General features: G+C 53.1%; 6 protein-coding genes across 6 annotated transcripts; 1 reads left to right on the forward strand and 5 right to left on the reverse strand.

Annotated features, from left to right (window-relative positions):
• Positions 1 to 44,641: 44,641 nt before the first annotated feature.
• NGA_2080800 (uncharacterized protein) lies at positions 44,642 to 44,895 on the reverse strand (the record flags this gene model as incomplete). Its single annotated transcript, XM_005855836.1, has 1 exon — positions 44,642 to 44,895. A coding segment is annotated over one exon (254 nt), but the record flags the coding sequence as incomplete, so codon positions are not given.
• Positions 44,896 to 46,774: 1,879 nt separating this feature from the next.
• NGA_2087900 (methyltransferase type 11) lies at positions 46,775 to 47,718 on the reverse strand. Its single transcript, XM_005855837.1, has one exon. The coding sequence runs from the start codon at positions 47,640 to 47,642 to the stop codon at positions 46,890 to 46,892; it is 753 nt and encodes a 250-aa protein (XP_005855899.1). The 5' UTR covers positions 47,643 to 47,718; the 3' UTR covers positions 46,775 to 46,889.
• A 2,735-nt stretch (positions 47,719 to 50,453) lies between these two features.
• Positions 50,454 to 51,038, forward strand: NGA_2065400 (uncharacterized protein). The gene has a single exon (XM_005855835.1). The coding sequence runs from the start codon at positions 50,707 to 50,709 to the stop codon at positions 51,007 to 51,009; it is 303 nt and encodes a 100-aa protein (XP_005855897.1). The 5' UTR covers positions 50,454 to 50,706; the 3' UTR covers positions 51,010 to 51,038.
• A 70-nt stretch (positions 51,039 to 51,108) lies between these two features.
• ABCG2 (ATP-binding cassette, subfamily G, member 2) lies at positions 51,109 to 53,615 on the reverse strand (the record flags this gene model as incomplete). Its single annotated transcript, XM_005855838.1, has 1 exon — positions 51,109 to 53,615. A coding segment is annotated over one exon (2,001 nt), but the record flags the coding sequence as incomplete, so codon positions are not given.
• Positions 53,616 to 54,231: 616 nt separating this feature from the next.
• Positions 54,232 to 55,661, reverse strand: NGA_2021500 (putative atp-dependent rna helicase ddx31; the record flags this gene model as incomplete). Its single annotated transcript, XM_005855834.1, has 1 exon — positions 54,232 to 55,661. A coding segment is annotated over one exon (1,246 nt), but the record flags the coding sequence as incomplete, so codon positions are not given.
• Positions 55,644 to 57,526, reverse strand: NGA_2110300 (dead box atp-dependent rna; the record flags this gene model as incomplete). The annotated part of the gene is made up of 1 exon (XM_005855839.1): positions 55,644 to 57,526. A coding segment is annotated over exon 1 (1,718 nt), but the record flags the coding sequence as incomplete, so codon positions are not given.
• Between the last annotated feature and the right edge of the window lie 3,568 nt (positions 57,527 to 61,094).

Genomic DNA, 61,094 nt, shown 5'->3' on the forward strand with positions numbered 1-61,094 from the left:
TCCACCCTTCGGAAGATTTTTCGACACGCGCTGGGGCAAGTGCTCGGCTTATCAGCCTCGTACCATGTTGGGGAAGGGACGGTTGGGGAGGTTTTGGAGAAAAAGGCGAGACGGCACATTCCCGAGGCCATCATGACCTTGCTCTCCCGCCTGGTGGAAGCGGAACGGGCAGCCGCCACGCCCCTGGAGTCGGACAGTAGCCAGGCATCAGGGGAGGAGAAGCAGGGTGGATCGGCCGTTGGGGGATTGCCTCGGGAGCGACGGGCGGGGGGGGAAGGCAACAGACACGATGGAGAGGGAAGGCGGAGGCCGCGGCGGCGCGTGAGTTTTTCCACCTTCGACTTGTCGGTGGTGGACACGCCGGACCCACAGCGGATCGGATCGGATCGGCCCATGGAAGGGTTGTTGACGTCGCTCTTCTTGGCCTTGAAAGCGGCGGAACGGTTGCGGTTGGACGTGGGTGCAAGGGAGGTGATGGGGTGGGACGAGAGCCCGGTTTCGAAGGGGAAGAAGGAAGCTGGGGTCCTCGCGTTTGCGGTAGCGGAACCGGTGGCGCCCGGCCCATGGACGCGGCGAGGAGGGACGAGGCACGGCGGCGGAGAGAATGAAAAGCAAGTCGCGCCCCTGGGGAAAGAGAACGTGCGCCAGCAACTTTTCTCGCAATGGAACCACCCTCCAACCCCTTCGGGCATACAGAAACCTGCGGCCCATCCCCTCCCTTCGGGGGATGCGGTTGGGGGGTCTCGGACATGGACCAGTGCCGAGGTGTTGGCTCGCTTGGTCCAGGCCCTCTCCGACTTGGCGACGGCGGCGGCGGCGGCGGCTGAAAAGGGAGAAAAGGAGGTGGGCGGGGAAGAGGAAGGGACAGTTGCCTTTGCCCGCTCCCTCTCCCTCGCTTCGGACCCAGTCTCGCCCGAGCGTACTTCCTCCTCGCTCGCGTTCTCCCTGGTGAGTGCCGGCCTTCTGGGCGAGCGACCCGCATGGAGCGAGATGGCGGCCGCGGCAGGCTTCTACGCAGGAGAGCTCCGGGTGTTGTGCCAGGAGCCCCTGGAGAGTCTGGGGGCAAGGGGCAACGGCGTCGGGGGAAAGGGAGGGGAGGGGGGGGTGCGGGGACGGGATGGATGTGGATGGGCCCGGGGAGGTTCGGGGGGGTCCCGTCTTTTGGAACGGTACCAGGAAACCTTGTCCTCCCTGGTCCGGTACGAGCTGAAGAAGGTGCTGAACCTGTGCTATTGCGCGTGCGGTTCGGAGTGTCCGGAGGAGGCGGGGCTCGGGGGGGGGGGAAGGATGGGAGGCGCTGACAACCTTGTCGGGGAAGGGGGAGGCGTGGGGTGGGAGAGAGGAGGGAGGGCAGAGAACATGGCGGGCGGGAGGGGTGGGTGACCCTGCGGGGGACGCGGGAGGCGCACTGGTGGGGCCCTTGGAGGATAGCTTGAGGGTGACTGCCGCGGGGTCGGGCGGAGAGGAGAAGTGCTGTTCCGCCATGCACATCGTGGCGGAATCGGCCCCGAATTTGCAGTACAACAACGACGATCCTGCCGCACTTTTCCACTTTGCCTTGCGAAAGGTGCATAAGCACCAGGCAGTCTGGACCGAGTTTTGCGAGGCGGTGCTGGGAGGAGGGAGGGGAGTGGGGGGAGAGGAGAAGCAGTTGGATGGCGGGAAGGAGGACGTGGCGCTCGGAGTGGGAGCAGTGGATGAGGGGGTGGGGCAGGGTGGCGCCTCGTTGGGAAAGGGCAGGGAGGGGGAGGAGGGCGCGGCGTCCAGCGAAGCGGGAAAGAGAGCGACGCTGAAGGAGGGAGGGGAGGTGGACAGAGAGGAGAGCGATGTTGAGCAGGAAGGGCGTAAAAGAGGAGGCTCGGAGGTGCTGTGCGATCGGGCCATGCCGCCGGAGCCACCCAGTGCCCGTGCGCGCCTGCCCTGGTGGTGGAGCCTGGCGGACACCCAGGGCGAGAACGTGTTGGCGTTCCTGGGGGCCGCCTCGTTCCTGACGTACGTTTTGCACATGCCCACGGTGGTGCGTGCCGTCGAGGAAGGGAAGTGGGGGAAAGTGGAGCGGTTTGCGGGCATGGTGTCGGGCGTCCTGGGCGTGGTGTCGGAAAACGACTCCCTGCGCATGCTCGCTGACGTGGCCGGCATGACCGAGCAACTGGACGGGATGTGGCGCGATGCTCAGAGGGTACAAAGGGTTCTGCGAGATACCACCCCGGAGGACATTGTGGCCGTTCTTCCGGCGTCTCACATAGCGGGGCTGGTTCGGCGGAAGCGAAAGAGGGCCTCGCGGGCGCTTAAAGGGCAAATGCGCGATATCTTGATTTGGATGCGGTCGAATGAGTTGCCAGCACGAGTGGTATATCCACTTTTGACTCCATTGTGTGTGTACGCAACTGACGCATTGATGGGCTTTGAAGAGGATGAACATGCCGGGGATGAAGAGAAAGAGGAGGAGCAGGAGGTTGCTGGGCATTTGGGGTTGTATGAAATTGGCTTGTAGGTGGATATTGATTAAGACCTGACCGACCTTATCAGGAGGTAAAAAAAGTATCTAAACTGACGTATTTCGGTGAAAAAGTAATCCAAAGTCACCACCATGGTCCCGGCCCATGTCGCTCGCTGGACAGACCGATCTAGTGGTCACCGACAGGCGTCGGCACCGGTCGGTGTCGTTCTCACCTTTTTCTTGTACCCGGATGGCCCTTTTCCTTCCGATGGTTCCTCGTTACTGCCACCAGCGAGACATGAGAAGCCTATTATCAGGGCATGTTTTTGGCGTTGGTGTTTTGGTCCTCAAGGACCTCTAGAATTCGTACGTCAGAACCTCAACTTCCCCCCCGCTGAAAAACACCAATCTAAGCGTTATGCGCTATCAAGGGTCTTTCGACTTGATGACGTCCATTTCCTAATTATGAAGGTGTTATATCCTTCAGTATCTCCACAGTGGGACGTACAACACGTGTGGCGAGGTTGTACGTGGAAAATAATCACTGACTCCTCACGTCATGGCACCCTCTCCCACCCAACGTTACAACAGAGCCATCATTCCCTCCCGCTTCCTTATTATATCATGGCTGGCTATCTAGCTGATTATCAGAAGACTTGTGCAGAGCTCACGGACGCCATTTTCAAATGGGCAGATCCCGCGGGCACAATGCTTAAATCACCGACCCGCACTTGGCCCCTGGCGGGTTTGGATGTGGCGCTTGCCATTGCAGCTGCCTACCTCGTTTTCGTTTTCGTGGGCTCGGTACGTGTGATTGCATAACGGAGTGTCTGACAACAGGGTCTCAAAAATGTTGAATGATCAAGTCGGATTGACGCATCTTCGTCCTGCTTACAGATTGTGATGAAGGACGCGCAGCCAGTAAAGCTTTACGGCTTGCAATTTTTCTACAACATCTCACAAGTCGCCCTGTGCTCCTACATGTGTATCGAAGCCGTGATTCAAGCGTATCGAAATGTACGTAGGATTGATTTCATTTTCTATCTTGCTTTCAAGTGCGCCCCACAACGCACTCCCTTGTCTAATCTTCGAATCCGTTAAAGTAAGAACTCAATCTTGTAAACATACTTCAAACACTTACAACTCTGGTACAGAACTATACTTTGCTGCCTTGTGAGCCCTTTAATACGACCAACCCCCCCCTTGGCCCCCTTCTCTGGCTCTTCTACATCTCTAAGATCTTTGACTTCGCAGACACCGTTTTCATCATCCTCGGAAAGAAATGGAGTCAACTTTCTTTCCTTCATGTGTACCACCATGTGACCATCTTCTTGGTGTACTGGCTAAATTTGAATGCCGGCTACGATGGGGACATTTTCCTGACTGTGATCTTAAACGGCGCCATTCATACGGTTATGTACGCCTATTACTTCCTTTCTATGCACACGAAAGACATTTGGTGGAAGAAATATCTCACTCTCTTCCAGATTATCCAATTTTTGACGATGAACGCGCAAGCCATCTATATTCTCGGCGTTGGCTGTAAGAGTTTTCCCACCCAAATTACTAAGCTGTACCTGGGTTACATTCTCTCGCTTCTCGTCCTCTTCCTCAACTTCTACTTCAAGACTTATTCAAGCCCGAAGCCTAATGGGAAGAAACCTAAAAAGGCGTGATTCAAAAGCTTGTTTGTGGTAAAGCTCTATCCGATAGAAGGACATGTGTGAGAGAAATTACCTCATTGAAATTGACATATTGAGAAGTACACCGGTGATAACGACAATTCTTCAGAGGCATACACATGAAGGGGTTCACATAAAAAAGGAAGAGCGGTTGTGGTAAAAACCTTGTTGAAAAAGTGGGACCTGGACGCCAGAGATACAGGGACTGTTATTCTTACCGATCCTCGTGTATGCCCACCCACAAAAGAAAGGAAAGTTGTATGCCACCAGAGCATGTGGCAATATGTTTCAAGTAAATTCCTTGGTGTGTCAACTTCCTTTCCTCAAGCTGGAATCAACTCAGAGGAGTGGGGAGGTTAACCTGACGAGGACCACGTACGCAACACACTCTGTTTTGGGGACACATCCTCACTATAATACACCTTAAATGACGCACAGGTCAGGAGCAGCTAACTTCAGATGGGAAATACACATGGTGGAAAGGGTGCTTCAGGCAGTACTGAAGCTCCTTTTCCCGACAGGGGAGATTTGGGGGCCTCATCGGCCGGGACAGGGTGTCCTGTGAAAAGCAGAAACAAGTCACCCATTTCAGAGTCACCTCTCCCACCGCCTTCCGATTCATCAGGCTGTCCTGTAAAGAGTAAGGCTGGGAGTGAAGGCTTAACAGTTTACAATGTTTATGCTCAACCGATCGACCCTACAAATCAAATGCCTGCCAACGCCAACAACAAGCCTGCACCCGGCCAGATAACCCCTCTCAGCACGGATCGGGTGGTTTCACGTATTCCAAAGGGAGGAACTGAAGCAGAAACATGGACTTATCCAAGTCCACAGATGTTCTGGAATGCGCTGGTGCGGAAAGGAAAGGCAGAGGGTGCAAATGAAGAGGATATGGATGTCGTTGTGGCCATTCATAACAATATGAACGAAAACACGTGGCGCAAGGTCCTGGAGTGGGAAGCGCTAAACTCCTCCTCACCGCTTCAGATGGATCCCGCTCACTCCGACGAAGCAAACACCCCTCGGCTCTCGCGTTTTCTGGGCCGCCCCGATGAACTCTCCCCTAAAGCCTGGTTCAAGAGTTTGTTCGGCCACCCCTTGCCTTTCGACCGGCACGACTGGGTCATACAGCGCCAAGATGGCACGGAGGTCCGCTACGTCATCGACTACTACCACGACGACGCGGCGGCGAAAGAGAACCAGGTGCCAAAGGACTTGGTCGACGCGAATTCGGTCAAGTCCATTTCTGTCGACGTCCGGCCCGCCTTGGATTCCGTGCATGCCTTTGTGGACCGAGGGATGCGGATGCCCATGAACCGAGTGGCCGGCAGCACGCATTTCCAACCGCTGCCCTTTTTCTGGACCGGCGGGAAAGACCCGGCAGTGGGAGGACTCGGGCGAGCCGGGCCGGGCGTGGCACCCTTCAAGCACATGGCGAATGTCGGTGGAGTGGAGAAGGAAGGAAGTAACAAGGCGATGGAGTTGAGCGCGATTTCGAGGCAAGTGCACGACTCATGCGCAGAGAATTTCGCGGCCATGCAGGCATGTACAGATGAGGCGAGCTGCGCACGCGCGGCGGTGAAGTTGTCCTATTGCATGGGTGGCTTGCTGTGTAAAAAAGAGGCCGCCGCATTCGATGAGGCAGTGGGGGCGTTGGGCCAAAGGGATGAACACGATGAGGCGGTCGAGGCCGCATTTGCACGAATGCAGAGATGTCTGGATGACTTCGAGGCAGAAGCGCAGAAGAGCAGGAAATGAGGAGGCGGTGCTCAAGCATGGGGTCGGGATGGTTCACGGGAATCAGAGCCGCATAGTGCAAAGTACACAAGACTTCCATGTACATGTGCGTCTGAAGCCGGAGGATCTATTGCAGGTCGTCAGTTTCTTTCTTAGAATGCTTCGAACGAGTTATGCTCTTTCCCCCGCTCAGACGGCCTCCCGGCTATCCATTACTGAATGTCTGGTTGTGTCACGCACACTCTCTCGCGTGGTGGCTGTTTGATCCACGGGCGTTACATCTGTCAAAATATAGACTCCTCATGCGAGGCTGATGAGACAGGTCCATCCCCGTTCCATATTTTCCGCGACCTATTACGCCCCTCTTAATTCCACATTGCCGCGTTCTCTACGCCAATCCAACTTGCGTCACCACCCCATCGTCTGCCCCAGCCCTATCAGAGCCCTTTCGCTGCGATGCGACGGGCCAGGGGTAGAACGACGAGGACAAAGAGGTAGGCAAAAGGACCAGTGAACATGAAGGAGTCGATCCGATCCAGGATTCCCCCGTGCCCGGGCAAGAGACCCCCCGAGTCCTTCAGACCTGCATCGCGTTTGAACATGGACGCGGTCAGATCCCCCACCAGGGCAATCACCCCCAGCATGAGCCCATAGGCGGGGCCACTCAGCCACCACAAGGGCCAGTTCAACAAGCGCGACATGAGCGTGGCCACCACTGTCGCGGACACAAAGCCACCCAAGAGGCCTTCCACCGTCTTATTTGGGGACGTGGCACCGGCAGCCGTGCTGAGCGTGGAGAGCTTGGTGCGGCCGAGGGTCTTCCCCGTCGCGTAGGCCCCGATGTCGGCGCAAATTATGGTCAGGTATGTCCACCATATCACAATGGCGCCTTCGGTCCACATTTCCGGGTCTGGAATCAGTCGTAGTGGGATCCAACTTGGCCAAACCTTTGCCAAAATGGAGGCAAAGGTGCTCGGCATGACGTCACCCAGCGCACGCAGGCGGATCCAGAAGGAAGGCAGGTATCCAATGTAAAACATGCCCAAGATTGTGGTCGACACTTCCGTTATTTTTGCCGGGGCTTTCCGCATGAGGAGGAGCCAGATCATGACGGCTGTCCCAGCAAGGGGCAGCACCATCTCGTGGTAGAAAGGCACATGGCAGGCAATCACGTACATAAGCAGAGTACTGACAAAGCTAATCCGACGGGAGGGCGTCACGCCCGCCTTGATGCACATCCGGTAGTACTCCCGCTGTGCAAAAATGGCCTGCACGAGAAACCCCGCCATGAACACCCATTTGCCACCAAATACCCAATAGGTGGCTAGAGCTCCCAGCACGATGCCTGTGGCGATGCGGGTCTGTAAGCTCCCTTTCTTCTTGGGCCGCGTTGGCGCCGATGTGGCATCAGAAGTAACTACAATACCCGATGATGGTGGGGTAAAGGCAGTGGAAGATGTTGGGGCAGTAATGCCTGGCTGTAAACCGTCTAAGTATGCGCTCTGTAAAAAGGACGTCGACCTCCTCCCTGATGGGAAGCGCACTGACCGAAGATGACTAGGCAGTCCGCTGGGACGACATCGCGGACGTAAGTTTGATGGCAATGATGGCTGTACATAGGCGATAGCTCTGCAGCAGCACGACGCTGCCATGGCCATGACAGCCAATATAGGGCGGCGGGCCATAGGAGGTCTGTGTGGTGGTGTAGGACAAAGCGTGTGCCGCCAAAAACCTCGGATCTCAACATTATAATTAAAACATTTCTACTGGGTCAAGGCACGTATCACTCCGTCGAGTACAATATAAGCCACGACAATGACTAACAATCGGCACGCTGCGGGCGTTCCTGCCACAACTTGGGACACATTTTAGGTGGCGTGTGGCAGGGCGAGGAGGAAAGATCAAGTCGGGCTACCGAGTTGCCGTTCGATCAAAGTCACGAAAGCACTCCATGTACGTCAAAAAAAAGGAAAATTCCGCCATATTGTCGAAGTGGTCGTTTTCAAATGAAGTCTGTTAGTCTGTTGTGTTTTACTTAATTGCTCACGGGACACTTAGTTTGTTTGCTCGATCAATCATCTATTTCTCATCTAGTGGTTTCGCTTCGCTTGAGCTAGGGAGGTTGTGGCGGGCTGCGATGGAAACGCCTGAGTTTTCTATGACGGGCTGATATTTCGCAATACAAAGTAAATACACAAACACGCACATATGAATCTTATCAATACTCAAAGCAGTTCCTCGAACTTATTGACCTCGATGATGCCTATGATGGTTTGATGTACAGTAAGGACCCAGAGGAGAGGACATGAGAATGCGCTGACTCGTCCGTATTTGTTACCATGAACCAGAGCTCGAGCAAAGTGTCAGTCATGTAGCTCGCAATGACAAAACATATGACTGACAAGGGCGTGGAAGGATCTCTTTGTGCAAGCCCCTTCCTTCCCATCCTCCCTACCTTTGTTCACCACTTCCACCCACGCATTGAAAGCAGTCTTCGCATCGGCGAACAGCGCCTTGGCCATCTTCTCCTGGTTCAAACCTGCATACTTGTCCTCGACAGGTGCACCTCCCCCAAACCCAAGAAAGCCTCCGTCTTTTTTGGGAGGCTTCAAGTCTCCCTTGGCCACAAGCTGGAGCCTGTCCAAGGCTGCTTCCAATTCGCCCTCAGCTTTCAAAAGAGCGGTCAGTTTGGGCGACGCACCCTTCTCACTGAGTGATTGGGAGAAAATTCGCATGGGGCTGTAAAGATCTCTGTTACAAGAAGGGAGGGAAAGTGGAAAAAAGAGAAAGGGAAAGGGACAGGTGACGTGAGCTTCGGCTTTGTCAGTCCTCTACAAAATCAACAGACGTCGCTTGCGCCACCTCGTCTACAGTCTTCAGTCCCCACGATCCCTCCTACTCCCGCCCGGAGCCTACTTCTCAAACTTGTTGATGAACCGCTGAGGATTGTTGCGCATGGACGAGTCGGGAGCTTGCTTCTCGATCTCATAAGCGGCAGCCACTGCCGCCCAATCCTTCTTATCCAAAGCTGCCTTAAAATCCTTGGCCAGAAAATCGCGCGCGCTCTTGATGCGAGGGGCATACTGGGAGGAAGTGGAGTACAGGGACGGATCAGCACAAGGGGGAACAGTGTGTTGTGATCGCGTGAGTGCGCCATTCGATTTTTCGCGTCCGAAGACGAGAAATCGGTAAAATATTGGCTTTATGTGACAAGTCGCAGCAATGATACTCACCCTGAAGTACAAGACTTTCCGTGAGGCTAGAGTCGTCTCTGCCTCGGATGCTTCGGGCCTTCCAATAAGGAGGGCGGCTCCCACGAATGCACTCCCGGCGAAACGGAAGACATCCGCCCGGTACAAGGCTTCGGATACCTTCATAGCATTTTTTTCATGGCGCTGTGTGGTTGTTTAATAGGGTATCGTTGTGCGTGAGTGATGCTATTGTGGTGGAAGTACTTCACGACAATGTCTGAAAGTGCCCCTACGAAACACCGACGCATCTTTGATTGCCTCCACCCCTGTCGTGACAAATGCAGGAGACTCATTTCATTGAAATGCGCTGAGAATGGTGCCGAGATTTCTTAGTTTGGACCAGCTACACGTGGGCATAGCGTTGCAGATGATTCCCCCTATCCCTTTTCTCCACGACGTGCCACCCATATCATTGACTCACATACCTGGAAAACATTGCAGCTCATTGAAGGAAAGGTAAAAGCATTTGTGCCAAGTAAGCTGCACCCGAGCGCCAAAAGTGTCCCCACTCGCAACATAGCGAGTAGAAGTAGACGGGCTTCTGATGGGCAATGGTGATCATTATGGCGTTCGAGTGTATTTGAGGGTTGCGCATTAAACTATCCAACTTCACGCTAAAATCAAATAATGCAAAATGAGTCCAGGTGACCGATAAACTCCCATAAGCCGTTCCGCGTGGGCCACGCCCCCATGGAGGCGTCCCAAACCACGCTCTGGTCGTGTGCGCCCCAGGCCCCCCCGGAGTCTTGGGGGCCTCTCGGCGAAGGACAAACTCAACCAGAAGGGAGGAAGCCGATGCCACGGCCGTCCCACGTGACAACCACCTGGGAGCGACCCCCGCAATGAATGAAAACCCGGGGGGCACCTACGTGCTGGCCATGTGATGCAAGGGCTTGGGATGCGTGTCTTGCGGGGTGGGACGGGCTTGGTAGCTGGCAGTGGTTACCTTTCAACGCGCTGCACTTGAGGTGGACCGGGCTTGGCGTTTCGAACGTCCCGGCAATGCCTTTCCTTGGCTCCTCGTGCCGCACACCACGCACAGGAATGGTTCCACACGGACGAGTTGTCGACACATGCATGCATTCTCCTACGCAAAGCCCTCTGGACGGGACGCGGCGGATGTGTAAGATGCCAGGTGCGATTTGACCACATGTTTTCGGGCGCCGGGTGCTTGGAGGTGGCGTTGCCAGACACCCAGTCCCCTTGCTGCCAATCGAGGGATGCCAGTCCGGCCTGTGCGGCCTCTGCATGTTTCGGAGGATCCTGATCACGCAGAAAGGAATGAATGTTGATTATCATAGGACACTGGGACCTTCGTAAGGTTATGTTGTCCATTTTTCCGACGGTGCTTGCCATGGAGGAAACAGCCGCGGCTCGTTTCTCTCCGCAGGTCAGGTGCGCGCCTTGGACTCCAATGTGCGCAAGACGAATTGAATGCTTCTTGCATTGGAATTTAGGGGGTGTGTGACTTTACGAAGTGGCTCTGAAGCCGAAAGGAAGTGGGTGACGGTCCGCGGAGGACAGGATATCGTACGCGAAGGATGTCGACACCTTACAGCGAGGCGCATGTCCTTATGACCTTCTGCTTTGTGCGACGCAGACATTTTGAACGCATGCCAATTGCTGTAATCCCTTGACAAGGGTCTTTGCGTGGTTGACCAGGCGATATGCAAGCCTCACAGAAGGCGGTGGAGTGTTACATTCGAGGCCTGAAAAAGATCATGAAGCTGCGAACGAATTCCTGAGCTTTCTCTCTTTTCCATTTTATCCCTGGCACAGGCAACCAGTCCTCTTTCGCCACTATCACGTCGTCTATAATTGCTTAAGCTATGTCTGACAACGGAAATACACAAGCCTGCGTCGATGACACTCGCCCCTGCGTCAAGGGCTGTGGTTTTTATGGCTCTGCCCAGACGGGATATATGTGCTCGAAATGCTTCAAGGACACAGCAGGGGTCACACGTGCGTCCATTGAAAGTGTCCCAGTATTGAGCGGCACCAGCAGCACCGCAATGCCGTTACTTCCTCCCACTCTGTCCCATGCACTTTCGGAGGTGCGACAGGAGTCTACGCCCTCGGCTGAGACGTCCTCTCCCTCGTCCACCCTCGGCCCCTCCAGCGCCACCCCCCCTGAAGTACCTGAGCACGAACAAGCATCTATTACTCAAGCGATGGAGGTGTCCGCGTCGGCGTCATCGCTAGACGTGCCAGCTGCTCTTGAAACGGCGAAAGTAGCCGCTCCCGTGGTACAGGCCACGCCTGCGGCTGTGGAGAATGCTGTCTCCCTCCCTGTCCAGGCATCACCCCTTCCGCAGAAGAAAAAGAACCGTTGTGCGGTGTGTAACAAAAAAGTGGGGTTGACGGGTATTGAATGTCGGTGTGAACTAGTTTTTTGTGGCGTGCATCGGTACCCGAGCCAACACTCTTGCGCGTTCGACCATAAAGAGCACGATCGCCAGAATTTGAAGAGCACCTTGACGGGGGGGGGACAATTTGCAAAGATGACGGATCAATTGTAATGAAGACTAGAAGAGTCACCGCGGGGAGTGGGGGGGAGGGAAGCAGGCAAGAGGAAAGCGCTGGTGTAGGCGATGGAGTGGGGAGGCGGGAGGCAGAGAAGGAGCCTATGTCTCCCTGTTCGTGTTCAAATTTTTGGACTAAAGCACGTCGAAACTACGAAAAGCTAAGAGGTGGGTCAGGCGTAGGAATCTTCATTCGGTTGTGTTTTCTCACTAAGAGCAAGGCGAGCGATGGAGGAGGACTTTGAAGAGAGTTGCCGCGGGTTGTACTTCCTCCAGGCGAGGATTGAACAAAGACGAGGGAATGCGGCACGGCGGTTCATGCCAACACTTTGTAAAGACGATTTTTAGTCTCTCTGAACGAGGAGGGCATGGCGTGGAGATCAGCCCCGCTTCGGCTAGGAGTGTCGAGGGCCGGGGAGGATGAAATAAAGCTACTGTGGTGGCTAGCTGCTCCTCGATGGTAGTTGCATGGTAATTTTCGCTGTTTCAATGTTGTCATGTCCGCACGAAAAGAGAGGGGAGGGGACGGCTCGGCGCTGCGTCGCACCTGGACGTTGTCAGGAGAGGGGATGAAATAGCTTTGGACGTAACGTGGGTGTAGAGGAAATCCTTGTCTCATGGCCAGTCCGAGACGTGGTCAAGCAGTTTCCAGTGAGTTACTCAGAGTGAAGGCCGGAGAAGGAGGATCGCGAGGCTGTGTACATACTGACGGCAACGAGGGAGCAGGCGGGAGCACGAGAGATAACTGGGAAGAGGTTAGTTTATTACGGCACGAAAAGAAAGAATGGAGAGACAAAATACTGGCGTCGGGCGGGTTTTCCCCATGAAGACATCATATCAGTTGCAAGCTTTCGTGTCACAGACACCGAAAGCCTCAGTCGGGATAATCAATTTCGTGTGCTCTATGTACATGTCATATGCATATACATAGCTCCTACGCATGCACCTTTTATCATACGTTGTAGCTTGCCTCCTCCCTTCGGATTTTCAAACATTCTACATGAGCCTTCTCTCCCTTTCCTCTTCTTCCTCCTCCCCACGGCGGACACTCCTATCCAAGGTCTCGACAGACCAGGGGCCAGGCTCCTCCGCGACCGTGGCCACAGGTGACCCGAGTGCGAGCCCGGCATCAAGTACTCTTCCGCTCCGCAGTCGATGCGCTTCCATACGGAGTTGCCCCCCCCTTCTTCTACGACGTCCTTGGCCCCTTGTCTCTCCACCCGTTTGCCGTCCGATTTTCTCCTTCTCCCCGACCATCTTTGCCACATGTTGCGACAGCAAATCTTTCCTGGATATCATGCCCACCACATTATTGTACTTATTAACGACCGTGATGTGCCGCAGCCCCATGGTTCTGAACAGATTGTAGCTGCGTTCCAGCGAGAAAGTCTCTGGGACGGAATAAGAGGACATATCTACGTATGGAGACAAGTTTACCCATTTGGTATCGAACTCCGGGAAGGACATGAGCCGCGCGATAAGGGCTTCGCGGTTGATGGCATCCGCATCGGTAGGGCGCATGGCTGTAGGGGTGGCGGCGGAGGTGGTCGACAAGGGAAGATCAGGGTAGACGGAAACAGGGGGTAATCTGTCGTCCAGGTTGGCCATAAGCTCGGGATTGATCACGGAGCCGTACTTGATCCGGTTCGTTGCGTCCATTTTTACGCTGAGTCTCCTGATGGCTATTTTGGGAATGGCGCCTTCAATACTGCTGGTCTCTGCGTCACCGTCGCCCTCGGAGGTGCTAGGAACTCCACCAAAGCTCGGCGACAGAGGCATTGACGACGAGAGGGAGAGTGTTGCGCTTGTGGGAGGGTCGACGAAGAGCTCTTCGCGTGCTAAAATTGAATAAACATGGTTCCGCAGGATGACCCCTTTGAACACTTCACCATGGCTCCCAGGCTCTACGACCGGGAAGGCGCTATGAGTAGAGGCCAGCATAACGCGCGCCACCTTGGAAACGGGCCCAAAAAGCGGCACTGTCACTGCAGGGGCTGACATGACGTCTTTTACCGCTGAGAGCTCTAGGCAAGCGGTGGCATGGAGCTCGTCCGGTAGGAATGGTAAGTACTTTAAATGCATTAATTTGTGGTAAAGGGGTTCCATGCAGGCATCAGCGGTCAGACGCGCGACCACTATTGCGGTCATCACCGGCAATAGGAAGTGAGTCTCGTTGGTGATCTCCATGAATATCACCGTCAGCGACATGGTCAAGCGAGTGACCCCTGAGAAGTAAGCCGCGGCGCCAATCAAAGCGAACGCACCAGGATCCTGCCAGTCCCGCTCCCCGTCTGTGGGGGGAACCCCCATGATATCGGTCACAACCAGCCCGAACAACCGCCCAAGCGTGGCACCGATCAAGAGAGAAGGAACCATGATCCCGCTGCTTTGGGCCATCCCCGAGGTGTAGCAGGCGAGAAGGATGTAGACGATGAGGAGAGAGATCACAGGTCCGTAGTCGAACTGAAAATGCGTATTTCGGCTGAGAAGGCGTTCGATCGTGGTTTCTGGGGTCGCGAAAAAGAGAGTAGCGCCTGGGTTGAAGAAACCGTCCTGTGGATGTGCAAAGGAATAGTATGGACGAGCGTCAGCGCCAGGTGCAAAAGGCAGAGAGGAAGTAATCCAACCGAAAACGAGAGCACCGTTTCTGCGCATGTCCTACGCACCGGGCACGTGAACTGATGCAGAACCTCTCCTGACTCCATCCCGGACTGTCTCAATCGAGACGTGCATCCCACCCGGTCAGGGACTGCGGCACAGTCTACAGGCAGGCACTCGAAGGCCGTGGGCAATAAGACGCACACCGAAGCTGTCACGACAGCGAGGATAGACACCTCCATAACTCGCTGCCAGGGCTTGCAGGCAATCCAGCGGTTGCGCCATCCGCATATTTTGAGATTTAACCACGTGAACGCCACCCCTGCGAAGCCACCAAGGACGCCGAGGACCACCACGGGCAGAAACATTTTCAACTGCGAATCCATTGCCACGTCCACATACACGAAGTAAGAATGTTTGTTGCTGAATAAGCCAAATGTTCCCGTGAATTCGAATGCCTCGAATGAGTTGCAGATCAAAGAGGTGGTCAAAGTTGCGACCATGCAGCAGAAAAATGTTTGCCAGGCGTGTTGATGGCTCCAGAATGAGGAAATTTCTTCCAACACAAATAAGAGCCCTCCCACTGGCGCACCGAAAGCTGAAGCTACCCCGGCGGCGGCTCCTGCACTGATGAAGTTTCGACGGTCGAACATGTTTCGAAACCGCTTGAACAAGGCAATTGTCCACCCATTTCTCAGTTGTGTCCCTTGACTGATGATTTTACCAATGCTCGCACCTATATGAATCATTGGACCCTCGTTCCCTCCAAATAGTCCCGAGGCCACCGCCAAGCCGACACTTACACATTTGACGAAAAGTGTCCTCGCCCTGAAGATTTTCGGGATGGAGACGCCATTCAAGTAAGCCATTACCTCGGGCACCCCCGAGCCTGCGGCGGCAGGTTCTCCGTACACAACGACGGCGGCCGCCACCAAAGCCAAAATGAGGGAAATACTTGTGAAGTAAAACCACATGAGCATAAATTGATGGCGGGCAAGGAGGGATTGAACATGCATGAATTTGACTTTGGTGAAGAATTGAATGAGGTTCTTGAGGGCCGCGCCAACTAGACCAGTGACTACGCCAATTAAGGCCATCTAAGATACGGACGGAGGAACGTAGAAATAGCGGCGCGGTTAGATTATGCAACACAAATCAGAAATGGACGATTAGGAGATACCAAGCATAAGTAAATATAACCACGAGCAGCTTACGCTGACGCGCCCATCATCGGAAAGATAAAGTTAAAAAGCTTACCATCACCCAGTTCGCCACCACAGATGCCGTAAAATGCGTCTTGAGCCATTCAAGGTAAATTTTGGAATGGATCGGCAAGTAGCTATGTTCGATGGAGAGAAGGGGAAAGCAACAGGTGACACATTGACCGAGAAAAGGTATGCGACGAGGATACACCCCCTCTTTTGGGGGTGATTGTTACCTTATGCTTTGAAATGAAGCCATTTTGGCCTGCCCCTCTCTATTATATTGATTGCTGCCGTGCGTACTTTCTTCTACTCTCAGATTAGGCCCTCTCAGACGAGCAATCCGAGATCGGTTTTGCGGATTGATGGTGCTGCCCGTTCCGTCCTCTTTAGCAGTATCCAGAATAGGATCAGCACCATCTATTTCCGACTTCATCCTTCTTCCAGCTCCAAACATGCTGAGGTAATGATGATGGTATGAAGTAAGGAAGACAGTTTGAGAATGACATAGTAAATGGGCCAAAGGCTGGCCTCCTACCATTGTAGGGTGTGTATTGGTGTGACTAGAGGGGCGCAAATCCCGGCATAAAGGCCATTAGCAATTACAAAGAAATATCAGTATATTTCTGGTGAAAATTTTAGGAAACAAGCTTTCGCACGCCTCGATTGTACTCGTCGAGGCGGGCGGCTTGCGTACCTACCAGTAACGGCAACGGTCGGTGTAACGTAACGGTCAAGGGGCAGGGGGAAGGAGGTAATCTAGTCTTGACGCTTTACAACTGAGCAACTCATTTACTAAACGCAAAACAAAAATTCCAAAGCCTTTGTCAGCTAGTAAATGAAGTCTTTTCTTTGCGATTTTCATCTTCATTGTTACACGCATGTTATTTCTACCGTTGACAGCACGAGGAAAAGTCTGCCTATCATCTCCTTGTCATCCGATCACCTTCTCATCAGAATCCCACCCATTCCATTTTAACCACGGACCGCACAAAATGAAAATTTGGGTAGCACTTCCTACACCACTCTTTCAGCAGCCTTTGACTCACTGCGACCATCAGGCGCGCGACACAAGGCTACATAGACGACGGCTGAAAAGATTTCCCCTACCCCGAGACAAGCTTCCTCCGAGCTGCATCGCTACGCTGAACGTGCACGCTAACAAGGAGACGAACCGCCACAAGACGGCTGTCCTATTTATTCATCCGCTTCTGCGTTTGCTACCGAGGCTGCAATTTGGTCCAGGGCAGTTTGTCCTTCTTTAGTAATTTTTCGTCCGCCATTGCTGTCCTTCGTCACGTATTTTAGGTTCTATTTGACAGAAGAAAAGGAGAAAATTGAGAGGGAAATGAGTTCTGAGTCTTGTTTAAAAAATCCACTATCTCCTTTCAAAAGCTATCGCCATGCCATCTTTTGGACCGTGTCGAGTCTCAAGTAACTTGCAGTAGTCAGCACCACAAACACCACTGCAACCAGAAATCTCACTTCAGTAGACAACACAGCTAAAATTCGTCTTTCAAAGGCTCGAATTCCCAAATGCTTGCCAAGAGATCGCAGTCAGAATTAAAAGGGACCTGTGTCTCTCAGTTTACGATGCATGCTGACACGCATTGAAACTGCCCCCTCCTTCTACTACGGATATGGCCGGCTCAGGCACACGTGTATGCTCGTATCGGCTTACGCATTTTCTTCCATATCTCGACAGCGTACCTCGAACTGAATGAGAACGTGACGAATGCAGCCCCCGGCTCCTTTCACGGTGGTAGATCGCTCAACTCCACGGCGCTTCGAGCCCCCATAGATCCGTCGCAAGGCACCTACACCAATGCCCTGCTTAAGATAGATCTGGCGGAGGACAGCAGCGGCCCGTGTGTAGTACCAGTCTGGGTCGTAAGGCGCCAATTCTTTCCCAATTCCGGTCTTAACAATGTCGGCCCACTTGGGTACTTCAAAGTTATCCTTGGTCTTCAAATGTGCGGCATAGGCTACAATGAAGTCCTGGGGCTTGATGTCCCGGACAGTCACAGCGCGACCCATCGTCTAATTATGTTAGGGCGGCGAAACGCGAGGGTGAGAACGTGGTGGGGAGAAGGCTGGGGTGAGGAAGGGTATGGAAGCCACAAACACAGGCATGGTCGATTAAGATACGTGTAGGACCAAATACTGTCACAGCACATGCTAAACAATCGTGCCTTTTTCCAAAGAAGTGGCGTATAAATCAGTTGCTTTTGGTATAGCCAACAGGTGCATGGCGAAGAAGGGATGAAGGCCAGCCACTGGAAAGACACAACCAGTTGCATCGACCACCTCCGACTTCTTTTCCGCCGGTAAGATTTAATTTCAACGCACTCATGTCGTAGTGTCGTCTTCTCTCTCACGTTGCGAGGCGACATGAAAACAATTTGACTCGGGGAAGGCTGAGGCCTCGCCAGCCACAGAGGCCGGGGTGTGGACGGCTGGGGCTTCCCGCATCCTGTGCTAGAGAATATGGGCCGAGAGGTGCGATGAGGAGACAGTTTCGGACACTGCGACATTGTCTTCTGGGATCTTCCCGAAAGAATGTACTGTACCGTATTACTTTTCTCAATCATAATGTCAACAACTTCTCAACAGGCATATAATGTGAACGAAGAAATCGTCGAGCGAAAGAAGAAAGACCGCATCCCAACACCCAGGCGACCTGCTGATACCCAACATCTTTCCCCGTTAAATGGCCTACATCGCATCAACGTACACTTATATCTCCTGCAGAGTATATAGAACTACTTGCATTTCCACCTGTGAAATGAACATATCAAGATTTTTTATTTTGCCGTGTCTTCGGGCGGATGGGGAGCCTTGCACCCACAAAAATATGACAAACGACTTATCAACTTGTTTTGCTATTGCGCATGAAAGAACAAGCCAACAAGCTTTAACTGATAAGTGATCTATTTTGAATGACATTTTTTGTCCGCAGCCATCGGTGTAGACAAATATTTCTAGCCGCGAAGTGTTTTTATCGTAATGACCACGTACCCTTACTGACTTTAACGAGAAGATACGTTATGCAAGATGTAATGGTTCCCAACTATCCATCAGACATTACCCTTGTCTCTTGTCCCATTTCTTTGACGTGCACTTATCTTAAAACTTCCTCTTCCGTTCGACCGTGCTAGCTCCTTCGCTTCAGGGACGTGGTTACCACGACAAACATCACTCACAAGCCACCTCATATCGCGGAACAAAAGGAAAAAGCAACCCTCCCGACGACCCAGACCGCCGCTGGTTTTCGATAACAGAATTTCATTTACGACCTTATCACATCACATCGGTGCCCACGAACACTAAAATTCGGATTTCTAATGCACATTCACTAGCTTGATGGTCAAATTGTTGGAAAAGGCGTATTATGGCGGACGACTCGGAGCAAGTCGCTGGTAAAGCCCGCTTTTGTCGTACATGCATGATCGGAAGCTATGGCAAGAACAACTCAGCAGAATTCGAACGAGTCCGCGAATCTGTTACCTGCAAGCTCTCACACATACAATGGGAATGGGAACACGTCTTCCATCAGCATCACACAAGCCAAAGCCCGAGGCTTGAGAAACAAGCACTTTCCCGGCCCCGGGACTTACGATGAACACATTCATGTCGACGACGTCCAACTCTCCAAAGCAGCGCATGCTCTGGAAAGGCAAAACCATCCGCACGAAATGCTAGGACCATGGATGGCTTCCTCGATTTGCGGTAATGATATTCTCAGCTCTTGCTTTTACTCCATTGGCCTGGTGACAAGTTACGCAGGGCAGCTTGCCCCCCTCTGTTTTTTATTAGTGGGCCTTATCTTGTACCTTTTCCGGTCTGTGTACGGGGAGGCCATAACGGCCATTCCTGTCAATGGTGGAACCTACACCCTCCTAATCAACACCACCTCAAAAGCCGTGGCTGCCGCCGCCGCTTGTCTGAGCGTGCTGGCCTACATAGCCACCGGGGTGGTGTCGGCGGTGACGGCATGCAACTACCTGCACGCAGTACTGCCCGACTTGATCGACGTCCCGATCGCCGCCTGTTGCCTCCTTTTTCTGTTCGCGCTGGTGGTGGGGATGGGGCTGAAGGAGAGCGCAGGGGTCGCGATGGTTATATGCGCCGTGCACGTCCTCACTTTCTTCGTCCTCCTTAGCCTTGGTTTTCTGTACGTGATTTTCAACAATTTGGGCGAGCTACCCGCCAACCTTCTGCTGCCCTTTCCTGATGTAGCTGTCACGACCGCAAAGAATGGAGGGGAGATCGAAGGCGCCGTGGGGGCCGTGGGCGAGGACATGCTGCCAGGGAGCATTGGGACCGCGCTCATCTTCGGCTGTGCCGCCGGGCTCTTGGGTGTGAGTGGTTTTGAGACATCGTCGCAGTACGTGGAGAGCCAGAAGCCAGGAGTCTTTCTCCTTACTCTGAAGTACATGCAGCAAGCCGTCTGTGTCTTCAACCCCCTGCTTTCCCTCCTCTCCATCGCCGTCCTGCCCGTCCCTGTCATCACCGCCTTTTCTCAAACGGTCCTTGAAAGAGTCGCTCACACCATAGGCGACTGGGTACAGGCCACCCTGGGGCTGGGTCCACACACCGGTCCGGGTAGCACAGTGGATTTCGGGAAGTTTTTGCGGATATGGGTGTCCTTAGACGCATTCGTGGTCTTAAGCGGGGCGGTTTTGACGGCCTACGTGGGCATCGACGGTCTACTTTACAGCATGAGCATGGATGGCTGCCTGCCCTCGTTTTTGTTGGCCCGTAATGCTTGGCGTGGGACGGACCATTACATCATTCTCTCGTACTTGGCGTTGGCCATCAGTCAGGTACGGGCACGTCAGACGTCGGGGGGAGGAATCGTGACACGATTATGGCAGAGCTTGAAAGTCCGAAGAAAATATCGCCTGAAGTTTTGAAGACAATGTCCAAGATTTAGTAAGATTTTGTGTGCTTATCACTCGTCCGTTGAAGGTGAGCTCCATAACATTTTCCTGCTCCTTCCGATCCAGGTGCTCCTCACGGGAGGGGACGTGGAGGCCCTTGCCGGAGTCTACGCCTTTTCTTTTCTAGGGGTGATGGCTCTTTTTGCGGCCGGGTGTGCCATGCTGAAAGTCAAGCGCTCACAGCTCCCCCGCGACGTGGTGGCGCCCTGGTCCCACGTGATCGGAGGGGGGGCGGCTGTCCTTCTTGCCTTCCTTGTCAACCTGCAAAGCCAGTCAGAATACCTGCTGTACTTCCTCTTGTACCTCGCAGGGGTAGGCATGCTGACTTTTCTCATGTTCCAACGCGTGAGACTGCTCAAAGTCCTGATCTACTTCTCCCCTCCGTCCGTCGCAGCCCTGCTTGTGGAAAAATTGCTGGCGCTGCGGTCAGACCGCGTGGTCTTCTTCTGCAAGGACCCCAAAGACCTCTACATTCTTAACAAAGCGCTCACCTATGTCCGAGCCAACGAAAGCACTGTCCACCACGTGACAGTGGTGCACTGCCGCGGGGAGGGAGTGGGACAAGAGGATGGGGAGGGTAAGGCGGGTGCAAAGGCAGTAGAGATGATCGACCGCATGTATCCAGCCATTCGGGTCAGCATGGTGCAGGTACATCGGGCCTTCACTCCAGAGGTGGTGGAAGCGCTGTCTAAGATCTTAGATGTGGGAAGAGAGCACATGTTCATATCATGTCCTGACGGGAAGCATCCGATTGACAAGCTGCGGGGTGTGCGCGTGATTACTCATTGATACCACCATGTACGGAGGATAACGTAAAGGCTGGAGGCACGTAGAGAGGGAATTTAGACTTTACCCGGCTGCGCATATTGTGTATGAAGTTCAGTATTTTGAAAGCGGATGGCTTGTGCCATGAATGAGAGCAACAGATCTTATACGCGTTTGAGATGGCTGCTGGTTGCCACAAGAACCACGCTCACCCAACTTGAGCCTTGACAATGAGTTTCTATTTTTTGCGTTCAACAGGTGTACTTTTCGCTCCTAAGTGAGGGCCGTAAACTCCTTTCTGCATAGCTTGCTTTGTCCGGAAAATTGGCATTTCGATAAAAATAATGGCTCGGCCATTTTGAACAGTTCTTCCAAAAAAAAGTTACGGTTATGTATAAATTTTGCTACCGCGGTCCGAGGTTCCAGCTGCCTACAACCAATATTAACACCGTGCAGTGTCAAGTTCTTTCGGATATATATAATTTATGCTTGCACGTACGTCAAAATTGTATTTCCTGGAGTACATTTAATAACTAGGGCTACATGACTGCCCCTTCCTCACCGGAAAAAGTCTTTCGGCTCCAAGCCTGTCTGCGCAATCTTCTTTTTAAGAACCGCCAACTGCTGCTTGCTCGACTTGGGCCACTCGAAATGCGCCAAGGAGATGACGGCGGACCACTGCCCTCCCAGGTGCAGGGCCTGGTGCTTGATCTTGGTGTCCCCCGTCGGGCGCTGCGGCTGGTTCACAAAGAAGTGGGACGGTCCGTCCACTTCCAAGGCCACTGGTCGCACCCTCCTTCCCCCCCTCCTGTCCTCCCGCGCGCCCTCCGCGTCTTCCCTACTACTCATTGGCCGAGGGTGCAGCGCCACGTCCACGGTCACCACCTCGTCCTCCCACTCCCCGGTACAATAGGCGCCTCCGTAGCGGAGGGTCGATTCCACCTCCATCTGCAACCGGGAGGACCGCACAGGGTCCACCCAGGCGCCCAGATCCAGCCAGACTTGGTCCACGCACAGGCGAAGCTTTGCGAAGGCGGACAAATTCAGGTCGTCATTTGACACCGCCAGGGGGTAGCAAGGGCTCAAGGCAGGGGCAGGGCGAGAAACAGACGCGAGCGAGGGTGTCTTGGCAGCGCGCCTCCCCTCTCCCACCTCCTTCCCTTCCCAGTCACCAGACGTCCCACTCGCCTTCTTTCCAGACTGTCCTACCTCCGGGTCGGAAAGAAAGAGCAAAGCGGTCCGAAGCAACCGACAGATCCGCACCAAGTTCTTCGCCTTGCCCTCCGAAAGCACAGGACCTTGCCCGAATCCCGCTGCGGTGGCTTCCGCATGAGCGCTGGCCAGTCGGTCGATCGCCGCTTCCACGAGCCAGTGCCGTAATTTTTCACGACTCGGGTCTCCCAGCGGGCCCAGGACCGCGAGCGCCCACAGACCCATCGAGAGCGATTCGGGGTGCAACGTGTCCTTCTCCATGGTCAACAACCGCTCCTCCATCAAGCAAGCCAGGCGCCCCAGCTCTTCCTCTTTGAAATCATAGTCCAATCGCGCCAGGCCTGAAATCAAATGGGCCGCCTGTCCGAAGGTCTGCGCCTCTGCGCGGCTGCGGCATGAGAATAGAAGCGCGGAGAGAAAAGAGTCGTCCGGCCGGTACCGCAGCTTGGCCAAGTTGCCGACGACCGCCGCACAGTGCCCGGGCGACAGGTCTGGGAGAAGCGCTCGGGTCCGCTACCAAAAGCATGTGGAACGCGCGGTCGTTGTGGAAGGGGGGCAAGTGGGGGGCCCGGGGACCGGCGGGCACTGTCCGTTGCGCCAGCCGATCCCAAGCCGCCGCCACCGTGACGCCGTCCAAACAGATGGAAGGGAGGGACTCGATGGTGCGTAGAACTTCGACCTTATCACTTCGACCGATCAGACTGGTGATGGTGGACGTGGCAGTGGCGGAGGCGACGTGAGCGTCGGAGAGAGAGAACGGCGCGGTCGTCTTCTCCAGGCTGGAGCCCCCGGGGAGGCCATCATCTGCGCAATCCCCTTTGGTTCGTCCCGCCTTTTTACGCCCGAATAGCTGCGATGTGTAGAACTTGTATGATGACGACGCTGTGGCCGAAGCGGTCGAAGTTGTAATAAAAAGAAAACCTATTTGCAAGCGAGTAATTCCCATCAGATCGGAAAAAGAAGCTTCAAAGAATTCGAGACGCTCCCGATAAGCATTGCACCATACGGCCTAGTAGTCACGTCGCATAATGCATGACAACAATTTTTCCACAGCTGACAAATATGCTTTTTCGTGGCGTGTGTCTTGTGCCATAAGGGAGTTCAAGTGCAAGCATGCGCATGGCCTGTTTCTTACCTCGAGACCGATGTGGGGACGCACAACTATACACGGGCAGCAGTGACGCAAGAATAAGCCCGACACCCAGGAAATCAAGCGCTCTGGTGGAGATCCGTCGTATACACGAGACACCGAGTTGCCTTTCCCGCAACGGCAAAACGCGCATCTCTGCTTGATCCTCCTCCCGTGGTCGGAGAGCTCAAAGCGCACGTCAGACCAAAAGGGACATGAGAACGCTCCCGCGCCGGCTGTCAATCGCAAGACGCCGAGCCTGTAGCTCCGTGGACCGTTGAGACGTGAGGACTTGGGGCTTGAGACAACAGAATTGGACATGCAACCCCGGAAAGAGTTGAGGCTGGGGCACTGGGGGATGCCCTACCACGGTGACGCTCGCCCCCGAGAAGCATTGCCAGCCCCACGCTTGGCGCCCGGGGAAAACGAGCCTGTCGGACGGTGCCGGACAGTTCCTGGTCCTGGATGTGCAATTGTTGAAATTTTTAGTCCAGTTATGTTGTGATGATTGGTATCTCGGGGTCACCTTTCACATCTTCCTGTACAGGGCCTTTGCTCTTCCATACGCGACACCATCCAAGACTGCTCCTCTATCAGGACCTGAAAGCAACTCAAGTATGGCAAATGCGAATCCTGGGATAAGCACGGGTTTGCCCAGACCATCTTCTTACAACAGTGCTCATAGCAATGTCCTCGGTGATGGCCTCTACACGCAGGAGAAAGTGAAGCATTTGGAGGAGTACTTGCAGCTGCAGGTGAGTTTTAACGGAGCGTTTGGGGCAATGGCAGACGTCATGTCAAGCATCACACTTACCTTGTTTTAATATTGTTTGAAATATTTTGTTAGGTGAAAGAGGGATCGTACGACTTTGAGGCGAACAAGTCGTTGCTTAAATTGTACCTGCTCTATCCCCCGCTCGCCAATAATGAAAATGTGGAGACGGTAAGGCGGCCACCTGTTTTCGATCGATGCCTGTGAGCTTGATGGGACAGTGTAAATTGCTCCAAAATGCTGATTGCAATCGGCAAACCCGATGAAAGATTTGTCGCGATAGGGAAGGCAAGAGACATATTTTCACGTTATGATCCCTTCTGACATCCCCACCTAGATTTTGCTAAAAGCGTTACTGAATCTTCCGGCGACGGACTTTACCCTTCTGCTTTACATCCTTCCTGAGAAGCTTCAGACTGATGTAAGTTTGGCGGAGGGAAATACGAAATCGGCCTTGTGGAGCATGTGAGTGGCACGTTTCCTTCACACATCTTTTATACCTGTGTGCGCTATTCTAGGAAAACGTCCTGACCATAAAGGATGCAGCGGAGGCCCTGGAAACGGCAAGATATGCAGATTTTTGGTCCATTCTCAACAGCAGAGCGGCAGTTTTTTTAGCTATCCCTGAGTGGAAAGACGACATTCGAAAAAGTAAGTGCTTTGTGAGATGTTTTCTTTTTCTTCAATGTTCGGATGATGCAAAGGGAAGATAGACTTGTGTGTACGGCCGTTCAATCTCAGAACTCAGACCCTCATTCCTACACCTTTTATAGTCATATTGACAGTCCACGCTGCCACTTACAAAGCGGTAGATAAGGCTCATGTCTCTGACGGCGTTGGATTGAGTGGAGATGAGCTTGACAGCTTCCTTACGGCCAATACCCCTGGGTTGGTGGCCAAGGTGGAGGTAGACCGGGTAATTTTTGCTCCTAATAAAGAAAATCAACCGTGGGTTCGAAAATACAAAGAGAAAGTGGATTTACAAAATATGCTTGGTATCTTGAACCGATTGGCAGCGTGAGGAGCTATGGTTGAGTGTTGAAAATGATGAGTTGTTGCTTGTGTATCGTCGTCTTGTCTTTTAGAAAAACACATAAAATGAAGGAATTTAATGCAATGCTTCAAGCGCTTCCTTTAGTGCTTGTTCGATCACATTGATTACGCACATACCTTTGTTTTGGTAAGAGACGGTCACACGTATTTAAAAATTACATTAAATCCCTGCATGATCTTGGAAGCAGTTGTTGTCTCCATACACTTCTCACAGTCAATTATCCTACAGTTTGTACATTTTTGGACCACACTTATTTGTAAGGGTAATTTTTAGCCTGTCCTCCATTTATTCTTCTCGTGCGAATTGACTTGTTTATTTTTAACCTCCTCACCCTCTGCCGCTGGCGGTTAGGTCGTCGTCCCCCCTCTTCTTTCTGCTCTTCCATCTCGTCATTGGTAATGTTTTCCGCCTAATGCTTGGTAGTTGTTTTTCGTTCTTTGCAGGTTATTGAGAAAGTTGCAGAGCCTCCTTCTCACGTGAGATCTTGCTTTCTGGTGTCGTCTTTCATTGTAAGAGCAGCGTCTTCCATTCCGAAGACATCACCCACCGGCTCTCATTATATCAGAACTTAAGCTGCGAGGGCATATACTCAGCGTCTCACTCCTTTCCTGTAAATTAAGTGATAGGGTCAACACGCGTGGATCCTTGTACAGACGGTTGACATGGATGTAGACGTCGCTGCTTTGCTGCAGGAGGATGACGAGGACACGAGCCGACCCCCCCCCTGCCCCTGTCAATCCCACGTCCGCCCCCCCCCCCCTTCTACTTGCTCCTCGGCCGGGCGGAGGTCCGCGTCCTGGGCTTTCTCCTGGGTACTATAGCAGTAATGCGCGGTCCGCTCCTTCAAGCTTTCCCACAGGGTATAATCCATCCCAAATGCAGCAGTTCCCTCAAGCTGGGCAAGCTCAGGGCCAAGCACAGCGGCAACAGCAGCAACAGCATCCAAATTTTCAACCACAGCCACCACCGAACATGACAACACCATCACAACAGCGACAGGCCCTGCAGCAATCCTATCACATCCCAGCGCAAGGCTTCCCTTCCCAATCCCAGCCGCAGCAGCAGCATCAACAGTCTCTGCGCCATCAGCAGCAGCAGCAACAACAACATCAGCAACGTCAACAACAACAACAACAACAACAACAACAACAACAACAACATCATCATCAACAACAACAACCACCACAACTACAACAACCACCACCACCACAACAACAACAACATCAACAATATCATCAACAAAACCAACAACAACAACAACAACAACCACAACCACAGCAACAGCAACAAGAGTACCAGCAGCAGAAGCAGCGACAGCACTTCCAGCAGCAGCAGCAGCAGCAACAACAACAATACCAACATCAACAACGTCAACAACAACAACCCCAACTGCAACAACCACAACAACAATATCATCACCAACACCAACAACAACAGCAACAACAACCATCACCACAACAACAACCACGAAAACAACAACAACAACAACAACAACAACAACAACCACAACAACAACAACAACAACAACAACAACAACAACAACTATTGCAGCAACGGCAGTTATCGCAGCAGCCGCAACATTCACAACAGCCAACGCAACAGTCGCAACCACAACAGCATTTGCAGCAGCGTCCACTCCACCATCAACAGCAGCATCAGCTTCAGCAGCAACACCAGCCAGCGACACCTCAGGTGCAGCTCCAGCAACCACCAGGCGCCCCGGCAGTCGGCTCACAGCAGTCCCTTCGAAGGCCAGCGCCATCCCAAATCGTTCAGTCGTCTCACCAGCAGCAAAGCTATCCACAGCAACAGCAATCACCGTCGCATCAACATCTCCAACGCCCTTCACAATACCAAGACCCCGCCACGGCCAACACTACGAACACGCACCAGAGCGGCAACAGTAGTGCTAACACGGCCGGCACGGGTAGCGGAGGGCCTCGAAAGGCGAGTTTTGCAGAATGTCTCTATCGGACCATGTTGAAAATGGACACCGAGAAAAAGGTCTCGATTCAGGAGGCTTTCCGGTATTTCAAGGCACACCCTAAACTGCCTCACGTGGAGGTTCAACAAAAGTTAGTCGAATTGTTAGGCAAAGATTTTGTGTCGCGCGCGTGGAGGGAAGCGCGGCGCTTATTGGAGCAAGCGGGGGGACAGCGGGGGGATGGGGAAAGGTTTTCGCCGGACAAGCCCCCGTCTTCCCGACAGCAACATCAGCTACCACACCAAGAGCAGGGAGCAGCCCGGGCCCCTCTACAGCAGCCACAGGGGGGTCAGGTGGTGGAGGCCTTGGATGATTTGGATCTGATCAACGCCCAGCAAGCAACGGGGGAGGATATTGAATCCGATATCACCAGGGAGGCGGACTTGGAGTGTATCGTGCGGGAGGAGGACGAAGGTCTCCTGGAGCACATCCAGCCTCTGCGTATGCTGAGTGCAAAGGAGGCAGAGACCTGGGAATTCAAACATGTTATGGACGGAGAATTGGTTCGTAAAGCTTTGAGGAGGGCGGAACGTAGGGAGGAAGAGAGGCTGAGTGCGCGTACAGTAAGATGTGCAAATGGAGGGGAGAAAGGCAAACTCGGGATGGGCGCAGAGGATCAAGGGAGAAAGAAATTGGTGGGGGAGGGGAAGGGCAAGGTGGAAGAAAAAGAAAGGCAAGAAGAGCCCGAGGAGGACGAGTCCTTGGGCAGGGCGCGTGCGGTGGAGGCTTTATCCCGAGCGTGCCAGGACTATGCGACGGGATTATTGGAAGACTTGGTGCGGCTGGCGAAGCAGCGGGAAAACGAGGACGTGCGACATTTGGTCCGTGAGGGGGCGACATTGGGTGCGCAAGAACCCATGGTTGTCAGGTTTCTGGCTCCCTACGAGCTACCGGGAAGGAAGAATGCCGATGAGAACGAAGCGGAAGAGGAGCAGGAGCAGCAGGGGCAGGGCCAACATAGAAATGGAGAGGCGACAGAGAGTTTGCGGCCCGAGGAGGGTCATATCCTAAGGCGTACGGACGTGGTTCGATATTTGGGAAGAAAGCAGAGGAGGGGCAGGCGGCAGGGGCATGATCGGTTGATAGACATGTTGGCAACCACAAACGTGAAGAGAGGGGAGCTCAGCCGAGGCGCCAGCGGACAAGCACATCTCCGGGGGCCGTCGATTAAGGGGCGATACAGCTGAAAGTGCACAGCACAGCGTATACACGTCCATGGTGCGACAGGTCGTACGGAGGCAAAAATAGAAAATGTCGACAGTGATAAGAAAGCAAATTATTGAACTCGACAATGATATGATGTTGTTGAGAAAGGTGCATTTAGTTTAATTTCACTTTTGGCAGGGACTTTAAATGCCTCCTTGCGATGTGTTTATTTCTACGCGGAGACATATTCAATCTCGACGTGACCTTTGGCTTTCTTAATAAGAAATGAATGTCATGCTGTCACAAAGGCGAGACTTGTGGGAGACAATCCTATCGCGCATGCACCAAGCATCCTAGCAATTAGTACTCAAATCTCAGCGTGCATCTCTTTATGCAATTTTCACTCTTGACTGTCAAATGGATTTGGCCCATACACAAAATGACATTGCCATCTCTTTTCAAAGTGTTTTTCAGAAGCCCCTTTCCTCCTCTTGTCTTTCCTTTGTGTCGTCTCCTGACTGCCCGCATGCACCTCCCTTATGATCTCGTCCATGAATTTTTCCTCTGGATCCACTTTTCCCGCGTTGTGAAGGCCTGTTCCTGCAAACTTGTGTCGTGCCTTTATGTCACCCCTCCCTGCCTTTTCCCCGATCCGCGCCCCCCCTTGTACTCAATCCCCATAGATCGGCTCCATGCGATCCGGCTCTGGCTCCCCTCTCGCGGCTCTTTCCTCTTTAAATCCTTCATTGATCGCCTGAACATGCTCACGTAACTGTTGTTCTTCCGGACATAGCCATCGGCAGCTGTCTTCCCCGTCACCAAATCGAAGACTTCCTCCGTACTCGACTGGAATCTGATCCGCTTCCACAAATTCGTTTATCGCCTTGAAAGTCCCGGATTTGCTGACGATCTATTAAACAAGATGCAAAACCAAAAAGCGGCAATGGACTTTTTTTAAAAGACACAAACAGCACATGTAACAGCACACACATTTTAGAATATAGGAGAAGAAGAGAGGAAGATCTCATCCCCTATTCCTGCTGTGATGCACCGAAAGGATAGAATGGGTTACCTTGACTTTCTGCTGCGTTGTCTCGTTAACGAGAGGTCGTATAATTTTCCAAACGAAGGAGAACCAACCCGGGCAATTGCAGATTATGATGACGCGGCACCGCTCTGGGTAGTGCTCCTAGAGGAATCAGCAACCAGTGGGTTGAGGTCATGAAAGGTGAACGCATCATTTTGGCTTTCGGTTGATCGCAAGGCGATTACAACTTTTCCTACGGGTTTAAACCGCTGTATGTGACGCGCTATCGCTGCGCAATCTGTACATTACCTGCATGACATGTGTGGCTCTTCGAATAAATTCCAGCGGATCTCCAGCGATGTCCCCCAGCGACAGACCCTCCACGTCGAAGATTGTGACCGTGCGAGCAGTCTCGCGCGGATGCAACACCTTGAACACGAACTAAATACCGAAAAAAGAGGGAGGGCGTGAGTTCTCCGCCACTTGTACACCCAAGTTTCAGCGAAATCCGATAAGATAGATTGTTTAATAGAAACAGGTGCGTGATTGAAAAGGCACCTGGAGCCCGTCCGATCGGACTTGTCTCCTGCTCATGCGAGCCGGAAAGACCTACCTCTGTGGAGTGCACATAGTTGTACACCATCCAGTCTAGCCCCACCTCCTTGGCCTTGGCCAGGTCGGTCTGCCCCGATCTCTCGTAGTACACAGGGTTCCCGTCCCTGGCGGTTCCGCAATAAAAGGCCGGTAGTGCCTGCTTGACCAAATCAAAGTACGGATGCTCGCGTTCCAAGATTGTATCTGTCCCAAAAGTCTTGCGCCAGGCCAAGGTGATTCTCCATCGACGCTCAGCCTCGGCCATGTCCCCAAAGCAGCCATTGATGAAACGGTCAGGGATGGGAGGGAGAACGTTGGCTTCTTCTTCCTCAGCGTTCTTGCCGCGGCGGCTGTCGACCACGTAGTCGTCGACGGAAATTTCTAATACCATTGTGTACCCGTGATTACTGTTCCAAGAATTGTGGTTCTGCAGATATACCTGCAGCTGTGGACACAGAGCACGAAGCAGGGTGAAAGCCACCGGGACCAGGAAAAGCAGGCGTTCCACGTAATGGAAGCATCCCGGACCTTTTGCCATCCCTTGTCCATCCTGAAGGTTCCATCCCATGGACAAAGCCAGAAAGACGGCAGATAATGAGGAAACAAGAAATACTTCTGGCCGAGAAATCGGTGTCGCGGGGGCTGCTCCGGTCTTTGCCTCAAAACTAGCTCTAAGCGTGAGAGGTAGCATAGCAACCTGGTCGCTCAGACAGCTAACTCGCGCGGGTAAGGTATCGCCCACCTCGCAATTCCTCAGTACCTCTGTGTTTACCTCTGCCGAATCTCCATTGCTTAACAAGATGCACAGTGTCTGGGAGAAGGGAGGCGGAGAGGAAGCCATCGGATCAAGGGGCAGCCGGAAGTTTTTCCCGTACTGATACTGCGGCGCTTTGGCTAAGACCACTTCCTCTCCAGCCTCACCCTTTTTGAGCGTAACGACCGAGACTAAAGGCGGTTCTTTGTCGTAATTGTGACCATGGGGCGAGAAACTCAACCCAGATAGGGTCTCGCGCCGACACGTGGGGCGCGCTTTCATAGCGCCCTTCAAGGCTGACACCCACGCGCGTGCCTCCTCCGGCGATGACGCTTGGAAGATGCGATGAACTGAATCTTGATGGCAGCAGACCTCGAAAGCATCTCCACGCGATGATGGGTTGTCGGGTAAGATCGCACAAAGGTCCACCTTTGACATGTCATGAAGATTAATGTTTCCACGCTCGTCTCCGAACAGATCGTAACCATCCTCGCGCTTAAACCAATGAAGAGCTATGCTCGTCAAGATGAGAAATCGTCTTTTAGGCTTATCAAATGGTCTGTTGGGATTCCTCTTGAGCAGATTTCCAGTCTTTAAGACCCCGAACGGAGGGCCTCTCAGCTGCTTTGTGGGGGAGGAAGACGTTGGTATACTTTGGGTGCTCGATCCTCCGACAGGATAGGTCGTAGAGCCTGCCGCAGAGACAACCTCATCCGAGCAAACATCCGGTTTTATGAGCACCGGCGTTGCAGTGGCTGCTGTTCCCGGTGCTTCCAGAGGCGAGCCGGAATCCGGCATGCTTGTTCTATGCCAAAAGTATTCCTGTTGCAGACAAACAGCAGGGCAGAATGAGACGGTGAATGTACTGAATCAGCAAAGAAAGATAATTTTGGAAGAAAAATAAATCGTTCACTCGTATTCTTCTTGAACATTGCCGTCCACGATTCACGAGCTTGAGGGTGTATTGCGATTTGCTTAAGGTCCATTTTCACGATGCTTTGCTATTTGACGGGGTACCTCAAGCACTACCGTGCAAATTTTTGTGCCTTGAAGTAGGAAATTATATTGATATATACCATTCTCTGCCGTTGAAAGGTTCACTGGCGCGTCTAATCCACACACACCCCGTACCCGAAACGGCTTGTCCACGCAGTTGTAGGCCGGGATGCCGACGAGCACCTGAATTCAAAGCCCCAAAAAACTTTCGTCTTCCAAAAGAGCATGGACTAAAGATGATTTCGTATCTCATTGATGCATCGACTTCACTTCATTCCACGCAAAGTAGTGCGCCATATATGGCTGCCGTTACGGCCTGCCAGTGGCGAGCGCTCAAGACTACCCGGCACTGGCAAGACTGCAGGAAATCCCGCGCCATTAGCTTGCATTATGCCATTCATGACTGTCAGACAAAAATCAACTATACTTCCGCTTCCTATGTCGCGTTTTAGAGACGGATTGGCTATAATTCAGGCCATTTGGGGCTTGGGGAGTGCCTAAACCGCGACTCTCGCCTTCGCCAGCTTCAAGCTCTCTCAAGCGAGCAGAGTTTAGGACTCCGAGCCACGCGGGAGATGCCCTTATTATACATCAATTGCGATTCTTTTCTTCACTTTCAATTCAACAACTAATAACTCTTCGTTTTAATCCCTACAGTCATGTTTGTGACTTCAACAAAGCCGCTAGATGTTCTAGGGAAAGTGATAGTGAGTTTCTTATTGGTTTCTGCTGTCTTCTATGGCTTTTTCCTCTTGGACATCGTCGGCCTCAAAAACAAAAGGCTTCGCGCCTCTTGGGCGCTAAAAGCTCTTTCAGTTGTGCATGCGACTGTAGTCGCGACGATGAGCATCTGGGCTTTGTTCTACGAAAAAAACATGCATGAAATAACTACTGGCATCCTCCAACGCGACGCGGCATCGGTGCGATGGCCTCTCGTTCATGCCCGTTCCGACGTGGTCGCCGTTGCAGCTCCTCTCACATTGGCATATTTCCTCTTTGATTTGGCGCTTATTCCCGTGTGGGAAGGTCGATTCGCGGTAAGTGAGGGTGCGAAAGTTATGGCTTGGTCTGATATACAGAATTTGGGGCCAATGCCGATGAATGTTCTGCAAAACGTGCGGATCAGCAAGAAAAAAATAATGTCATGCTCCAGTAAACACTATACATCCTCTTTTTGCTTTGTGTCTATCATTTATTGCCTAAAACAGCAACAGGTACTCATCTTTTTACACCACGGTATCTCCATCGTCACGTGGCCGTTCGGGATCTGCCATCCCGCCTGCCATTACTTCCTTCTTTGCTGTCTGAGCATGGAGTTTTCCACCCCCTTCGTCCAGTACCGATGGTTTATACTGCAGAGTGAAGATCTGGGGAAAAACCATCCCCTGTACATCTTTAATGGTATCATTATGACCATTGCCTTCGCCCTTTGCCGGCTATGTCCCATGCTGCCACTCAACATTTGGGCCATCCTCGTTTCGGCTCCTCATTCCGCTGAGTCGGGCCTGCCCTGGACGGTGCGAGCAGCGAGCAGCGTCCTGGTGTTGCCCAACCTGCTGAACGCCTACTGGGGATACATCATGATCAAAGGGTTGACGAAAGTGCTTTTTTCTCTGGGAAAGCCATGCAAAGAAGCGAGCAAGGCTGGTCGTCCGGACAACGTCCTTAAAATGGAGAAAAGTACTGAAGCCTCGTCTCCTTGGCTCCCGTCGCCCGCAGCCAAGAGGCCGTCACAAGCACGGGCAACGGCACTAGCGACGCCCTCAACTCAAGGCTGTGAGCAGGGCCTGAAGGCGGCCTGACATGTATTTGCCAGAAAACGTCGCCACCAGATTTGCGAACATTACACGGCTTGACCTGATTGCCGAAGGCGAATTGCGTTGTGAGATTTCAACTAGCTTTTCCTGGACTCTACTGGTGAGTGCAGCTCTCTCCTCCGCACGACAAACGCAGTACCTCAGCAGCATGTTCAGAGACTCAACATGCACTACTTTAAATGAAAATCGGTGAAACCTTCATCCATAAAAGCCGTTCAAATGTATCCTGCAACAAAAAGTATGCTGAGTCCGGCGGGATCAGTTTTTTTCCGGCTACTTCAAAAGAATGACTAAATGGGTAGATTACGCTGGGGACATCATCATGTCAACACACCTTTGACTCGCGCTGATAGTGTACGGGACCTTCTAATCCGTTTCTATGTTTAAAAAATCACGAATATAAGCATTTTATTGAACGCACATACGCGGAAAAGTTTACAATGGCTGCCGTCTTGTCCCTTTCAAACCGTCCTAGATACACAAAAGGAGCAAAGCAAGATGTTGATAGCGGAATGAGGAATGTCTTTGAGATGATGACGCAAAACGTGACATGAACTCATAGTGGCAATTTGATTTGGAATGGGCCGCGGAGGTGATTGGACGCCGGGTAGACTAGACGAGACAAGCAAGGGCCTTGAAGGCCACTAAAATGCTTTCTCAACATTTTCAACACTTAGCCACGTCGTGCATGCTTCTATATACTCAGGCCAATTTTTATTTGGGCCTCTTGAGACCAGGGCCTGTTCGAGAAGGCATAAAAGATGAAGACTAGTTGCCTATACGGCTGCTTCAAGTCCCGCGAATCCCGCAGTCCAGACGTTCTTTCACGTGACTCGCCTTTGCAAGAAGAAAGAGATCAATCTTTTGAATGTCGCCACTTATCATTGAGATTCTCCTACTTTGACATATCACAGGGCCTTTGGAACGCGCCTTTGCCTGGTCTACATCTTTTTTGCATGCGGACTTCCACGAGAAGTCGAAGGTTTTCCTCCCGCCTACTCTCGCCTGCGCTTTTTGTACTGTCATCCACAATAATGTACCGAAGGACATGCGGCGCAAAGTTTTTGTCATTCCGGAATATGGGGTCTTGCGGTCAAATTGGATTCCTGTTCTCTAATACCAAGCTCTTCGCCTCCTTCTCACTCTGTCGGCCCTTTTCCAGCAGACGGCGTCCGCGGCCTTGCACGTCAGATCCTCATGTAGATAAAAGTGATAGCATTGAAGTTCATACAAGTGAGAACAAAATCGCGTCTCCCTTTAGTAGTGAATACCACTCCCCGGTTATGTGGCGGGAGGTATTGGAGCACCTAGTTACCGACACTCGAGGTCTGTACCTCGACTGCACTTTGGGGGGTGGAGGGCATTCTGAGGCCATTCTCACTCGCCTTGAGGAGCCCGGAGGGAAAGTCATCGCCCTCGATCAAGATCCTGACGCCCTAGACTTCGCGGGCAAGCGCTTGGAGCAGGAAGTGGGCCGAGGAGATTCAAGGCACTCAGGGCAAATTTCCGGGCGGCGACTGATGTGTTGCTCTCCGAGGGTCTCATCACGCCGGAAGCTGCCGCGGGGACGGAACCTGGCCTTTTTCAGGTAAAAATGCGAGAGGCTTGGGGTAAAGAGGGTAGAACCCTTTGGAGTCATGTTAATTTTCCTCGTCGCTGCACATATCTCCAGGCATTCTACTCGATCTCGGGGTCTCGTCGCACCAACTTGACGAGGCTGCGCGGGTAAGTGCATGAATTACGCTTGTGTGCGCGCCCATGGCTGACGTATGATATATTCTCCACGGGCATGTACGGGCAATATTGACCACTTGACTGTCTCGGATTGCAGGGTTTCAGTTTCCGCGGAGACGGACCGCTGGACATGCGCATGCAGGTATGGAGGCCTGAACCGCCGCACTCTCGCATCCGTATGTCTTTTCCACTGTGTATCCTTAGGGCCTTGGAGGCTATGCCGGGCACTCATCTTCCCCCTGCATCTCTTTCCTTCAGGGTCCCATGAAGCCGCCAACCTCAACGTCTTCCTCCTCGCCGCCCTCCGCGTTATCCGCGGGTGACATCGTCAACACCTGGGAGGTAGGGGCCCTGAGCAAAGTGCTCAGAGCCTACGGAGAGGAGCCTCGTGCCTACAAAATAGCTAGGGCCATCGAGTCTTCCCGACCCCTGAAGTCCACCACAGAGCTCAGAGAGGTGGTAGCCAAATGCGCACCGTATGCAGGTATGGGATGGTCAAGCAACTAGGGTTCGGGTCGACACACTCAAAAACCAGAGACTGGCGGAGTGAGTACTCTTGCTGGTATTATTTACTTGTCTTTCCGAGCAATTCGATCTTTAAACGTCCCACTCTCACTTTTCCCGTCACCCTCCATGTGCACGCCACACAGAAAGACCAAAGGTCTTGGCCCGGGTTTTTCAAGGATTACGCATTGCTGTGAACGGCGAGGTAGAGGCCCTGGAGGCGATCCTCACGCAATCCACACGACTGGTCCGAAGAGGAGGGAGACTCGTAGTCTTGTCATACCACTCTTTGGAAGACCGTCCTGTAAAACGATTTTTGCGGGCAGGAAACAAGGAAGGCAGGGTTGAGCGGGACTTTTATGGCCACGAAGTGAGCACATGGCGGGCCGTAGCGCGGACGTCTATCCGCCCAAAGGAAGATGAAGTGAGTATGAACCCTAGGGCCAGGAGTGTGAGCATGCGGGTTGGCGAAAGGACAGAGTTGGGCGAGGCACAAGTTCGGGCGAGGGTGGACGCGCTACCGACTGTCACCTACACAAAACCAAGGCAGATACCACACATGGAAAAGTCTGAGAGCACGATAGTCTCGAACAACGGCGACGAGATGAAGGCAAGGCAGGAAGCCGGAGACCGAGGTGACGAACGGCGTGGGAGAGGGAAGAAAGGAAATGCCGATAGCGAGGATTCGGAAAACGAGGACAACGCCACTCAAAAAACAGAGTAATGGACAAAAAGGAAAGTACACAACGGAAAAATGACATCGTGCTCAAGCGACGACGCACGACCACGCGTTGTACGAACCGAAAAGCGCTATTTGCTTGAAATTGCAAAAATTAACCGGACTACGAATCTGAGGTGATTTGAAGGACATAGGATCGACAGATGCTCAGATTCACCGCCGCGTCTCGCCGGAAGCCTCTGGTTGCCTTTCTGGGCCGTATATTGTAGAAACCAAAAAGAAGCCCGGCCCCAAGCGATGATGCAAACTATCCATTCTAGCGGTACCAGCAGCCGTTGAATGTCAAGAATTTCATTTTGGCACTCATTGCTCGCACATAGGACGAGTAAATCCCGTAGGGGTGGGATAATGCGAAGTGGGAATACGGACGGGAGGTGACCACCAGAAAGAGCGACAGCGAGAACGGACGGTCAATGCCCGAAATATGCTCCGATGCCTCGAAAGCGCTGTTGACCACACCCGGTAATGGCTGCCATATTTGGCAATGAAAGGACAGATCAATGAGCTTGATATGATTGACCGATGCTTTAGAACCTTGAGAATTGTATTTTCCGCACCGACTCGGAGACAGATCGCTCGCCTCGTGCAGTTGCCCCGCCCCCGGACAAGAGATAAATCCGACTGAGCGTTCTTTTGCCTGCAACAGAGATCATAATCGATGGCTTTCTGATGCTTGGCATCTCGACACGACACAGAGAAAGCTTAAGTAGTTGTCAGAATAAAAAATGTCCAGTGTAGGATATGGCCAAGATCGTTGCCCTTTGGTCCAGTCGGTCACCTCGCCTTCCTGTCTCACACGTACTTTCTTGCGCATTGGCACAACACTGCACAGTACCTGAAATTTTCCTAATAGAGACCATTAAATACCGCGTCATACCAGGGCGTGGTGGAGTTTCGACGATGCCTACCACTTCTTCGGAACATAACGGGTCGCAGAGTCCGTTAAATGTCCACAGACGCGCTATCGTGTATGATTCAGTGCCACGCGCCGGACAGCGTGTCTCGGTCCCACCCGCGCTGGAAGACATGGAGATGAAAGCCCCTCTATACAGGCTGAGAGAGCGGCGGACGCCCTCGTACTTGCTAGGTAAAGTGTGCAGAATCGTGGTGGTCGCTTACTATGTCTTGTTGTTGATTGCATATATGGTTATATACCGACCCATCCTTTCTTATCATACAGCGTATAGTCATAGCGACGGTGATGACGCAGATCATGAGGTCGGTGGTCGACCTGGAGAGCGCCTCAAACCCTGTGCATGGATCGACCACAGACTTCCGAACAATCACACGTCTCGACTGCAGACTTTGGTGGGTGATGACGTAAGCGGTGGCGTGGGCCAAAATGGAGACAGGCCGAAACGCAACGTATCCAAACGAGGAGGCACTTGCACAGCGAATGGCTGCGTGAAGAAGAGTAGGGGGTCCACAGGGCGATGTCGTCGGCACGGAGGAGGCGTGAATTGTAAAATTTCAGGCTGCACCGGTTTCTCGCGCTTGGACGGAAAGTGTTCCGTACATGGCGGAGCGCAGATGTGTATCGTACCAGAATGCGATAAGAGGGCACGGTTTTTTGGTCGCTGCACTCGTCATGGAGGCTTCGTGAACCGTCGAATGGAGGGCTGCGAGTTGCGGGCTGTGACCAAGGGAGTGTGTGCCAAGCACGGGGGGAAGAGTGCTTGCCGGCATCCTGGGTGCATGCGGTCCGGACTTAAGTCTCGCCATGGATGGTGCCAAGGCCATGGCCGCATTTTTGACCATTTCCGACTGCACCATGCCCGGGAGGTGGAACGAGGCCTGCAGCAGGTGTCGTGCACGCACGTGGACCCCGGGCGAGGAAGTAGATGCGTGGAGACAGCCTTGACGAGCCGGGGTTTGCCACTTTACTGCCCTGCCCACTTGATTTTGGCTCATTGCGGGGCTGGTATCGGCTGTAAGGCGCCGTGTCACGCAAAAGGCCGCTGTGCTCGACACTTGAGAGAAGGTGCTGATGGAACCGAAACCCAGCGACCAGTATGCTCGAGCACGGCCGTGGGAGAGGACGGGGAGGGTCTCTCTGAGAAGTTCCAGGGATGGATTACTATTAATAATCACTCTTCCTGCGCGTCTTGCATGAAGTACCCGGTCGTAGCGGGAGGATGCAGTATTCATCCCCAGACAGCGGCGGAGATGGAAGGGGTAGCGAATCTGGTGGGAGGGGAAGAGCCTGCAGCGGGACAGAGTCAAGCACTGTGGCAGCACGATGACCAGGCTGGCGTGAAGGAAGGCGGCCAGGCTGGCGTGAAGGAAGGCGGGCAAGGTGCACTGGAAAGGATTAGTCTTGAAACCCCGCGGGCACAGGAGAGTGGGCCAAGCACGGGGACGTTTGCAGGCAGCCCGATGCCTGTAAGTGACTTGCTGAGTACCGGGGTATGGGCGGCCCCGGAGCCGGAGGGCCTAGCCTGCCTCGTGCTTGAGGGGCATGTGGTGACCGAAGGGATGGACAGTCGCGAGTGGTGTGAGGACATGGACCACAGGAACGGGAGGTCAGAGAGAGCTGAAAGCGATACTGGCGACGCCGAATTAAAGGGAGGGCGAGTACGAGGATACGTCGCAGCGAATTTCGATCTTGTCAAGAGGGAGCATTTTGACGCAGAAAGCTTTTTCTTTTCGGAGTCTCGCCACGCGCAAGTTGTCGGTGCGAAAGACGAGGAGCGCTTGGAGGCAACAAGCTCTCTGTACTTTGGAGGCATCTCAAGGTGCACACCCTTGTATGCCCCCTGTCCCTCTACCTCCACGTAAGTTATTGGTGGCACGCGGGACGACATCTCCTCCTATCGCAAATTTCTATGGAGGACTCGCCTTTTTCGGCGTTTTGGACGTACTGGCGTCCCAAGGTGGGCGAATTGCTCGATAGAAAAATGCGTGGCAGAGATGTGGGGATGGAAAGGAGAAAATCACAGAGTTTCGAAATAGAATGAGCAGGGGGAGTGAACCAACACGGCCGTCGTCGAGTTGTGTTACTAATCTGATAGAACACAAGCTGAAGCGAAAGCGGATATATTAAGACGTGTAGTTGTCCTTTGCTTCGTCCCGTCTTGGCGAGTGATCGCAGACAATAAAAGACAAAGGCGGAGGTAGACACGGGGCGTCATGTATGGGGATTCAGGCCACGCGAGGTCACGGACCGGATTGATTAGCATATTTTATGTGGACAATTGGGAAGCAGTGTACATTTCTCATAGTTTTCAAGCTCTGATTGTAATATTGATCATTAAAATTGAACGCGAGCTTCAGACAAACCACAAACAAGACGTCACATGATGAAAATTTGATGGCAACAAAGACGATGCCATGTGCGGCCGCAGAGGGTGGGTACCAGTAAATTAGGGAATAAGGCCCGAGAGTCACGAAGACCAAAAGCAAGATTGGGGAATATTTGACAAAAATGTATCGCCATACTCGTGAACTATAAATGCACCAAGCACGTGACAGGAATCAGACGTGATCATTCTTTGGGTCAGTATTTTGTTCATTATGGCATCCGGACTGTCATTTCGTGCTTGAACGCGTACGCGGCTTTTGCGACCCCAAATGGTCGACAGTTATCTCGCTCTTAACAGTTAATTACACATTTTCTCGTCATTGCTCATTTTTTGGCTCTCAACTTTCGATTCTCCCTTGTTCTTCCTCAAATGGGCGGGTCTACTACCGCCTCTGTCACCTCCTCCAAGTCCAAGCCAGCTCCCCTCAGCTTCTCAATCAGCAGGGCCGTCCGTCCCCGTTGAGAATCGCTTTCCTTCGCCCTTTGCCACTCCGCTTGGGACACCGACACAACAGCCCTCCATCTGTCCGAGCGGCCTTGTAAGAGCCTGTGCTTGAACACGGTGAAGCCCATGGCCTCGTCCGGCTGATTGCGAAAAAAGTGGTGCGGACCGTCAGCCTCCACAACCACAGGCAATCCTCCGTCCGTCGGGTAGATGACCATGTCCAGTGTGTAAGCTTCATCCTCCACTTCGATGTCGCAGCGCAAGCCCAAGCTTTTCGTAACAACAGCCAAGACGTCCCGGTGGAAATAAGATGTGTGCACTTCGTACTTCTCTCGCTGGATCTCGGCCCACTTCTTCTCGAGAAGAGAAGAGAAACGTTGGAAAAGGGCGGGATCGATCGGGTTGGCCAGCATTGTCAAGTAGCGGCATGTCTGCAGAAGTTGTCGGACACACATGACCATGGGCGGCTCCAAGGACTCGCCCCCGATCGTCGGAACCACCTCGTTGAACGAGGTGTAGTACATGGACGAGCGCTCGCCTGAGAAAGAGGTTGGCAAGATATCAGGCTGCTCGCCTTCAAGCCGGCGACAGGCTACCTCCACCATCTCCGTGTAGAACCCTTTCATGCGGGCCGGGTCGAGGGCGGAGAGCGACCAGAGTATGACGGCGATCGTCGACAGGTCCACGTAATTCTTTTGTTCGAGGATGACGTTCTTGAATGCCGCCAGGAATGAGCGCCCCGGAGTGTGGTTTAGATTAGCCAAGCCATTGACGGCTTGCGCGAGCTCGGCCCCGAAAATGAGTCCTTCGCAGGTGGCACATTCAAGCGACTTTTCCATCTCAAGCAGGAGCCGTGGAGAAGGTTTCCAATTCAGGCGGTTGAAGGCGTTCAACGTCATGGCCAGGGCTTGACTGTTCACTCCAGAGGCCACTCGCCGTCCAAACTCCATCTCATATGCCTCCATAAAGCCCGTCCCGGGAAAGAAGAGCATGCGGCCGTAGGCGTGGAACAAGCAAGCGAGCTCTTGCTCCTTGTACTCCGACAAGTGCCTGGCCGCCATCTGCACCGTCGCCCGCAGGTACTCTTCATCCGGCTTGCACCCCAGGCGCATCAGACCATTCACGACGTTCGACAATTCCTGTGTGGTGAAATAGCGCAATTTTGGCTGGGACACGTCCATGAACCGCAAGAAGAAGGCAGGGGCCGGCCGGTACGTCATCTTGCTCAAGCCGTTGATCAAATTGCCGAGTTCTTGCGTCTTCATTTTGTCCATTAAGACCATTCCGTGCTCAGCAAAGGCCTCCACAAAACGTGGAGACGGGTCATAGCCTAGGCGGCCCAGCCCGTGGATGGTATTAGCCACTTCTTGTGCGCGGTGCTGGCCAGCTTTTTGAATGACACAACGCTCTACTTCGGCGAAGAAAGCAGGGGACGGAACAAAGTCCGCCATTTTGGTGAAGGCATTGATGGTCATGGCCGACTCTTGGGTCTTGAATTGGGGTAAGGCTTGGATGCACGCGGCTTCGAACGCCTGCAAATAGCTGTCACTTGGACGGTAGCCGATGCGACTCATGGCATTGAAAGTCATTGAGAGCTCCTGGGGCTGGAATTGAGGAAGTTTGGGCTGGGAGAGAAGTTCAAAGCGGGCCAGATAGTCAGAAGACGGGACGTGGTCCAGCTTGCCGAAACCGTTCAATATGTTCGCCAGCTCTTGGGTGTTGCACGTCTCCATCAAGTCCAGGGTGAGGGCCTCCACGGCATGAAGCACCTCCGGGGGCGGGCGGTAGAGGATCTTGCTCATGCCGTTTATGACCATGGAGAGGCCTTGCTTGTCGAAGTCGCTGGCCTTCTCCAAAAAAACCTGGGAGAATGCGTCCCAGTAGGCAGGCCCTGGGGGCTCCGGCAGGTTGGCAAAGGCATTCACAATCATGGCCAGCTCCTTGGTGGTCATCTCCGTCAGCGACATTTTTGCCTTGTCTTGCAAGGCCCGGATCAGACCCTGCCATTGTCCCATTCTACGCGGGTCACGGAAGCGGGCCAAGCTGATCGCCGCTTGAGCGATGTCACGATTGCTAAATTGCTCCATTACCTGCTCCACCCGCTCCATCAAGGTCCCGAAGCCGGAAGACTGCAGCACAGTATCACGTTCGGAAGGCGGCGTTTTGCTTAAACGGTTCAATACCATGGTGCAATGCACGGAGTTGAGTTCACTCAAGTGGGACGTCACCACCTCCATTATTCCGTGATGCCCGCCCTCGTCCCCTGCGTTGCGCAAAAAGCTCGTTATTTGTTTCCCTCGATTCCATTCCCCACTGGGACGATGATAATCCGCATTGTAAGGCTGCCGTGGATTGGAAGGCCGCTGTATATTTGGCTTGCTCCGACTTGGCCCGGTCGAGGCATGCGCCTGGCTCTTCCCTCGCGGTTTCCAAGATGGTTTCCTTGCCTCTCGTGGTGGCCGCACTTCCTCCATCGCCGCCCCAGGCCTGGATCTGGCACGACGATTCACACCACCAATGCCTTTGATACCACTGGCGGTGTCATCTGCGCCTTCTCCCTCAGTGTGTCCCGCACCGTAGCCATCGCGAGTAGTCGCCCAGGAGGCTGCTGTCGCTCGAGACGTCGTCAATGGAGAAACGCCGCTTCCCCGTCTTCTTGACGGACTGATCTTCGTTAAACCGGGATTCAAACATTCATGTTTATAGTATTTAACTGGTACGACCCATGCATGGACGCATTGGAGCACAAAAAAGAGTAGGAGGAGGGAGGAAGCAACATGGAGGGGAAAGGCCGATGGTATGGCTGCAATTGGTCCCTCTCTCCTTCTAGGGCAAGACGCCCCGCTGGCACCGCAACTGTTTTTATGTCTTGATCGTCGCGGCATGGCAGCGCAGTGTCTTGCCTGCATGATATCAGAGAATTGTGGATGCGTCGATGAAATGAGACATGATGAGTTGCCTTCAAGGACGAGCTACGGCGGAAAGATAGCGGCTGGGGTACATTGAGCGCTCAGTGAGCAGCGAAGAAGTTAAAATCACCATTAGAGACATTTTATCGGTCAAACGTTACAAAATGCTACCTTGACGGATTACTTCATCATTTATTTTGAGTTTCGGGCCAGTTTTCAACGATAATAATAAGGTCCACGGTCTCCACCAGGTGCGACATGGGAGCCCCCGGCGGGGACTGGCTCCCTGGTTGCTCTGCCTCACGGCCGTGACGTCACGCCCCTCGAACGCCAAAGTGGCCCGCGCTTGAACCGCAGGGTGATTTCCCCATGTCCCTTTGCATGGTCGGCTCGTTTGTACCTAAGAAGAGAAAGATCGAGTGTGTCTACAAGAGTTATTTGAAGTAGAGCCCATCCATCATGTCGTGCCCTACGCAAATAACTGGGCTGCGAAAGTGTGAGCGCAAAAACGGAGAAGGCTAGAGAAAGTGTATCTTAACAGAGGAAACATATCGACACCATTTGGACGCATCATTATCATCATGTAGGTAGAACCTTATCGCGGACTTAGATTTCATGCTCGCATAATCGTAAATTGTATGTATGTATGTATGTCCGCATAACCGCAACACGTCTCTTGTGCTCGTCATTTCGCATAAGCTTTTTAATTGTCATCATGGACTGTCGAGTTTGGTTTCTGAAGCTTACAAATAAACAGGACGTAGCATAAAATCAAAGAAATAGACCTCAAAAAGTATCAGTAGACTAGCTCTTGGGAAGTCGATGTCGTGGCATGAGTTCCTCGCTCAAAAACCCCATCATCCGTGCCAAAACAAATTCGAAGAAAAACTATCAACAGAATTGAGGAAACCATCTCTTACTTTCCATTCAAGAAGTCAAAGGTCGTTATCGGTAAACAAATAAGACTGAAATGTCTTGCAAATGCATCAAATTTCCAAGACGAGTGACTTCACAACAAAATCGTCGAAGGAGGGGAGTTTATGTTGAAGAGCAAGCTTATAAATTGGGTTGTTCTCAGCCTACCCAGAAGAAGCCCATCTCGATAATTCCTTTGAATGATAGAGCTCTAATGGCGAAAAACAGGCAGCAAAAAGAAATGATAGTATTCACAGGCGATTCTTGCATCACAACATCCAGCGGATGATCATCTGATGAGTTTTGAAAATTTAAAATATCAGACGAGATCTTCGAAACGGTCTGAATGAGATGGGATTAAGTATGCACACCAACTTGATGCTGTCCAACATCAGATAAAGATTGTCTTATCACACCATGATCAACAACGTTTTGAAACAGCCTGTATTTCCATTATCGTGTTATTCACACAGCTCTTACCTTCATGAGGGCATGTTCTCCCCCCTCTGGGGCCGTCCCGTGCTCGTCGAAGAGATATAGATTCATGGCTCCCACAGAGGAGCCTCCAATCGTTGTCATCGGCTCTGGACCTTGTGGCTTAGGCGCTGCACATCGTTTGCATGAGATTGGGGTAAAAAACTTTATCGTATTGGAGGCTGGCTCCGAACCGGGTGGCCTGTCAGTAACGGCAACAGACGAGGAGGGCTTCCTTTGGGATATGGGTAAGTTTCTTCTACCTTTACTTCGTTCATTCAAATGTTTGCTTTCCATATCGTATCAATAAAGTAAATCCGCATCAAAGTGTCAATTCGATGGCTTTCTTGATTTTTCAATGTTAAAATTCACGATCGAGTCCTCATCCCTATCACGCAACTTAATGTCCAGGAGGCCATGTGATCTTCTCTCACTATAATTACTTTGACAAAGTGTTGGACCACATTGTAAGAGACTGGTGTAAGCGAGAGCGTGTGAGCTATATCTGGCAAAAAGGTCGATTTATTCCCTATCCTTTTCAGAACAATATCCACCGCTTGTCCGCGGAAGACTTTCACGAGTGCATAGACGGCCTCGTTGAAATGCAGCAGCAGAATATATCACGCCTGACTAAGCCACATACATTTCTCGAATGGCTTAAAAATAATTTCGGCCGAGGCATTGTGAACCTTTTTATGGCACCGTATAACCGCAAGGTTTGGGGTTACGAACCAAGTGAGATGAACGCTGCCTGGATGGAGGATCGGGTTGCTACCGTGGATTTGACCCGTATCAAGGAGCACAAAGGGAACGGTACCAACGACACCACTTGGGGTCCCAATCACACCTTTCGCTTCCCGCTGCGAGGAGGAACAGGCTTCATCTGGCGGAGGATCTACGAGGGAATTGACCTGAGCAAGTTTAGATTCAATTCAGAGATTGTGGCCGTGGACGCTGACAGGAAGCTACTTAGGCTCGCGGACGGATCGGACTTGCCGTACAGAAATTTGATCAGCACGATGCCGTTGGATCGACTGTGCGGGCTCGTGGTGGGGAGAGGCCTAGAAGACTTGCCTGCCCTCGTGCCACGGTTCCGATACTCCTCCACCCATGTCGTTGGGATCGGGGTGGCCGGCCAACCGCCCGCTCACTTGCAAGGCCAGTGTTGGATGTATTTCCCCGAAGACGATTGTCCATTTTACCGGGTCACAGTCTTTTCGAATTATTCGCCCTATAACGTTCCCATGCCGGGTCAGCAATGGTCCCTCATGGCGGAGGTCTGCGAGACGGCGGCGCGGCCCGTGGATCCCTCTAACATCGTCGACTCGGTCTTGCAAGGCTTCTACACTGTAAAGCTTCTCAACGTAGAACGGGACAAGGTCATTTCTCGTTTCCATCGTCGACTGGAGTACGGGTATCCGACCCCTTTTCTGGAAAGGGAGGAGGTTTGCGGGCGGGCCCTGGAGGCACTGGAGGCAAAAGACATCAAATCGCGCGGCCGCTTCGGGGCTTGGAAATACGAAGTCAGCAACCAGGATCACAGCATGATGCAGGGTGTGGAGGCGGTGGACGCCATTGTGATGGGCGCTGAGGAGACAACCGTGCGGTTGCCTGGGGTAGTGAATTCCAAAGCCTGGAAGAAGGCACAGAGCTGCGCCCGTCGATGCCATCAAGCGGTCGAGCGAGGTCAGAAGAAAAAGGGATTAGAAAAAAGAAAAGGACAAGAGAGAGGTGACAGGAAATTGCGGTACTACGATCCCTTGGCTCTGACGGTGCTCTTGAAGAAGGGTTGGTCGATGGGCAAGGCAGAGTCCGCGGCGTTGATAGACACGTGCGAGACAGCGCACTTTAACGATCCGGGCATCACGGGACGTGAGACATGTCACCGTCAGGGGGGGAGTGAGGCGATCGGCTCCACGGAGACAAAGGACAGAATCGATGGCGATAAGGAGGGCAAGGGTGGGAAGAGAAGGCCAAGCCCCTCGAATGTGGCGCCAACCGCCGCATGAGCTCAGCGAAGAACTTCCATGAAGAACCACGGATGACTCAAATTTCAAAGTGCTTAAGACTACGAATTACATGGTCCCCTATGCCCCCAAAAAGGAAGTCTCGACAGTAACATACCAGCTTGCTTTGTATCTGTAGGTTTTTGAGGGTAATTTCCGACGCGCACCTTTGACCTTTTCTTGTCACACAAACCACCGAACGCTAGGTTTCCTTATAAAAGTGCATGCACAATTTTTTCACTGCTCTCCGGCCTCCCTGCCTTTCTTCACGGCGTGGCCCATCAGGTGGGGTTTTACGATAGCCAAGGGCATGGGCGCATCGAAGAAGTGATACATGACCTCAAATCCTTCCTTGCCTTGATTTTTGAACCGTTCCAAGAGAAGATGCGTATCGGGAAATTTGCAACCATCCAAAGCAACCGACCAAACGGGCTCGATCGTTTTCTGGAAAAAACGCATCCATGACCCGGGGGGGCTGGCGATATGCTCCAAGAAGAAGACGCGCCCTCCCGGTTTGAGGACGCGATCCACTTCGGCTAGCACCTGCGTGGCATTGTGGACGCTGCACAAGACGTGTGTGAAGACCACTGTGTCAAACATTTCGTCCGGCAAGCCGGAGTGCTCGCCTTCCAGCGTTTTGAGTTCGAGGGGGAAGGGCAAAGATAAGTGCGCGGTTTTATTCCGAAACACTTCGTGCAGAAAGACATTGGGTTCGATTCCCGTGTAAGATGTAATGCTCGTTTTGCCCTCAAAGCATTCCATATTAGTAGCGGGTCCTGGTCCTAATTCAAGCACGTCTCCTCGCACGTCTTTCAGGAGGTCGCAGCGTATCGCGTGCTGCTCCGGTTGGTTGGACACCAGGCACGTACATACGCTGGCAAACCAGCGATGCCTGAATTCAGGATTTTGCCGTAGGTAGCCCAATGCGAGGGCTAGTGATAGAGTTACAACAAAGAAGAGGTAGGACACGATTTTGATGGATGATGTCATCCTTCCTTTGCCACCGCGGTGAACGGGAACAGTATGTCTCGGTCCGTCTTCCTGCATGTGTTGCACGTGAGCATGGACAACAATAATGAGAAGTCGTAAAACAAGAAAGAAGCGACGGCATCAGCCATTACGGCAGCACACATCATGCAAGTCGTGCCCAACCTTCGTCCAAACATTAAACGGGATATGCGAGGATGAGTTCTTCGACAAATTACTAAGCGCCCGCGCGAGGGAGGAGGTTATCGAAAGCAGGAAGCGAGAAGGGGGCGATGGTTTCCCTGGCCTGGGAAAGAGCTCACATTTGCTGCGACGCTGGCGCCGCGTCTTCAAAAAAATGTGCTATCAGCGTTCGCAAAAGAAGAATGGTCGCGCCATCAACGGAGGTGTGGAGGCGTGGGGTTCACAGCCTCCTGACGCGCTACGCACCCAGCAAAGGAGACGTAGTATGATCCGGGAAAGAGCTTTTCGCTTCTTGTACGCTTTTCTTTAGCCTTAATGCCACAAAAGTTGTCTGGAGAAGATCAAGGTGTTACGAAATCAATGCCAGCTACTCTTTACAATCCCCCTGTTCTGGTCCTTGTCCTCTATGAACCATGCAATGGGAAATCATTGGACAGGGCAGATGGCAGCTTCTACCAGCAACTCATATGCATATTATATTATCGAAATTTGCATGGTTGCCCTGTTTTTAATATGTCGTGTACAGCAGACGCTCAACAGAAGCACACGCATGATAGCATAGAACAAAAGAGGGTGACACATGTGTCTCATCCTCAGAACGCTCTGTGGAAATTGGAACATACCTTGCAATACTGCAAGAAGTGGATCGCAGACGAGCAGAAGTTGCGCCATGAAATTAAACTGCAAGCATATGGACAGAGAATGAGCTCTACTCTTTGTCGCTTTCGAGCTTTGGCTGTTGTCACTAGAAACGAGGGTCAATACTTTTCTTTACACCAGATTTCTACAGTCATGTTACCTCAGGGCCGCCCCTACACAGAACAAACTTGCTTTAGCTCATGTTTTGGCTCGTGTTTTTGGCCGAGTTGGGACGCCTGGAGTGTCGAGGCCGACGGCTTCGTCGTTGACTTTTTCGTCAAGTCCTTGGGAAGATGCCCCTCCGGGCTCTGTTGCTCGCTCTCACTTTCCTTCTCCTCCTCGTTCGGGCCTTCCCCCTCCTCTTCACATGGGCCTTCCTCCGACAAGAGTCCAACAGCCTCCTGCAGCCCGGCTTGCTTGGAGACCCTCTTCTCGTACTCCCAGATTTCAGCCTCGCTCGGGAGCTTGTTCGTTTGCAGCAACGCCGCCACACTGCACGCACTTGCCAACAAGTAGGGCGCTCCAGGCGCTCTGGTGTCTTGGCAGAGGAACATGAGGGACCCGAAAAGGAGCGGGCCGAAGCCTTCGGTCAGGGCCCGGATTCCATTCATGGCCCCCAGAGCCTCTCCCTGTTTGGAGGGAGGCACGCTGCGCGAGACGAGCGAGGAGACGGCAGGGTAGACAAGGTTGGCCAAGGTCGAGAAGAGGAGGGAAAAGAGGACGTCGTGGATGTGCCGGGCGAAGCTGAAAAAAGTGCATTGCAAGGCGAAGGCCGCGAGGCCTATCTGCATGGCCCCTTTTTCCCCGAAGTGGGGCACCATCAGGCGCACGAGGACGCCCTCGGAGAGCATGGTGCAGACCCCGAAGGCGGACATGAGCTCCCCGAGCGTCACCTCGTCCGCGTGGAAAGATCGCTGCACGTGCACCATCAGGGTGGAGACGATGGCCCACACCCCTGTGTAGTACAGAAAGACTATCTTGCTGACGCTCCGTAGGAGAGGCTCGCCCGAGAAGACCTCCAAGACGGAGAAAGGGCTCCAGGACATGGGCAAGTAATCTTCCGGGGGGGGCATCCCTGCGGCAAGTAAACGGATTCCCCGTCGACACCGCTGTTGCTCCGTCGAGCGCGATTCCGGCAAGATCAAGACAATGTACGCCACCGCCAGGACGACCTGAGCCACCGAGACGGCGAAGACAGCGCGGTAAGAAAACCGCTCGGCAAGGAACCCCCCAAGGATGGGCCCAAGACAATACGAGAGCCCGAAGGTGGCGAGTGCTAGGCCGTACGCGGACGATCGTCGCTCCTTGTGCACCAGGTCCGCGATGTAGGCAAACGTGATAGTGAACGTGGAAGCAAAGACGCCTGACAAGCCCTGAGCCACAGCGTAAATCCACATGCTCTGCGTCAGGGCCAAGCTAGAAATGGGCAGGGTTGTACCTAGTACAGTAATAAAAAGCCCAGTCCGTCGTCCTACGACGTCGCTGAGCTTCCCAAACAAGGGGCATGCCATAAATGCCAGGATGCCTTTCGCCGTCTCAACTATGCCCAAGACATGGTACGTGTAGTTTCCAAAAGCGGAATTCATCAGGCCTGGCAACAAGGCACGGCTGAGACTGAGCGCCAAGTATTCAAAAAAGAGAACCGGAAGCACGTACAAATACCTCCGCTCATCTACCGTGCAAGGACTGCTTGTAGCGGGGGAGGGACGGGACGTGCGAGTGGCAGCAGAGGTCGCGCGCGCCGCTTCTGGTATGAGTTTGGGTGATGACACAACGGAAGAGAAAAATGCCTCCGACCGCGCACACAACTGCGCGAACGTGCTTGTGGACATGCTGTATCGAGGGAAACTGAGTAACGTGTATGAATATTGTGGTGAGTTGTCATGGAACAGGGCAAGGCGGGCGATTTCTTGGCGAACGTACAGCACGAGGAGGGGCAGTGTCGATTTCAGGCACTACCCAATGCGAACACCACCCTCACTTCATTACTTGACATAGCAGGCGTAGATTGCACGGATCCGGAAGCAGGTGTTGCAAAAGCACTCTAGCCTGTCGAGCAGCAGCCCATTAAAGCACGTAAAGAAGCTGCCTACCCTTCATTGGAAAAAGGGTAGGAGGTCAAGAAAAAGTAATCCACTCGAGTTGCTTCTCGGGACTTTTTGCTAGTCAATTTTTCGGCAGACTTTTCTTGCGACTGAGGGATAGCTATAGTGCAAAGGTGTACAAGAACTGACATCAATACTTCATGAATGTCGGGGGCCTCAGCGCATTTCGTCGCTTGAGCACGATCGCATCAGGAGGACAGGCCTTGCAGCTATATCGCGCGATCTGGAGAGCCTCCCGGGGTATGCCTACGATACGTCGGAAGAAATTTGTTCGCGATAAGCTACGAGAGGAGTTTGAGGCAGCTAGACACGAGACAGACCCAAGTAAAGTCGCCTTTGCCTTGGAATACGCCGCCCTTCAGCTTGACACCGTGAGAATCCAAGCGGCTTCCTTGTCCAAGCTAGTCTGTGATCCAATGTACCACAACAAGCGCGAAATTTGATAAAAGAAAATTATTGGAAAGAATTCAGGCTTCATACTTTACATTACGCATCATTTTGGTCTCCCTGTGGGCTTAATAGTTGATACTAGAAATCATTGCTTTCCCTTCGGCCCTGTCTGTACGCGTGTTTGTTGCTGGTCAGGTACATCACATGTTCTAGACATGCAATCAATCTCAATCTTTTTTCTTTGAATTCTGTCCATATCTAAATACAGTGTGCAAAGCCGATCGATGTAGGCAAATCTCTGTCCTCCTTAGAAATAGATTCCAGAGGGTGGAGCACGCGAATCATTTGCCCATCATGCGTCCGGCTGACATGTTTTCCTTACGTTTACACTTCTTTCTCCAATTAATTATCCTAAATCGACCATTGTTCATGTAGGGTGGTAGTCTGCCGAAGCCTCCTCTCCCGCACCAAGCACGTACTTCCAAAGGCCTTTTTCAGCGAGGCCAGGACCCGTGTATTCTATCCGCCCCATCCAGTGGAGGAGCACGACATGGCCATATTGTAGCATGTGCCTTATGTTATGCCAGCATTCGACGATGAAGGCTTTCTTTCGTTCGGTGGAGCAACCTGAGTCATTCAAGAGTATTTCCTCCTAAGGCTACCACTTGATAAATCGCAACCCCAAATAGGCAACCACACGGCAGATGACGACGAGCAGTATTAAGATGCCTGCCGCTTGATCTCGAGTTATAAAGTCCAGGCCCAGCCGTTCGATGACTTCCTTCCCGCTGCTGATGGGACAGGCCGCGTCGACCAGCTCTGACGGTAAGCATGTGAATTTTAAACCACTCAGCTCGTTTTGAGCAATGCCCACGTACGTGTATTTTACGTAGGACAGGGCGTATAGCCAGGAAAAGTACAAAGGAAGCTGGGCGGGAGGCAGGAAATACCCGCCGAAGAGACGTCCGATCTCGATGAAGAGCGGCAACACGACCACACTCAGGTCCGTCGTTCGCGCTACGCACGACACCATCGTCGCCAAAGAGGTGGCGCTGAGCTGGCAGAGGATCATGAAGCCAGTAAAGACCCAAAACTTCTCGGGAGTGTCCTGCAAGCCAACGAGGTGATAAACGATGGCGCTGAAGACCACGGGTGGGAGGAGCTGAAAAAGCGTGTCCGTTGCCGTCTTGGCGAGAAAGTAAGCCGAGACATTGTACGTCCCCGCTGCCCGCTCCCGCAAGGTCAGAGCACGTTCACTGGGGAAAGAATTGATCGTTTCGAGCGAAGCAAAGATGCCTTGGTTGATCACACAGAAAAACAAGACCGCCTGTCGCACACTTATCGAGGCCTGGCTGTCGCCAATTCTGTAGAAGACAAAGCCTATCAAAATGCTCATAAGAATCGAATTAAGGATCTGAGTAGCGACTTGCACCCATTTGCGCCTGTGCTCTTGGAGGGACCGGCGGAAGAGAACGTGGAACTGCTTAGGCCAGGGGATCATCTGTCGCATTGGCATGGCGGGTCTGTCCGACCCCGCGTGAAGGTCAACGACCTTCGGTGTGAAGTACTTTTTGAGCCGATCTCCTTTTGCCTTGGCGATGTCTGCATCCTCCCCAAGCTCGGGTGTGATGACGTCCATCAAGTGGTCGGCAGGATTGGTCATGGGAGGACAGGGGAACCCCGCTTTTTCAAAAAAGCTCACAGCTTTCCCGGCCGGCCCCAAATACACAATTTCTCCCGCCTTGAGGAGGATCAGGTTGTCGAAGAGCGCGAAGAGCTTGGATTGAGGCTGGTGGATGGTGCATATGACGGTCGTACGCCCCGAGGCGGCCAATGACTTCAGCTTCGAACAAAGAGAGAGTGCCGTGACGGAATCCAGGCCACTGGTGGGCTCGTCGAGAAAGAGAAGAACCGGATGTGTTATTAATTCCATCGCCACAGCCAGGCGTTTACGTTCTCCACCCGAGATACCCTTATGCAATGAGTCGCCCACCACAACATCCCGAACGTGGCCAATACCCATTTCAACGATCGACTCTTCGACCCTTTCTCGCCGATGCTCCACCGTCATATCGTGCGGTAGCCGGAGCTCGCCTGCATAGAACAAGGTCTCCCATACAGTCAGAGCACCATTCATGAGATCGTCCTGCATTACGTACCCTGACATGCACTTCAGATCATGCAGGCAGTACATGCGCCCATTCAGACGAATCTCTCCTTCAAACCACATCCCAGGTGTCAAACGACATGCCAAGGTGTTGACAAGCGTGGATTTACCACTACCGCTCGGGCCCATCAAGCTCCAGAAACCTCCGGTTATGTTTCCCGAGAGATCTTTCAACAAGGCCTTTTCGGGTGATCGCTTGCTTCGAACTGTCAAGTGCTTCCAACTTAAAACTGCCTTACTTTCCTCCTCAACATGAGGCGTGAATGTCATGTCGCTGATGCTCCAGTAGCTGGGTTCCCGATTTAGAGGAGTAAAGGAGTCGACACCGTTACCGTGGTCATTTCTGGCTTGATCGTCGCCGCTCTCAGTAAGGCCACTACGAACGCTACAATGGCTATTTTGGTTTTCTGTAGCGTGGTCCCCGATCCTTACAACATGAGAGATCGCAGGCCCAGGACAATTTGACGACGCCATGACTTCTTGACTCAGCCTAAATTTGATAAAATGTCGGGTACCATCGTTTCACAAGATTGGCACGAAATTATGCATACACACACTTGTAAATTGTACAGATCAATGTGCATCTCGAAGCTATGACACTCTTCCAGGTTTTCAAAAGTCTGATCGTGGGATCTTGCCGATGATAGGGTGATGCATTTTGATTGGATCAATGGAAAATATCGTTGCGTAATTGCCAAGAACTCACTTTCCTACTTTCTTGCCACGTGTAGGTTTAGTTTTCTCTCGGCATATTGAAACACTCCTTCTGTAAATTGTTCCCAGCTTCAGTACAGGGGAGGACAGAACGAATCGAATCCAATATTTCCCGAGACGTCGTCTACGAGTCGTTGACGACTCCTCGGAGAATTTGCACGCGACACAGTTGAAGAATCATTTATTCTCGGTAAAGTTCACAAAAAATGATTTAAAGGCATGGGTTGAGCATCCTGTTGTCAACATGCTGGCAGAAAAATGCAAGGCTACAAATAAATAGGACTCTTAGAAACCTCCGGCGACATTTTTTGGGATCTAAAATTTTAGTGCCTCGCACTGTCAGTGACGGACCACGTACCACCCCATAAGGCGTAACGGTCGGTGAGGCTAACCTCCCGGCTGCAAGGTGACAACATTGACGTGTTGTCTAAAAAAGTGAGATCGAACTTCTTCTACTGTACTTTGATGTCATTACTTACACTCTGTGTATTGATTCCCATTTATGTTTTCGGCTTGGAAAATGGTGCTAACTGTGTAGCAACAGAGCCGTCTGACTTCGGCGTTTCACTATAGAGATATTATCCCGCACTAAACTCACTAACAGAGCTGAAGGCTGTGCGACTCCTGCGCTTGCTACCTGTTGATCGCTTACGAGGTGACTGAAAAGCTTTTTGCGTATTTTTGGTCGCCATCTTTCTGACTGTCTCGCTGTCAGTGTCTCGCAAGTCGTCACCACCATGCTTACTCTTCCCATTTTGGTCATGCTCACTTACGCTTTGCCTTTGGCTGGAAATTTTCATCACTTCCTTGCCCACTTTCAATGCGGTAGGAGGCTCCTTTAGTGCAAAACTTTTAGCAACATGGCCAAGATGTAGAGCACGAACCGCAAAGATTGGCTTCAAGTCAGCCGGGTGAGTGGCGTAGGCCCGAACAAAAGAGCCGAACGCCTTGCGTCCGAGCGCGAGCAAAGGCGAGGAAGCATTTCCTTTCCTCTCATTCATACCTCTCTCCTCCTTCGCCGTGGCGACAGCTCTCTCCAATTGCTGCTGGATATCCAGGCAGAAGACCTCCTCAGGCGCCCGAAAGCGTCCCTTAAAACGCGCGGGCGTGGCCTCAAACAGCGTCTGCTGCAATGACAAGGGCGTGAGAGTGATTCCGCGATTTTTAAGTACGTTTAAGTAACCCTGCTCAGAAGGTAAGAGGAAGAGAATCGAATGTCCTTGACGACCTCGCCGCGCCGTCCGGCCCACCCGGTGCACGTACTCCGCTGTCTCTGTGGGAGGATCGTACTGCACGATCCAATCGACCGCAGGTAAGTCCAAACCTCGAGCCGCCACGTCAGTACAGAACAGGACTCCGCGGGGTGCCTGTCGGAAGGTTTTGAATGCGAGCAAGCGCGCAGCTTGGGGAATATTGCCGTGCAACCTGTAGACGGGCATATCCGAGCCCAGCAATGGCTGTTCCGCCGCGTCCTCCGACGACAGCGTATGTGAGGATTTGCCGCTTTTATCCGCCCCTCTTTCGTTTCCCTCTAGCCTGGTCTCGAAAAGGGCGTAGTGGAAGTCGACAGAGTCACAGGTCGAGCAGAAAATGACAGTTTTATGGGATTTGGCATGCACACGCAAGAAGGATATGAGGGCAGGCAGGCGAAGCTTGCAAGTGACAACCATGTACTGCTGTATCAGCTGAACGGGTGTCGTGAAATGATCGCTCATCTCACTGCTAGTGGCGTTAGGCGTGGCGTCTCCTGGTAAATTTTCACCCTTCCTCCCTTCCACAGCATCATCTTTCCCACCTATCGGCCTCCCGTCTTGGCCCCCTCCCTCTCCGTCTGTCGCCCCCATTTGCCCCCCTCCGGGAGTCGCGGCGACATCGACATCTACCACCGTTCCAGTCTTGGCATCGATCCGCACATGCTGACCCAATAGCTCGCACCCAAACTTGTCCAAGGCGGCCGTCAGGGTGGCGGAGGCGGCTAGCACCTGTACTCTAGCCCTGGCTTCCTCTCGCCCACTGCTTCCCCCCTCTCGGCCCGTCCGCAACTTTTCCACAATTTCACGAACCTGCGCTTCGAATCCCAAATCCAGCAACCGGTCGACCTCGTCCAGCACCAGCCACTCCGTGGCCTCGTGCCGAAAGGCTTGACTGTTCTGCAGGTGGTCCAACAACCGCCCGGGTGTCCCCACCAGGACCGTCACGCCTTTCCGCAGGCGCGCTTTCTCCGATTTGCGCTTCTCTCCACCACTCACCAGCCCTGGAACGATCCAAATGAAAGCTCGGACGAGAAGAGACAAGACGTCGTATATCTGGTGACTGAGCTCCCGGGTCGGCGCCACAATGATGGCACGCGTCCCCTCCGCCCTCGAAGGCCGTGGCTGTAGCGCCTGCAAGTGCTGCAGGATAGGAAGCAGGTAGGCAAGGGTTTTACCAGACCCCGTTTCAGAGCAGATCAGGGCATTGGGGCGGGCGGATTGAAGCAGTGCGGGGAGAGCAGCGCTTTGGACGCGGGTGGCCACACGCAGTCCCAAGCCGTGGTGCTCTCGAGGGGCCTCCAAGACGCGGATTAGGTGCTCGTGCAGGCCAAGGCCAGAGAAGGGAGTGGCTGTGAAGATGTGTTTGCTTATTTTTCTCTTCCTGGCAGACGTTGGGTCGGAGGTAGAAGCTGTAGCGCCTTCTTTATCTCTGCCGGTAGGCACTGCGGCAGTGACCATGTCGAGCTCGGAGGGTTTGATGTGGAACTCATCCAGGCGGGCAGCTGAGGCAGGTGCAGGGTTTTTACGACTATATCCTGTGCACAGTGGTGTGAATGGCGAACCACATCTTGAACCCCCAGGTCCCAGGTCGATGGCCGTACTCGATTCGCGTGAAGAGGGATCGGTCGCCTCGCGACTGGTGCTGGCCTTCGTAGGCGGGCGCGTTTTGGTTGGGGCAGTCTTGTCATCTTCATCTTTTGAGGGTTTTGACGGCCTCGGCATCGATGTCGTTGACACACTTCCAAGACGACAGTGCGCAGTCCGCTTGCCTTCCTCGCTCTCGGAGACCCTCACCAAGGAATCCGAGGACGGTGCACGTCCCGGGGCAACAGGCGTAGAGACCGAATCTGTAAGCCTACTCTTCATTCCCTTGCCTTCATGACCTTCACCCACCGGGACGTCTGTGCGAGATGTTGGGTGCGTCGAGTGGGAGATTGTCCGCCGCTTGAGGGGACCGTCCACCTCGTGTTCCTGCTGCTCGGACAGCAGGTCTCCCCTTAGTTTTCGTTTCTTGCCAAGAACCAAAGCTGTAGACGACAAGTCTTGCGGCTTGTTTATCTTCACGCTACGTGGTTTTTGGCCTGATGCTGTGGGCTCGGGACCAACCAACGGAGCTTCTTTGATGCGCAAGCTGCCCAGACCCACTTTAGTATCCCCCTGGCGCTCGCGCTTGGCCTTAAAACGATGCCGCTTTACGAAGCGGAGAGGCTTTTCTCCGTTTTGGCTACGAGTAGCATTGAGCTTCGGTATCTCAACGATATTTAACTCCATGTGTTACAGCTTTTTCGGGAAACGCGTGGACTTTGGTGGTAGTGTGGATGCGGTGGGGACGTGTCCGGAGAGGTCTTGCAAATGATATTGTAGAGTACGTCGGCCGCCTTAACCCGAAAACATGAGCTTGCCGAGGCTGGGAAGAACTTCTTCCTGTCAATGACTACATGATTGACACGTCGATTGGTCAAAGAAGGGTATGGGGTCAGGAGAGTGGTCGAAAATCGGGCGGTAATCCCTCGGGAGGAAAGCTTCCTGTGCCTGTGGGCCGTTCAGCCTCAGGCTGGACTACTCAGGCCACCTCCCCGTAAAGCCAACTCCACATGATACTTTATGCCCGCCTCATCCCGCGCTTTCCCACCCCTTGCACCGTCCACAGCTGTACAATGAAGACAAAAGCAGCATCGCGTGACCAGGGGCGATTGGGACGTGCAGTGCCCGCGAAAAAAAGCAGTCTAGTGAGGCGGAAGGGGCCTAGACCCGGTGGCCCCGGAAGTGCCACTCCCATGCCTGAGCAGCTCCCGATTGAGAATGACGAAGATGACACCATGGAAATACACGAGGAAGATCGTGCGTTCGTTGAGGAGCACTCTAGTTTTGCTGCTAGCTTTCTTGACGCTGATCCTCGGAGTCCCACCCCCGCGGGGTCGGCCGGAAAAAGCAAGCGAGCGCATACCGCCCCTGAGGACAACAATGGCGGCGTTGAGGTGCCCATAGAACAGAAGTCCATGCGGCGTAAAGCATCGACATTAGGATGGAATACGGCGCGCGGCATTGGGCACAGGGTGGTGAAAGAGCGACTACCCACCAAGACAATCGATGGCAAGCTTCACTTCCGTCTAGAGGAGGTGGAGGAAATAGTCGAAGACACGCAGAAAGTAAATATTGTTGTTTCTGCAAGAAAGAGTAAGGAAAAAAAAGATAACAGAGGGGGAGAAGTGGAACAAGGGGAGGAGAAAAAGGAGGAGGAGGGGAGGAGGAGGAGGAGGAGGAGGAGGAGGAGGAGGAGGAGGAGGAGGAGGAGGAGGAGGAGGATGATGTCGAAGATGACGTGAACGTTGCACTGCATTCCGAAACCTCGGACCCAGAAGTCTTGGGTGACAGTAGACCGAAAAACGGACGAGAAGCTAAAAATCGTAGTGGCAGCAGGGAAGTGCCGGGACAAATTGCAGCGGAGGCTGAAAGTCTGTCCGTCGAGGCCTTCGGAGGGGATGTCCGAGCGATGCGACGTGCCCGACTAGAGTTGAAAAAAACAGAGATTGCCACCTTGTGCGAGGCCATCTGGGAAAACCCCGAGGGAGGGCTCTTAGGCCGGTCCGCCGGGGGCGGATGGAGGGGCAGGGGCAGCCGAATGGGGGCTTTGCTCGGCGCTCTGGAGGATCAGGACAAGCAAGTCCAAGTCTGGGCAATGGCCTCACTGGTGGCGGTCTTCAGAGACCTGGCCCCCGCCTACCGGATCCGCCTGCCCACGGAGAAAGAGTTGCAGGTGAAGGCGTCGAAGGAAGTCAAGCGCACGCAGGAGTACGAGCGGGTCTTGCTTGCCAGCTACCAAGCCTACCTCAAGTATTTGGAGCGGACGAGTCACGCAGGCCGCGCGTCGCCCTCTGGAAAGCCCCAGGTGTCCCCAGCGGGGAGGGAGGTCCGTCGGAGCGTGGCAGCCAAGTGTCTGTGCGAGCTTTTGACGGCGCTGTCTCACTTCAACTTCACGACGAGCGTGCTGACCGCCGTCATCCGCCTCGGCATGGGGCCCGATCCTCCTACCCGGACGATGGCAGGGGCGGCGGTGCGGCGCCTTTTGGAACGCGACCAGCAGGGAGACGTGTCTCTGTCCGCGACTAAGTTGATATGTAAGGAGATGCAACATCGACGGTTGCAGGCGCCGGAAGACATGCTGCGGGCCCTGCATGCGCTTAAACTGGTGGTGAAGGAAGACGAGGCCGTGGAAGTGCTACGAAAGGCGCGCGTGCATGCAACGAAGCGGAAGAGCCAGCAGCTGGAGGAGGAGGAGGAGGACGGAGAGAGTGAAGTGCGAACGGGGTTGAGGGAGGCGGAGGCGCGCGCAGACCCGGAATTGCGGGCACGGTGCCAGTCCGAGTCCTTGCAGGAGGTTACAATTTTGTACTTTCGCGTGCTGAAACAGGCCAGGAAGCCGACCTTGCTGCCCGCAGCGCTGGAGGGGTTGAGTCGCGTAGCCCATCTCATAAATTTGGACACCGTGGTGGACGTCTTGGAGGTGTTGAAAGACATGCTGGATCCGACCCGAAATTTGCCCCTGGGAGCGAGCCTGCACGCGGTACTCACGGCCCTACGCACGTTGCAAGGTCCGGGTCGAGAGCTCAGGGTCGACGATAAAGCCTTCTTGACTTTTTTGTACCAGCTGTTGGGCCGCGTCGGGATGGGCCTTGCCGCCGACAGCCACCAGGACGAGAAGAGGACTGATGCCCGTTCGGGCGTCACCATCTTCCCGCTGCTTGTTACGTGCCTACGGAAAGCCCTCTTGGAACGGCGAGAATTTTCACTGGCGCGTGTTGCTGCCTTTTACAAGCGCCTTCTGGGCCTCGCTTTGCAACTCACCTCCCCGCAGGAGTCACAGGTCGTGCTGGGGATCGTCAAGGAGCTACCGACTCGCTACCCGGGCCTGGAACAAATGCTCGACGGAGAGACCGACCGGGTTGCGATGGGCGTGTATCGGCCTGATGCCGTAGAGCCGGAAATGAGCAATCCGCTGGCTTCGGGTGCCTGGGAATTGTCGCTTCTCAAAGTTCATCATTTTCACGCGGGAGTGCGGAGGGCAGCAACAGAAGCGATCACGGCAGCAACGGCCGCGGCAGCCTCGACGCAGACTGCCACGCCATGGTCGTCCTCGTCATTTAGAGTTCGCGATTATTTTAACAAAGCTGGCAAAGGTTTGGAGAAAGAGGTGGCGATGGATGATCACTGGGACTTCTTGAAGCTCGGCTTCGGGGGAATGTTTACTCAACTGCCGCGGCTTAACCCGTTGCATGCCATGATACGTCGAGCTGCGAGAGAAAAGCGAGGGCAGCGCACCAGGCTTTACTTCATTGAGCGATACGGCAATGTAGGGGCAAGTGAGGGAGAAGGGAGGGATTACAAGTCGCAATTTTGGGGAGAAAGTACGCATTCGAGACAATCTCTGAACGAAGATTTGAAACGCACTGAAAACCTCTCTTTTCAAAAGTACTTCCGCGACACTCGGGCACACAAACGTAAGCTATCGTTGTGTCGGGAGTTACAACGCTCACGGGCAATTTTGAAGATGTATGCGTCTCGCCATTCCCAAGGGAAGCAAGCTGCCTTAAATTGAGGCAAAAGTAAACAACGAAAAACCAAACATTTTTTTCAAAAAAGCGGATTGCGTCTTTTTTTAAAACTATCATACATTTTTTTCCTTTATCAAAAACCACACCTTGACATCATTGCCTTGTGTGGCTGTATGTTGCTTCCTGTCTGAGGCGCCCCTGTGATCAATAACCAATCTTACATCGTCACGTTGATGGCCCTTTTACTGATTTCATCCGCCAACGTCTGTGCACATGTTCGCATCTTCTTCACACCATTATATCCCCCTCGTGTATGGTACTGTATCGGTGTGTCCGCCGACGTGCGAGCTCTTGCTCGTTTCGCCTTCCTCTCATGATGATTATCACTCCGATCAACGCTAATAAGACTGACAAACAAAGGACCCGCCACCTGTACAGTTTTTGCGGCGCTT

Source organism: Nannochloropsis gaditana, assembly GCF_000240725.1.
Source record: "Nannochloropsis gaditana CCMP526 unplaced genomic scaffold scaffold088, whole genome shotgun sequence".
Classification (NCBI taxonomy): domain Eukaryota; class Eustigmatophyceae; order Eustigmatales; family Monodopsidaceae; genus Microchloropsis; species Microchloropsis gaditana.

What these genes read in the sequence shown, in the direction of transcription:
- NGA_2087900 (XM_005855837.1), bottom strand. Translation starts at nt 47,642, where the DNA reads ATGACATCATCCATCAAAATCGTGTCCTACCTCTTCTTTGTTGTAACT.
- NGA_2065400 (XM_005855835.1), top strand. Translation starts at nt 50,707, where the DNA reads ATGAATGTCGGGGGCCTCAGCGCATTTCGTCGCTTGAGCACGATCGCA.